The sequence below is a fragment of the Lolium perenne genome, chromosome 3 (genome assembly GCF_019359855.2).
Source record: "Lolium perenne isolate Kyuss_39 chromosome 3, Kyuss_2.0, whole genome shotgun sequence".
In the NCBI taxonomy this organism is placed as follows: Eukaryota; Viridiplantae; Streptophyta; class Magnoliopsida; order Poales; family Poaceae; genus Lolium; species Lolium perenne.
Genome location: NC_067246.2, coordinates 46,733,193 through 46,793,992, shown reverse-complemented (window position 1 = coordinate 46,793,992; position 60,800 = coordinate 46,733,193). Strand labels below are relative to the sequence as shown.

General features: G+C 43.5%; 3 protein-coding genes and 1 long non-coding RNA gene across 31 annotated transcripts; 3 read left to right on the top strand and 1 right to left on the bottom strand.

Moving 5' to 3' along the window:
* Nucleotides 1-21,788: 21,788 nt before the first annotated feature.
* Nucleotides 21,789-32,616, top strand: LOC127341373 (F-box/FBD/LRR-repeat protein At1g13570). 28 transcript variants are annotated; one of them, XM_071827915.1, is made up of 13 exons: nt 21,792-22,720; nt 23,052-23,201; nt 23,304-23,583; nt 24,599-25,729; nt 25,861-26,087; nt 26,987-27,314; nt 27,462-27,801; nt 28,069-28,170; nt 30,474-30,643; nt 30,988-31,260; nt 31,358-31,459; nt 31,554-31,665; nt 31,801-32,616. In XM_071827915.1, exons 1-4 carry the CDS (start codon nt 21,863-21,865, stop codon nt 24,619-24,621), a joined length of 1,311 nt encoding a protein of 436 aa, XP_071684016.1. In that variant the 5' UTR covers nt 21,792-21,862; the 3' UTR covers nt 24,622-25,729; nt 25,861-26,087; nt 26,987-27,314; nt 27,462-27,801; nt 28,069-28,170; nt 30,474-30,643; nt 30,988-31,260; nt 31,358-31,459; nt 31,554-31,665; nt 31,801-32,616. The 28 variants fall into 28 exon arrangements, with proteins under 28 accessions (XP_071684038.1, XP_071684035.1, XP_071684028.1 ...); XM_071827923.1 differs by having other exon boundaries at nt 24,599-26,087; nt 26,987-27,306; nt 27,462-27,497; nt 27,728-27,801; XM_071827922.1 differs by having other exon boundaries at nt 24,599-26,087; nt 27,462-27,497; nt 27,728-27,801.
* Nucleotides 32,617-34,951: 2,335 nt separating this feature from the next.
* LOC127341376 (uncharacterized) lies at nt 34,952-37,286 on the top strand. Its single transcript, XR_007875456.2, has 2 exons — nt 34,952-35,101; nt 36,897-37,286. It is a non-coding gene; the product is annotated as an uncharacterized lncRNA (long non-coding RNA).
* Nucleotides 37,287-38,128: 842 nt separating this feature from the next.
* LOC127341375 (F-box/FBD/LRR-repeat protein At1g13570-like) lies at nt 38,129-44,459 on the top strand. Its single transcript, XM_051367213.2, has 4 exons — nt 38,129-39,131; nt 39,656-39,805; nt 42,935-43,214; nt 44,165-44,459. The coding sequence occupies exons 1-4, from the start codon at nt 38,286-38,288 to the stop codon at nt 44,182-44,184; spliced, it is 1,296 nt and encodes a 431-aa protein (XP_051223173.1). The 5' UTR covers nt 38,129-38,285; the 3' UTR covers nt 44,185-44,459.
* Nucleotides 44,460-54,285: 9,826 nt separating this feature from the next.
* On the bottom strand, nt 54,286-55,130 carry LOC139837868 (uncharacterized). Its single transcript, XM_071827174.1, has 2 exons — nt 54,568-55,130; nt 54,286-54,481 (listed from the first exon to the last, which is right to left on the bottom strand). Exons 1-2 carry the CDS (start codon nt 55,128-55,130, stop codon nt 54,286-54,288), a joined length of 759 nt encoding a protein of 252 aa, XP_071683275.1.
* Nucleotides 55,131-60,800: the final 5,670 nt, after the last annotated feature.

Genomic DNA, 60,800 nt, shown 5'->3' with positions numbered 1-60,800 from the left:
TAGGATAAGTAAGTTAGAGATGTGACCAAGTGTGCAAAATTTTATGTACAATTACTAGGAAAAGTAGAGCATGGATTTATTATTTTGACAAGATCTCATGGGTAAGAGTGAGAATAAGTTTTCATAAATATTCATTTCATTTGTTTTCAAACTAAGTTTTTCAGACGTCCATTCTAACTAGGATCTCCTAAGGTCAAACAATGGCTCTGATACCAACTTGTCAACACCCAGATTTTTAAGTCCAGATGCCTATTATGCCATACATCGCAATCCCAGGAAGATTGTTGTTGCGAGACATAATAGTTGAATATCATAGAGTCATCATTTATTACAACACATAATCGTCTTACAAAGGTAGATCACATGATCCAATATTACAATAGTAGTTGATCTATTGATCAACAAACATCACAAATAGCGGAAGCGAAATAGTAGTGGCTATCTAATCCACAGGCCAACGCTTGACGTCAGGAGCGGTCCTAGTTGTCGTAGACGTCCTGTTGTCCATCTTCCTCGTACTGCTGTTCTCCTTCATAGTCTAGCCATTTGAATAGCCAGGGACAAAGCCATGAGTACTTTAAAGTACTCGCAAACTAATACCTATGTAAGTATTATCAATTTTAGTAAGGGGGTGCTAAGCGCTAAGTTTATTTGCATAAAGCCAATTTTAGTTCACAAACATTTAGTAAAAGCCTCCTCATTTGCTAACTAACTCAAGTGGGAACATTAGTGTCATTCCCACAACTCTGTTGTAATTCAAGTCAAATTCACCATTCACCTTTCAAGTTCAAATCACCAGTCATATGTCACCTTTTTTAAAAATGGTCTGATGACGGAACAGTATGGCCTTTCCAACCGTCCATAACCGTGGACGCGGCTATTCGAATAGTTTTACACTCTGCAGAGGTCGTACACTTGTGCCACAATATTTGCAATAATCCGTCAGGGTTAACTGGCCCTGATTTATCACACTCCATGTGCGGACTACCAACCATAACCTTCACTTACATACTCTAGTATAGGCACCTCTCCCCATGAGCTTGGCCTCCCAGTGAAGACAAACCGTCAGCCTGGGAACTGCACAGGGCTTGGGCCGGACATTCACCTCATTTCACGTCATTTCACATCATTTCACCAGTAACGGAGGCAGCCTCAGCATAACCCCTATGACGCTTGTTTAGAGGGAACCCATACTAAAGCACATAAATTTCTAGTTAAGCCCTTACCCATGTTGGGTATTGTGGGGGTACTTTCAAAATTGGAATGGTATCGCATCCGAACCCAACCATCAGTTTTCGTAAAATTCACCAAGTCATTCACAAGTCATATTCACCTTCAAAATCTTTCAATAGAATGATTCATCATTCCAAGGTTTTCAAAGTCATTTCATTTCACATGTTCCCATCTAGAGTAGTCAATTTTATTTGTTAGCACTAGCAACTAGTCATGAGGGGTGCTAACTAGCTTTGATTGCTCTAGTCTAAATTTGATACCCTTGTAATACTCCATATCTAGACCAAGTGAATCATGAATCAAAAAGTAACTTTGATAAACAAAAACTCAAAAACTTGTAAGGTATAAACTTGGGATAGGATCATTAAACATAAAGTATGAGGTAATGGTGCCTTGCTCTATTAGAGCTTTGCACTTAGGTAACTTGCAAGAATATTAGCTTGCCTTGGTTGGGGTAGTGATCAAAGTTCTCTTCTCCTTCCTCTTGGTAGAAAACCTCCTCTTCTTGATAGTCTCCGGTACTAGCATCTATAAACGAATACGAGGATACAATCACCAAACAATACTTAAGTAGACTTAATTAGCCTTAATGGCTCACACAAGATGATCTAGCATCATCACTTAATATTTATTCAAAATTATGCTAGGGTTTTCTCACTTAGGGTTAGGAAAATTAATTTCCTCTCATTGAAATGTGGATTAGGGTTTCTCTTTAGTTTGGAGAAATAATTTCCTCTTATTGAATTTTGTTAAGATTTAATCTCCTCAAATAATAATGGATGAGCACATGTTGACCAAGGTCAACACTTCATCTTTATTATTGGGGAAAATGATTTAAATGAGGTATGTCACCTCATGTATTTTAAATACTACTATAGACATGATTTAATATTCTCAATAATAACATATGGGGTCATGAAGGCTATGTCATCACCTCACATGGGATTACTTGGAATAATGATTTAAATGAGATGCTACATCTCATGGAATTTAAATACTAGCTTTGAAATAATTTAAATGAACTAGAAATGGCCACATAGCCATTATTTTGCTCTAGCCCATGATCATGTGAAGCAACCATATCATATTTTTACATAATCAATTAGAGTATTTGAAATGTGAATTATGAGAATTTGAATCATCTCAAAATTCATCATGGTTGATTTTATAAATTTATTTGAATTCTGAAAACTCTCCGACTTGTTATTTTTACTATTCAAGTTCTACAACAGATTTTGATTTGAATCTAGTGTGGTTAGATAGAGCATTTCATAAGCTTTCTAACAACATCAAATTCACTACCTTTGGCCAAGTGGATTGAGAGTTATTTAAAATTCTAAGTGAGCACCAGCATAGATAGGGCTACAGGGGAGGACGGAGGCGACGACACGACTCGCCGCTCTGGCGCGTCCAGTGCGTGTCTGGGCGTGTCCTGGCATGGTCTGGGCGCTTCTGGGCGCGCGTTGTTTGGCCAATGCCGTGCGCGTCTCTGGCCAGGGAGCGTACGAGCGTGCGTGAGAGAGTGTGGGCGTGCTTGCTGACATGGTGAGGCTGACCAGAGAAGAAGGGAGACCATGAGTGGCATGGTGGTGTCCTTGAGCTCGGCATGGTGATGATTTGTTTGCTTTGTGGCTTTAATCATCAAGGGCTTGTACTGGTTTGATGTAGAGGACATAGGAGAGCAATGATCATCTCAGAACAAAAGGGGTTTAGTCCAAAATCCAGTGAATAATAGAGTGTGTGTGTAATTGAAAATCATGACTGCCAAGTGTTTGTGTTAATGGCCGAAAGAGAAAAAGATTTGAAATTTGCAATTCTTTTTGGTGGAGTGGAAACAAATAATATTTGAAGTATATTTGTGGTGGTGGTTGATACGTCTCCAACGTATCTATAATTTCTTATGTCCCATGCTAGTTTTATGACAATACCTACATGTTTTGTTCACACTTTATATCGTTTTGATGCGTTTTCCGAAACTAACCTATTGACGAGATGCCGAAGTGCCAGTTCCTGTTTTCTGCTGTTTTTGGTTTCAGAAATCCTAGTAAGGAAATATTCTCGGAATTGGACGAAATCAAGGCCCACGATCTTATATTTCCACGAAGCTTCCAGAACACCGGAGAGGCACCAGAGGGGAGGCCCAGGGCCTCCACACAACATGGCAGCGAGGCCAGAGGGAGGGGGCGCCCCCTACTGTGTGGGTCCCCCATGGCCCCTCCGACTCCGCCTCTTCGCCTATAAGATGCCTCCTGACCTAAAACATCGACACGGATTGACCTAACACCGGAAAACCTTCCAGAGCCGCCGCCATCGCGAAACTCCAATTCGGGGGACAGAAGTCTCTGTTCTGGCACCCTGCCGGGACGGGGAAGTGCCCTCGGAAGGCATCTCCACCGCCATCTCCACCGCCATCTTCACCGCCATCGCTGTCTCCATGATGAGGAGGGAGTAATTCTCCCCCGAGGCTGAGGGCTCTACCGTAGCTATGTGGTTCATCTCTCTCTTTGTGATCTAGTTACTCTGGTGATGTTATTAAAGTACTCTATTCCTCCTTCATGATGTAATGGTGACAGTGTGTGCATCATGTAGTACTTGGCGTAGGTTATGATTGTAATCTCTTGTAGATTATGGAGTTAACTATTACTATGATAGTATTGATGTGATCTATTCCTCCTTTCATAGTCTGTCGGTGACGGTGTGCATGCTATGTTAGTACTTGGTATAATTGCAATGATCTATCATGCACTCTAAGGTTATTTAAATATGAACATTGAATGTTGTGGAGCTTGTTAACTCCGGCATTGAGGTGCTCTTGTAGCCCTACACAATGAATGGTGTTCATCATCCAACAAGAGAGTGTAGAGTGGTTTTATTATGTGATCAATGTTGAGAGTGTCCACTAGTGTTGCTGTCAAAACCCACCGGCGGGCAGCGACGGGCAACACAGTAGAGCCGGGAACAACCTAGGGCTGCGGCTGGCTGAGGTCCCTCCGAGCGACGGCCCGCAAAGCCTCTGGTACACACGTCCGATGCTGATGCAAGGGCGTGCCACCTGACCTATACCTGGTCAGGAAGGTGATGGAGATGCCTCGCTTAGTTTCCTGCATGGCATACACGTAAACATTAAATCCGAGCCTCGATCGGCTCTCAGGTTATCCTGTGAATCGGCTCAAGGAGCCGATCCACCCATGATTCATACAAGGTGCACGAATATATGGTGGTCCTGCTTGATCAAGATAAAGCTAATGAGATCTACGACGATTTAGGGTTTTCACCGCATAATCGGATCATCCTACTCAGGATTGGGCCTCGCGGCCACGCACGGTGATCGTAAGCCGATCCTAGACAAGGCCTAAAAACCAACACGAGGTTGATCCCCGGAACATCCTGTCTAGGACTAGCAAACGACACCCTACGTGCCGCTGGATCCTCCCGCCCTTTGTAAGGCCTAACTATTGCAGATATTAAACTAATCCTCGATGAACAAGGAGCAATCGTAACGGATCGGATCTACTAAATAATGATCAAGCGGGGTGCCGCCCCTACACCTAAGATAGGTGTAAGGGCGGCTAGATATGCAAGGGTTGCACTACGATAGCATGTTACGCGAAGAACTATGCTAACCCTAACACATCTATGATAACTACGTTGCTCGCCATCAAAAAGGCTTCAGCACGAGCAACGCATGAACAACATAAAGCTTGTGCTGCCTAGATCGCAAGATGCGATCTAGGCAGCATGTTGCTTACCGGTAGAAACCCTCGAGACGAAGGAGTTGGCGATGCGCCGAGATTGATTTGGTTGGTTGAACGTTGGTTGTTGTTTATTCCATAAACCCTAGATACATATTTATAGTCCAAGGGACTTTCTAACGTGGGAATAATCCCATCCGTGCACGAGGCCAATTCTAACTAAAACGACACGTAATCTACTATGTTACAGATACACAGGCCAACTAGCTCATATTTTGCATATAAAGGCCGATCCACATATTTCTTCCATGTATATCCTTCAAATCCATCTTGATCGCGGCCCACCTCTGACTCGGTCAAATTCTGGTGATAACAACTAGTGAAAGTATGATCCCTAGGCCTTGTTTCCAAACATCGAATCTCCGTTTATTTACTGTTCTGTTGCATGTTTACTCGCTGCCATATTTTATTCAGATTGCTATTACCACTCATATACATCCATACTACTTGTATTTCACTATCTCTTCGCCGAACTAGTGCACCTATACATCTGACAAGTGTATTAGGTGTGTTGGGGACACAAGAGACTTCTTGTATCGTGATTGCAGGGTTGCTTGAGAGGGATATCTTTGACCTCTTCCTCCCCGAGTTCGATAAACCTTGGGTGATCCACTTAAGGGAAACTTGCTGCTGTTCTACAAACCTCTGCTCTTGGAGGCCCAACACTGTCTACAAGAATAGAAGCACACATAGACATCAAGCACTTTTCTGGCGCCGTTGCCGGGGAGGTAAGGTAAAAGGTATTCACATCCTCCGACTACTAAGCTATTTCCTAGCACTGTTGCCGGTGTGTGAGTGCTCGAAGCTATTTCCTTTAGATCCTGCAATTGCATCTTTTTGTTTCTTGTTTTTATTTTCACTAGTTAGGCATAATGGAAAACAACAAAAAATTTGGTGAGCTTTTTAATCTTTTTCCTGAGTTAGAATTGTTTGATGCGAAAATTAAAAAACCTATGGAACCTTATTTGCATGCTAGTAGCAATGTTATTAGTATGAATGCAATTACTGCTAATGCTATGGAAAAGTCTAAGCTTGGGGAAGCTAGTTTTTGTGATATTTTTAGCTTCCCATCTTTAGGGGAGAAAATTTGCTCTGATAATACTTTATCTCCCATATGCGATAACTCTAATGATGCTTGTGATATTTTAAATCCACCTACTGAAAGTATTCCATATAAAATACCTATGAAAATTATTGAACGTGTTATGGATAACCGCTATGAAGGGGATGGAACTGTCCATCCTGGAGATCATTTACTGTTTTTGCATGAATTATGCGGGTTATTCAAGTGTGCAGGTATCTCTATGGATGAAGTGAAGAAGAAATTATTCTCTATGTCGTTGTCTGGTAAAGCGGCTTATTGGTATAAACTGCTGAAGGATGGGCATTCTCTTGATTGGAAGGATATTGTGCCTCTATTTTATTCTAAATTCTATCCTCCAAGTGAAATTCACAAAGACCGAAACCGCATATATAATTTCTGGCCTCATGATGGAGAGAGTATTGCCCAAGCATGGGAGAGATTGAAGTCTTTAATGCTCAAATGCCCCAATCATGAGCTTCCTGGTAATATCATCATTGATAATTTCTATGCAAGACTTTCTTTTCAAGATAAAACTTAGCTGGATACTGCTTGTTCTGGATCATTCACGCGCAATAAAGAAGAGTTTAAATGGGACCTTCTTAATCGGATTCAGGAGAACGCTGAAGATTGGGAGAACAACAAAGGTATAAATTATGATTATGAATGCATTGAAACTTTTATGGATACTGATAAAATTCGAAATATGAGTGCTACTTATGGTCTTGACTCTCAAGTTGTTGCAAATCTTTATAAAGCTTTTGCCTCTCATTTTGAATTGCCTAGGAAGAATTTTAATAAGTATCATGAACCTTTTAAAGACGCTTGCATGAAGGATGAAATTGTTATTAATGATTGCAATAAGTGATGGCGTGTAACTCACACGTTCGTTGGGAACCCCAAGAGGAAGGTATGATGCGCACAGCAGCAAGTTTTCCCTCAGAAAGAAACCAAGGTTTATCGAACCAGGAGGAGCCAAGAAGCACGTTGAAGGTTGATGGCGGCGGGATGTAGTGCGGCGCAACACCAGGGATTCCGGCGCCAACGTGGAACCTGCACAACACAACCAAAGTACTTTGCCCCAACGAAACAAAGGAGGTTGTCAATCTCACCGCTTGCTGTAACAAAGGATTAACCGTATTGTGTGGAAGATGATTGTTTGCAGAAAACAGTAGAACAAGTATTGCAGTAGATTGTATTTCAGTAAAGAGAATTGGACCGGGGTCCACAGTTCACTAGAGGTGTCTCTCCCATAAGACAAACAGCATGTTGGGTGAACAAATTATAGTTGGGCAATTGACAAATAAAGAGAGCATGACCATGCACATACATATCATGATGAGTATAGTGAGATTTAATTGGGCATTACGACAAAGTACATAGACCGCCATCCAACTGCATCTATGCCTAAAAAGTCCACCTTCAGGTTATCATCCGAACCCCCTCCAGTATTAAGTTGCAAAGCAACAGACAATTGCATTAAGTATGGTGCGTAATGTAATCAACAACTACATCCTTAGACATAGCATCAATGTTTTATCCCTAGTGGCAACAGCACAACACAACCTTAGAACTTTCTGTCACTGTCCCAGGTGTCAATGCAGGCATGAACCCACTATCGAGCATAAGTACTCCCTCTTGGAGTTACAAGCATCTACTTGGCCAGAGCATCTACTAGTAACGGAAAGCATGCAAGATCATAAACAACACGTAGATATAACTTTGATAATCAACATAACAAGTATTCTCTATTCATCGGATCCCAACAAACGCAACATATAGAATTACAGATAGATGATCTTGATCATGTTAGGCAGCTCACAAGATCCGACAATGAAGCACAATGGGGAGAAGACAACCATCTAGCTACAGCTATGGACCCATAGTCCAGGGGTAGACTACTCACACATCACACCGGAGGCGACCATGGCGGCGTAGAGTCCTCCGGGAGATGATTCCCCTCTCCGGCAGGGTGCCGGAGGCGATCTCCTGGATCCCCCGAGATGGGATCGGCGGCGGCGGCGTCTCAGTAAGGTTTTCCGTATCGTGGCTCTCGGTACTGGGGGTTTCGTCACGGAGGCTATTTGTAGGCGGAAGGGCAGGTCAAGAGGCGGCACGGGGGGCCGAAACCATAGGCCGGCGCGGCCAGGGGTGGGGCCGCGCCGCCCTAGGGTTTGGCCACCCTGTGGCCCCACTTCGTTTCGTCTTCGGACTTCTGGAAGCTTCGTGGAAAAATAGGCCCCTGGGCGTTGATTTCGTCCAATTCCGAGAATATTTCGTTACTAGGATTTCTGAAACCAAAAACAGCAGAAAACAGCAACTGGCACTTCGGCATCTTGTTAATAGGTTAGTTCCAGAAAATGCACGAATATGACATAAAGTGTGCATAAAACATGTAGATAACATCAATAATGTGGCATGGAACATAAGAAATTATCGATACGTTGGAGACGTATCAGCATCCCCAAGCTTAGTTCTGCTCGTCCCGAGCAGGTAAAACGATAACACAGATAATTTCTGGAGTGACATGCCATCATAATCTTGATCATACTATTTGTAAAGCATATGTAGTGAATGCAGCGATCAAAACAATGTATATGACATGGGTAAACAAGTGAATCATATAGCAAAGACTTTTCATGAATAGTACTTCAAGACAAGCATCAATAAGTCTTGCATAAGAGTTAACTCATAAAGCAATAATTCAAAGTAAAGGTATTGAAGCAACACAAAAGAAGATTAAGTTTCAGCGGTTGCTTTCAACTTGTAACATGTATATCTCATGGATATTGTCAACATAGAGTAATATAATAAGTGCAATAAGCAAGTATGTAGGAATCAATGCACAGTTCACACAAGTGTTTGCTTCTTGAGGTGGAGAAAGATAGGTGAACTGACTCAACATTGAAAGTAAAAGAATAGTCCTCCATAGAGGAAAAGCATCGATTGCTATATTTGTGCTAGAGCTTTGATTTTGAAAACATGAAACAATTTTGTCAACGGTAGTAATAAAGCATATGCATCATGTAAATTATATCTTATAAGTTGCAAGCCTCATGCATAGTGTACTAATAGTGCCCGCACCTTGTCCTAATTAGCTTGGACTACCGGATCATCACAATGCACATGTTTTAACCAAGTGTCACAAAGGGGTACCTCTATGCCGCCTGTACAAAGGTCTAAGGAGAAAGCTCGCATTGGATTTCTCGCTATTGATTATTCTTCAACTTAGACATCCATACCGGGACAACATAGACAACAGATAATGGACTCCTCTTTTATGCATAAGCATGTAACAACAATTAATAATTTTCTCATTTGAGATTGAGGATATATGTCCAAAACTGAAACTTCCACCATGGATCATGGCTTTAGTTAGCGGCCCAATGTTCTTCTCTAACAATATGCATGCTTAACCATAAGGTGGTAGATCGCTCTTACTTCAAACAAGACGGACATGCATAGCAACTCACATGAAATTCAACAATGAATAGTTGATGGCGTCCCCAGTAAACATGGTTATCGCACAACAAGCAACTTAATAAGAGATAAAGTGCATAATTACATATTCAATACCACAATAGTTTTTAAGCTATTTGTCCCATGAGATATATATTGCAAAGGTGAATGATGGAATTTTAAAGGTAGCACTCAAGCAATTTACTTTGGAATGGCGAAAAGTACCATGTAGTAGGTAGGTATGGTGGACACAAATGGCATAGTGGTTGGCTCAAGTATTTTGGATGCATGAGAAGTATTCCCTCTCGATACAAGGTTTAGGCTAGCAAGGCTTATTTGAAACAAACACAAGGATGAACCGGTGCAGCAAAACTCACATAAAAGACATATTGAAAACATTATAAGACTCTACACCGTCTTCCTTGTTGTTCAAACTCAATACTAGAAATTATCTAGACTTTAGAGAAACCAAATATGCAAACCAAATTTTAGCATGCTCTATGTATTTCTTCATTAATGGGTGCAAAGCATATGATGCAAGAGCTTAATCATGAGCACAACAATTGCCAAGTATCACATTACCCAAGACATTTATAGCAATTACTACATGTATCATTTTCAAATTCCAACCATATAACAATTTAACGAAGGAGAAATTTCGCCATGAATACTATGAGTAGAAACCAAGGACATACTTGTCCATATGCTACAGCGGAGCGTGTCTCTCTCCCATAAAGTGAATGCTAGGATCCATTTTATTCAAACAAAACAAAAACAAAAACAAACCGACGCTCCAAGAAAAAGCACATAAGATGTGATGGAATAAAAATATAGTTTCAGGGGAGGAACCTGATAATGTTGTCGATGAAGAAGGGGATGCCTTGGGCATCCCCAAGCTTAGACGCTTGAGTCTTCTTGATATATGCAGGGGTGAACCACCGGGGCATCCCCAAGCTTAGAGCTTTTACTCTCCTTGATCATGTTGCATCATACTCCTCTCTTGATCCTTGAAAACTTCCTCCACACCAAACTCGAAACAACTCATTAGAGGGTTAGTGCACAATATAAATTGACATATTCAGAGGTGACACAATCATTCTTAACACTTCTGGACATTGCATAATGCTACTGGACATTAGTGGATCAAAGAAATTCATCCAACATAGCAAAAGAGGCAATGCGAAATAAAATGCAGAATCTGTCAAAACAGAACAGTTCGTATTGACGAATTTTAAAATGGCACCAGACTTGCTCAGATGAAGATGCTCAAATTGAATGAAAGTTGCGTACATATCTGAGGATCATGCACGTAAATTGGCATAATTTTCGGAGTTACCTACAGGGAGGTGGACCCAGATTCGTGACAGCAAAGAAATCTGGAACTGCGCAGTAATCCAAATCCAGTACTTACTTTTCTATCAACGGCTTAACTTGGCACAACAAAACACTAAACTAAGATAAGGAGAGGTTGCTACAGTAGTAAACAACTTCCAAGACACAAAATAAAAACAAATTACTGTAGCAAAATAACACATGGGTTATCTCCCAAGAAGTTCTTTCTTTATAGCCATTAAGATGGGCTCAGCAGTTTTAATGATGCACTCGCAAGAAATAGTATTTGGAGCAAAAGAGAGCATCAAGAGGCAAATTCAAAACACATTTAAGTCTAAAATGCTTCCTATGCATAGGAATCTTGTAAATAAACAAGTTCATGAAGAGCAAAGTAACAAGCATAGGAAGATAAAACAAGTGTAGCTTCAAAAAATTTAGCACATAGAGAGGTGTTTTAGTAACATGAAAATTTCTACAACCATATTTTCCCCTCTCATAATAATTTTCAGTAGCATCATGAGCAAACTCAACAATGTAACTATCACATAAAGCATTCTTATCATGAGTCTCATGCATAAAATTATTACTCTCCACGTAAGCATAATCAATTTTATTAGTTGTAGTGGAAGCAAATTCAACAAAGTGGCTATCATCATATATAGGAGGCATATTGTAATCATAAAAGAAAATTTTCTCCTCAATGCTTGGGGGACTAAAAAGATCATGCTCATCAGAGCTAGCTTCCCCAAGCTTAGAATTTTCCATAGCATTAGTAACAATGGTGTTCAAAGCATCCATAGTAATAACATTCCTATTAGCATGCATATAAAGTTCCATAGGTTTTTTAATTCTCTCTTCAAACACATCATGTCCTAATTCAAGATAAAGTTCATAAAGATCTCTCATATTTTTGTTGTTTTCCATTATGCTTAACTAGTGAAATAAAAACATGCATGATATTAAGTAAAGTAAAACAAGTAACTAATTTTTTTGTGTTTTTGATATAGCAAACAAGATAGCAAATAAAGTAAAACTAGCAACTAATTTTTTTGTATTTTGATTTAGTGCAGCAAACAAAGTAGTAAATAAAACTAAGCAAGACAAAAACAAAGTAAAGAGATTGAGAAGTGGAGACTCCCCTTGCAGCGTGTCTTGATCTCCCCGGCAACGGCGCCAGAAAATATGCTGTTGACGTGGGAGTTGAAAATCTTTGTGGTGTAACTTTTCTTCGTTCCCCGGCAACGGCGCCAGAAAATATGCTTGATGGCGTGTAACTCACACGTTCGTTGGGAACCCCAAGAGGAAGATATGATGCGCACAGCAGCAAGTTTTCCCTCAGAAAGAAACCAAGGTTTATCGAACCAGGAGGAGCCAAGAAGCACGTTGAAGGTTGATGGCGGCGGGATGTAGTGCGGCGCAACACCAGGGATTCCGGCGCCAACGTGGAACCTGCACAACACAACCAAAGTACTTTGCCCCAACGAAACAGTGAGGTTGTCAATCTCACCGGCTTGCTGTAACAAAGGATTAACCGTATTGTGTGGAAGATGATTGTTTGCAGAAAACAGTAGAACAAGTATTGCAGTAGATTGTATTTCAGTAAAGAGAATTGGACCGGGGTCCACAGTTCACTAGAGGTGTCTCTCCCATAAGACAAACAGCATGTTGGGTGAACAAATTACAGTTGGGCAATTGACAAATAAAGAGAGCATGACCATGCACATACATATCATGATGAGTATAGTGAGATTTAATTGGGCATTACGACAAAGTACATAGACCGCCATCCAACTGCATCTATGCCTAAAAAGTCCACCTTCAGGTTATCATCCGAACCCCCTCCAGTATTAAGTTGCAAAGCAACAGACAATTGCATTAAGTATGGTGCGTAATGTAATCAACAACTACATCCTTAGACATAGCATCAATGTTTTATCCCTAGTGGCAACAGCACAACACAACCTTAGAACTTTCTGTCACTGTCCCAGGTGTCAATGCAGGCATGAACCCACTATCGAGCATAAGTACTCCCTCTTGGAGTTACAAGCATCTACTTGGCCAGAGCATCTACTAGTAACGGAAAGCATGCAAGATCATAAACAACACGTAGATATAACTTTGATAATCAACATAACAAGTATTCTCTATTCATCGGATCCCAACAAACGCAACATATAGAATTACAGATAGATGATCTTGATCATGTTAGGCAGCTCACAAGATCCGACAATGAAGCACAATGGGGAGAAGACAACCATCTAGCTACAACTATGGACCCATAGTCCAGGGGTAGACTACTCACACATCACACCGGAGGCGACCATGGCGGCGTAGAGTCCTCCGGGAGATGATTCCCCTCTCCGGCAGGGTGCCGGAGGCGATCTCCTGGATCCCCCGAGATGGGATCGGCGGCGGCGGCGTCTCAGTAAGGTTTTCCGTATCGTGGCTCTCGGTACTGGGGGTTTCGTCACGGAGGCTATTTGTAGGCGGAAGGGCAGGTCAAGAGGCGGCACGGGGGGCCCAAACCATAGGCCGGCGCGGCCAGGGGTGGGGCCGCGCCGCCCTAGGGTTTGGCCACCCTGTGGCCCCACTTCGTTTCGTCTTCGGACTTCTGGAAGCTTCGTGGAAAAATAGGCCCCTGGGCGTTGATTTCGTCCAATTCCGAGAATATTTCGTTACTAGGATTTCTGAAACCAAAAACAGCAGAAAATAGCAACTGGCACTTCGGCATCTTGTTAATAGGTTAGTTCCAAAAAATGCATGAATATGACATAAAGTGTGCATAAAACATGTAGATAACATCAATAATGTGGCATGGAACATAAGAAATTATCGATACGTCGGAGACGTATCAATAAGCATGCCCAAACTTCTGAAAATACTATTTCTTATAAGCATGTTAATTTTTGTGGAATGCATAGACCTTGTGGAATTAATCAAATCGAAGATGAATATTGTATCCATCATGGGAATGAAAAAACTAGAAAGTGGTCTAGGGCTCTAGATGATCTTGGTAAAAAAGTTTGTGCCATCTATCCTTTTATTTGTGAACTTTGCCATAGAGCGGGTCATTTTAATTTTCAATGCTCCTCCAGTGATAATTCGAACCCCATGAGTGCTGCAAATTTGTATTGTGATGATGAAATTACTCCTAATCATCATGATGAACTTACTTTATTTTTGTGGTGTGAAGAGTTATCAAGAAAAATCTCTTTGTTACATATGAGTGATCTTGATATTGATGATGCCCTGCATGGGTGTTTTTCTTATTGCATTGATAATTGCCATACAAATACTTACATACAAAATACTTTAGGAGATGACACTTTGTCAAAATATGATAGGACCGCTGTGTGTTTTGAACTTATTAATGAAAAGGAGGAATCCTCCCAAGTTTCTTCTATTGTTTCTGGAAATAAAACAGGTTATGTGGAGAAGCCTCTCATCAAGCCTCTCCCTCCTAAAGAAAGGAACGAGGAGAATGAGAAGAAGAAGAAGGGAACGAAGAAGAAGAAGAAAGGGAATAAAAAGAAAGAGGTAACATCATATCCCCGCGTGTATGAGATAACGATAGGGAACCGTAAGTATGTTGCTCCTGATGATTATTATGATAATGAATCTGAATACAATGATCTTCCTATGCCCTTTACCTACATTAGTGATCATGATTTGAAAGAGCACACTACTTTTGATATTGCAAATCTCTGGGAAACTAATTCTGAAAATGATAATGTTAATAATTGCCATAGTATCAGTACTATCCATGCTTCCTCCCATAATGATATAGAAAGCTCTAAGCTTGGGGATGAGGTGTTTGAAAATCCTTTTGCTACTGATCATTATATGTTTGATACATCTCCTTCTAGTAACAATGATGGTATCTCACAGATGAACATACTGTGAAAGATAACTATTCTATTTCTTATGATGACACTGTGCCTCCAATCTTTGATGATTATTATAAAGAATGCTATGATATAGGTTATAACTATCCTTATGAAACTTGTCATAGTTATGATTGGATTGCCAAAAACAATTCCCTTAGTATGCAACTTGTTTACCATGTTCAAATTCTTGATAATGATCCTGCTCCAATTACTATTAATGAGAAGAGTTTTTCTTATGCCAAAAATAATGATACTTTTATGCATATGAACCATGATAAGAATGTTTTAAGTGATGGATATATTGTGGATTTCATCAATGATGCTACTGAAAGTTATTATGAGAGAGGGAAACATGGTTATATGCATCTTAATAATATTAAGTTTCCCCTCTTTATGTTGAGAATTTTGAAGTTGCGCTTGTATTGCCTTCTTATGCTTGTCACTTTGTTCTTCATGAATTTATTTGTGTACAAGATTCCTTTTCATAGGAAGTGGGTTAGACTTAAATATGTTTTGAACTTGCTTTTTGATGCTCTCTTTTGCTTCAACTCTCATCCTTGTGCGAGCATCGTTAAAATTGCTGAGCCCATCTTAATGGCTATAAAGAAAGAACTTCTTGGGAGATAACCCATGTGTTTATTTTGATACTGTTTTGTTGTGTCTTGGAAGTTGTTACTACTGTAGCAACCTCTCCTTATCTTATTTTATTGCATTGTGGTGCCAAGTAAAGTCTTTGATAGCAAGGTTCATACTAGATTTGGATTACTGCGCAGAAACAGATTTCTGTCTGTCACGAATTTGGGCAGGGTTCTCTGTAGGTAACTCAGAAAAATCTACCAATTTACGTGCGTGATCCTTAGATATGTACGCAACTTTCATTCAATTTAAGCATTTTCATCTGAGCAAGTCCAGTGCCTCTAAAAAATTCGTCTTTACGGACTGTTCTGTTTTGACAGATTCTGCCTTTTATTTCACATTGCCTCTTTTGCTGTGTTGGACGGATTTCTTTGTTCCATTGACTTCCAGTAGCTTTGGACAATGTCCAGAAGTGTTAAGAATGATTGTGTCACCTCTGAACATGTGAATTTTTGATTATGCACTAACCCTCTAATGAGTTTGTTTTAAGTTTGGTGTGGAGGAAGTTTTCAAGGGTCAAGAGAGGAGGATGATACAATATGATCAAGAAGAGTGAAAAGTCTAAGCTTGGGGATGCCCCCGTGGTTCATCCCTGCATATTTCAAGAAGACTCAAGCATCTAAGCTTGGGGATGCCCAAGGCATCCCCTTCTTCATCAACAATTTATCAGGTTTCTTCTCTTGAAACTATATTTTTATTCGGTCACATCTTATGTGCTTTACTTGGAGCGTCTGTTTGTTTTTATTTTTGTTTTGTTATTTTTCTTCTCTGAATAAATTCATGCTTGTGTGGGAGAGAGACACGCTCCGCTTGTTCATATGAACACTGGTGTTCTTAGTTCTATCTTTAATGTTCATGGCGGGGTTGAAAACCGCTTCGTTAATTGCTATTTGGTTGGAAACAGAAAATGCTTCATGTGGTAATTGGTATAATGTCTTGAATAATTTGATACTTGGCAATTGTTGTGCTCATATGGATCATGTTTAAGCTCTTGCATCATGTACTTTGTACCCATTAATGAAGAACTACATAGAGCTTGTTAAAATTTGGTTTGCATGATTGTTCTCTAGAGTCTAGATATTTTCTGGTTAAGGTGTTTGAACAACAAGGAGACGATGTAAAGTCTTATAATGCTTACAATATGTTCATATGTGAGTCTTGCTGCACCATTTTATACTTGAGTTTGCTTCAAACAACCTTGCTAGCCTAGCCTTGTATTGAGAGGGATTCTTCTCGTGCATCCAAATCCTTGAGCCAAAAACTATGCCATTTGTGTCCACCATACCTACCTACCACATGGTATTTCTCTGCCATTCCAAAGTACATTACTTGAGTGCTACCTTTAAAATTCTATTCTTTGCCTTTACAATACAGCTCATGGGAAAATAGCCTTAAAAACTATTGTGGTGAAGAATATGTACTTATGTATCTTATTTCTTAATAAGTTGCTTGTTGAGCGGTAACCATGTTTCTGGGGACGCCATCAACTTTTACCTTTGTTGAATATCATGTGAGTTGCTATGCATGTTCGTCCTGTCTGAAGTAAGGGCGATTTTCATGATCAAATGGTTTGAGTATGCATATTGTTAGAGAAGAACATTGGGCCGCTAACTAAAACCATGAATCATGGTGGAAGTTTCAGTTTGGACACAAATCCTCAATCTCTTATGAGAATATTATCTGTTGTTGAATGCTTAAGCATTAAAAGAGGAGTCCATTATCTGTTGTCTATGTTGTCCCGGTATGGATGTCTAAGTTGAGAATAATCAAAAGCGAGAAATCCAATGCGAACTTTCTCCTTAGACCTCTGTACAGGCGGCATAGAGGTACCCCTTTGTGACACTTGGTTGAAACATATGTATGCAATGATAATCCATGTTAATCCAAGCTAATTAGGACAAGGTGCGAGCACTATTGGTAATCTATGCATGAGGCTTGCAACTTATAGGATATCTTATACATAACGCATATGCTTTATTACTACCGTTGACAAAATTGCTTCTATGTTTTCAAAATAAAAGCTCTAGCACAAAAATAGTAATCAATGCTTCCCTCCGCGAAGGGCCTATCTTCTACTTTATTGTTGAGTCAGTTTACCTATCCCTTCTATCTTAGAAGCAAACACTTGTGTCAACTGTGCATTGATTCTTACATGTTTACCTATTGCACTTGTTATATTGCTTTATGTTGACAACTATCCATGAGATATACATGTTACAAGTTGAAAGCAATTGCTGAAACTTAATCATCCTCTGTGTTGCTTCAATGCCTTTTACTTTGAATCTATTGCTTTATGAGTTAACTCTTATGCAAGACTTAGTGATGCTTGTCTTGAACGTACTATTCATGAAAAGTCTTTGCTATATGATTCAGTTGTTTAGTCATTATCTTTACTATCACTTCATTCACTTCATATGCTTTACAATAGTATTGATCAAGATTATGTTGGTAGCATGTCACTTAAGAAATTATCATTGTTATCGTTTACCTACTCGAGGGCGAGTAGGAACTAAGCTTGGGGATGCTTGATACGTCTCCAACGTATCTATAATTTCTTATGTTCCATGCTAGTTTTATGACAATACCTACATGTTTTGTTCACACTTTATATCGTTTTGATGCGTTTTCCGGAACTAACCTATTGACGAGATGCCAAAGTGCCAGTTCCTGTTTTCTGCTGTTTTTGGTTTCACAAATCCTAGTAAGGAAATATTCTTGGAATTGGACGAAATCAAGGCCCACAATCTTATATTTCCACGAAGCTTCCAGAACACCGGAGAGGCACCAGAGGGAAGGCCCAGGGCCTCCACACAACATGGCGGCGCGGCCAGAGGGGGGGGCGCCCCCTACTGTGTGGGTCCCCCGTGGCCCCTCCGACTCCGCCTCTTCGCCTATAAGATGCCTCCTGACCTAAAACATCGACACAGATTGACGAAACACCGGAAAACCTTCCAGAGCCGCCGCCATCGCGAAACTCCAATTCGGGGGACAGAAGTCTCTGTTCTGGCACCCTGCCGGGACGGGGAAGTGCCCCCGGAAGGCATCTCCACCGCCATCTCCACCGCCATCTTCACCGCCATCGCTGTCTCCATGATGAGGAGGGAGTAATTCTCCCCAGAGGCTGAGGGCTCTACCGTAGCTATGTGGTTCATCTCTCTCTCTTTGTGATCTAGTTACTCTGGTGATGTTATTAAAGTACTCTATTCCTCCTTCATGATGTAATGGTGACAGTGTGTGCATCATGTAGTACTTGGCGTAGGTTATGATTGTAATCTCTTGTAGATTATGGAGTTAACTATTACTATGATAGTATTGATGTGATCTATTCCTCCTTTCATAGTCTGTCGGTGACTGTGTGCATGCTATGTTAGTACTTGGTATAATTGCAATGATCTATCATGCACTCTAAGGTTATTTAAATATGAACATTGAATGTTGTGGAGCTTGTTAACTCCGGCATTGAGGTGCTCTTGTAGCCCTATACAATGAGTGGTGTTCATCATCCAACAAGAGAGTGTAGAGTGGTTTTATTATGTGATCAATGTTGAGAGTGTCCACTAGTGAAAGTATGATCCCTAGGCCTTGTTTCCAAACATCGAATCTCCGTTTATTTACTGTTCTGTTGCATGTTTACTCGCTGCCATATTTTATTCAGATTGCTATTACCACTCATATACATCCATACTACTTGTATTTCACTATCTCTTCACCGAACTAGTGCACCTATACATCTGACAAGTGTATTAGGTGTGTTGGGGACACAAGAGACTTCTTGTATCGTGATTGCAGGGTTGCTTGAGAGGGATATCTTTGACCTCTTCCTCCCTGAGTTCGATAAACCTTGGGTGATCCACTTAAGGGAAACTTGCTGCTGTTCTACAAACCTCTGCTCTTGGAGGCCCAACACTGTCTACAAGAATAGAAGCACACGTAGACATCAGTGGTGCTAAAAATTGAGTTGATTTGCAAAATGTTAAAATGGGTATGATCTTCTCTTTGTTTCAAAGTTTCCACTTGTCACACTTATTTTGGTCAAACTAGGCAGAGTCAACCATGATGGTCAACACAAGAAATTTTCACCTTGATATGCTCTTGGATGAGGTGGAAAGAGTTGGCCAGGTTTAGTTTGGGATTAGCTAAGTAGATGGCTCAAAGTAGGCATGATGTTATAAAAGTGACAATTGACCATTATCATATGTAACAAGGATTTGATTTTTTTTCCTTTGATTTGATTTGTGTTTCTTTGATGCAATTGTGTTTGTTATTGATATATTAAGGTTTCACAAGCAATGGCACAAGCAATGGTGGCCTTGGTTAAAGATTTGCATATTTGGCTAAGTGTGTATGTGAGTGAAATTGCATTTTTCTATTTCTTTTATTTCTCTCTATTTGATTTGGTTTTTCTTGATTCCAAAGTGATTCTTATTTGTTTTGGAACATTTCTAAACCATTGAAACCATTCCAAAAGGCCTAGTTCAAAGATTTGCAAAAATGGCCATAAACACATAAGAGGTGAAATTCCAATTTTTCTTAATCTTCTATTTTGTTCCCCTTGCTTTACTTGGGCATGGTTTAGGGTCCATTTAGTGTTAGATTAGGTTTAGAGATGGTTTCCAATCATTTGGGCAAGTTATGAGGGCATAGGCAAGATTTGGTAATATGGCTATGTGTCACATATGCCTCTATGCAAAGTTTATTTTATTTTTTGTTTCTCACTTGAATGAGTTGGTAAGTACTAGGTTAGGTTTGTTGAGGTTTTCAAACTACCTAAACAAGGTGGAAAAGCCTAGGTAAAAGTTTTACCAAAAATAGCCATAGGCACCTAGGCCCTTTTCTTATTTAATTTCTTTTTATTTTGTTTTAACTTGAATGGTGAAAAGGATAGGGTTTAGGGTTTTAGGTCATTTCAAAACACTACAACAAACAATCATGGCAATATCACAACATCCAAGCATGATCACTATGTATCAAACTTAAATAAAAGTTTTTGTTGGTTCCAAAATTTGGAAAATAGGGAAATTCATTTTCTTCTTTGTTTTAAAATTTGGGATGTTACACGGACGCCCTGCTCTCCCTGCCCCCGGAGGTCCTCGACGACATCCTCACCCGTGTCGGCATCCACGACGCCGTCCGCACGTCGGCGCTCTCCCGCGCCTGGCGACGCGGGTGGGAGGAGCTCTCGTCCCTCGATACAATTTCAACAAGGATATTGCCAGACACAACCAGTTAAGGCCAGACCTTGGGTTTTCACCCTGAAAGGTAAGACTCCAAACTTCACAAGTGTTACCGTCCCCACTTTCATACCACTATTGCAAAGCCCGAAACACCAAGCAAGCCCCTCAACAGCGCAAAACTTGAACCTCCATTAGCTAGTCCTCCAAATCCGGCCTTCATGATATCCTCTTCTTATGACTTCACCATGGATCAGCTGTCACTTGGTGTCAACACAGAAAAGAGCTTCGCGCAGCACCCTCCAAAACCAAACGGTCGGAATAAAAGCATGGGCGCGCACAAACGAATATCACCGATCCAGCAAACTCCACGCAATAGAAGCACTATTACATTCATCGGCGGCGCCTTCCGGAACTCAACACTCTGGCCAAATCATGAAGGGCAGGCCTCCGACAGGTCTTCATCTTCGCCCAAGAGAGACCCTAGGACCGCCGCCTTTATTCAGGTTGGGCCCCCATGCCGGTGATCATCGTAGGTTGGCCAAGGTTGCCGGTCGGAGACGAAGTCCGGAGACGCCGCACCCGCCGGGGCAACGCCGCAGCCCCATAGCCAGCCCTCCACCACCGGCCGCCGACAACACGGAGAAGGCAAGGAGGAGAGGACCTAGGGTCTGACCCCATCCAGCCCGCCCCAACCCGTACCTCTGCCGCCGGCCAGGCACGCCGCCGGAGGCGCCCACCACCGCTCGTCGGGCCGCGACGCCATACGCCCAGAGAACCGCGCGCAAGGCAGCGCCCCACCAGATCCCGCCCCGATCCGCCGCCTAGGACACGAGGGAGCCGCGAGAAACGCCCGGCCGCCACCGTCGGCCGCCCCGGGCTTTTCCCGGCAGCTTCCTCCGGCGGCGGCACGGGGGAGGAGAGGCCCCGGCGGCGCTAGGGTTAGGGGAGGAGGGTCGCCCCTAGGTCGCCCTTGGCCAGAGCGACGGGTATCTCAATTCAGTTAGCTCACTAGAGTGGTTGGTGTCGATCTGGACGGCTGACAGAGGATTTGGAGGATCAACGGCTACTATTAGTCAAGTGTAGTTACCGTTCTAGTTGTTTACTATTCACCGTCCTCTCTTGTCACTGCTGTAAGAAATCGTTGTACCAGACTATAAGTCCCCATGTGTATGGGCACGACAGAGCTATCGGAAATAAACCCTAATATTGTCCCTAATTAGTTGTCTTAGATTTAGTTCTCTATATGATCGAGAGGTCTCCATATCGGGAGCGTTCCAGTCCGATTCCCCTCTGGGATCTGACAGAAATATGCCACCACGGGGCTCTACCAAGAGGCGCCGGGGCCGGGGCCGGGCGACGGAGGCCGCTGCGGCGGCGGCGGCGGCGGCGGACGCCCTGCTCTCCCTGCCCCCGGAGGTCCTCGACGACATCCTCATCCGCGTCGGTATCCTCGACGCCGTCCGCACTTCGGCGCTCTCCCGCGCCTGGCGGCGCAGGTGGGAGGAGCTCTCGTCCCTCGACCTCTGCTTTTCCCTCTCCGGAGACGACGAGGGCGCGCGGAAGGGGCTGGGGGCAGTCGATGGCGTCCTCCTCCGCTGCCCCGGCCGCGTCCAGCGCTTCTGCGCGGACCTCGACAACACCTACGCGGGCCGCATCCACGACTGGCTCCGCGTCATCTCCGGCCGAGGTGTTGAGATCCTCAGCCTCACCTTCGGCGACGGCTTCCCCGCCCTCCCCTCTTCCGTCTTCTCCTGTGGCCGGATCACCTCGCTCAGTCTCTCCGGCTGCTCCATCCCGCCCCTACCCCCAGGCTTCCTGGGCTTCCCGGAGCTAAGGACACTAGTTCTCACGACCGTTCGGTTACATGACTCCGGGGAGTACCAACTTGAGCAGATCATTGCTACGTCCCCGTTGCTAGAGAATCTACAACTTGGCGATGTTCTCTTCAGTGGCGGGCACGTCAAAAATTGGGTGATCTGGGCCCCAAATCTCAGGCATTTAATGATTTGCTCGGATAACAATGATGGCTGGGTCCTTAAGGAGTTGGCATCCCTGTGTTCAGCCGAAATCGCTTTCTCGGACTTTGTTCTTCACGGCGATTTCGTCAAGTTTCTTTCAGGGCTTGTTCAAGTTTCAGAGCTTGTGCTCGCCCCGTTCAATATACCGGTAAATTTTATTTTTATCTTTCTCTGGTTTGACTGAATCAATTAAAACTGGATTATATAGGCAACCATCTCGGGGTTAAGTATTCTTTATTTCTATTACTGTGTTTCAAGTTTTATCCTGACGTCGCAAATAGGGTTCATGTATTCTATTTCCATGTTGTTTGCTACATATATTGATTTTGCGTAGTTCTATGGTGTGCTGATCCTTCAAACATCTATTATCTTCTTGTATTTATATAGAAAAAACAGGGTCTGTCCTTTCGTTTGCATTGCTCCTTGATTCTACAGATGAATCCAGTTTAAGTTTGATATTCTTTTCTCCATTTTTTCAGTCAAATGTTGAGATGCTGGAGATACTTCTATGCACCTTTCACAACTTGAAGAGCTTGACGTTACTTATGCATTTCTGTAAACAACCCCCTATTATGTTAGCCTTATGCTTACTGAAGAGTGCCCCAAATCTTGAGAAACTCAGAATAGAGGTAATTATGATTGTTCCCATGTAGATTTTTATATTAACACTGTTTGAGGGTCATTTTGCTGCTTCCAGTTAATTGCCTTTTTTTCTACGTGTATACTTGAAGATCTTTGATGAGAAGGAGCAGATATTTGAGGCAAATGGGGAGTTTCTGAATGCATTGTGGACTGATGGCATGTGTGCCAACCTTCAGGTTGTGCAGATGATTGGTATTACTTGGCGTCCAAATGAAATGTCTTTTATAGAGCTCATTCTCTCCAAAGCAAGGCTTCTTCATACATTGTCAATCAGTCACGGTGAGCAAATTGTGATGTCTAATGAGGATGCTCTAAATGAATTACTAAGATACAAAAGAGCATCAGCTGAAGCTCAGGTCATATTTAAAGGTAGAGAAACTTACTTTTATACAGTAAATTTTGTCTTATGTATTCTCTTTCTATTTGAAATTATGGATAAAATGCATGAATAATTTTATTTTAAATTACCCCCTTATTGGTGCATTTGATATTAAAATTTTCTACTATATATAGTTTGTGATAGGTTATGAGTTATGCAGTCATACTTTGCTGAAGTTCTTTGTGGCTTTGTTAAGTTTTAAACCTGCTGTGTACTTGGACATCCATGGTCTGACCCCAGATATCATCTATTATCCAAAGTAATCAAAATAGAATGGTTGAACATTCCATTTGCATTCCACTTTTATTTCACTTCTTTACCATTAGGTTTGATGTTTTTATCCCAGGGTTCAAGAATCATGACATTCCATTTGCATTCCACTTTTATTTCACTTCTTTATCATTTTGGTTCAGCTCTGCATTTGTTCATAACATCTGTACTTTTGATAGGTGCTAGTTCCCCCTTTTGGTTAGCTTGGTCAGGGCCTCAATGGGGATACAAGTGGATGCTTCAACATAGCAATCTGTTAGTTTTTTAAGAAAACAACAAGCGCATAATCTCTGCTGCATTTCATTAATGGGGATAAGATAATACAAACAGAAATCAGAAATCGGCGAGACACCTCAACAACTGAAAACTGAAAAGGCGTACTAACACTGCAAGCAGCTTAAACTATCAAACCCTGGAATTTGATTTTTTACCAAAGTTTAAATGATTGACTTAAATGTGGGGCCTTTCACGTCGTGCATCTGATAATTTCTGAACCATCCATGCCTCTGCAAACCTTTAGAGCGATTCTATGCGTACGACGCTTGTTGTCGGATGGTTTTACGACAGCCATCACGCATGCACCACTTCCCCTTTGGTATCACATCATGCATTAAGCTAATTTCTGCTAAGGGGTTAACCGTTTGTATGTATGAAACAGTGCAATTTTTTTTTGTTACATCTGTTTTCTGTGTATTGCGATGAGCTGCATAAAGAGTGTTTTTTTTTGTCATGCAGGTAAAGCTGAAAAATATTATTAGGCCAGAGACCAATTTCTGGGCATTGCGGTGACGTGTGGACTGTGGAGTGAGTTCGCTTTTACAAACCTGTTATACTGTGTGATGCAATATTTTGGATGAGAAATGCAGCATGCAGAGAATGTGGTCTCAAGAAACTTCATTTGTAGACCAAAAGGTTCTTGTTAGTACTGTGACTGTTGTGAGACATTTGTTGTGTGACCTAATCTAGACCTCTGCCGCAGGGGCGCTCCATGACCCTGATTTGCCAACTTTGTTGTTGTCTTGGTATGGTATTCAGTAATCTCCTTTTCATGGAAAGGCATTGCGTAGATTCAAAAATTGAAGGAAAAAAAAGAATTTGAAGCTGCCAGTTGAAAACACCTCCCCACAAAAAAAGTAACAACACATCTATTTTATGTTGATGTGTTGTAATGAGAAAACATGCCAGGTATGGACCTAATAATTGTAGGACTATATTCAATCGGTGGAACAACTTGTTCATATGTGCAGGCTCCACACAATGAATCTCCATTTAAATTACATGGAGAAGCTAAAAGGTACTAGACCATCGCCATTTCTCTTATGCCCTCCCATGAACACCACCCAGATCCACCCACGATGCCACTCAAAAAGTTCACTGGCACAAGGTCCGCCATCGCCCGCGACGCGGAGAAGCCGTCGAAGTAGCGGAAGCCCAGGGCGTGGAAGGATAAGCCGAAAGGCATGACCAAACTTGTCAGCAATAATGTCACCCCACCTATTGGAGATGGACGCATAAGGTATGCCCATGCGTGACACAGCCGTCGTTGTCTTCCCTCTAGAGGAGGGTCCATATGGCTGAAGTGAAGGGGTAGTCCTTGTAAGATGAGCGGCCATTTTCGAAGCAGATAAGCACAAATGGAAAACAGGGTCGTGGAGCCATCGCCAGCATGTCAGTGCTGGGAGCTTTGCGTGAAAGGCAAGCCATGCGAAGATCTTGCATTTGGGTTCCGCGTGAGCCCACCGGATCTTCTTAGCATCGAACTTTGCGAAAACTGCCTAGAAATTGGACATGGTATGCAGAGCCAGTGAAGTAGTCACCCTCCGAGTTGATCGTCCAAGTGATGGTGTCTGGCACATCCAAGGCAAGGTGCGTGGCCGCAACAACTTCCCAAAGTTGCAAATACTGCGCAAGCTGGTCAAGAGTGGAGAGTCTAGCGATAGAGCAAATGCAGTTGCCATCAAGTAGCTCTCTGGTGACAGTTCTCATTTTCCTTGTAGCCACCTTGAAGAGATCTGGAGCCCAAAATTGGATGGGCCCACGGTCTGACCAAGTCAGACAAGAAGGAAGTGGATTCCCCTTTTCCAATGGTAATCTTCGTGTCAGCCCAGAAAAGATCCATGGCCGCGTCGTTGCAAGGAAGCTTGGAGCCTGCCCAGGTTTGCTGTGGGTCAGTCCATTGAAGCCAAGGCCATCAGAGACGAAGGGCGCGGCCAGAGCATTCAAGGTCCGATATACCGAGCCCCCCTATTTCCTTTAGTATGCACACCGTCTTCCAATTAACCAACACATGTCCGCCCGAAGCATGCTCGGCATCGTCTCCAACCCAAATAAAGTTTTTTGCAATTTTGTTGATCTTATCAAATGCCCATTTGGACAGGGGGATGGCAGTGGCCATGATCACCGATTTTGCGAGCATGATCCTTTCAGGGCGCGCTAGTTTTTTTTGCATCAATGAGGTTGGCGAAATGGCTCATGACACATCTAGATGACACTTGATGGTTTTCGGTGTGCACTGCGAGCGATCGATGCTTGAGTAGCTCGGCTGTGGGTCTCGTATGTTTCGCCTTTTGGCATCATGTACGCGTTTGGTGTTTTAGGTGTATCTTGCCGTTGTTTAGGTTTGCATCCGGTCTCCTTCTAATAAACTGAGCGGTGTGGGTCTCTACCGTTTTCTTTCTAATCAATGAATTTTACAACCTGCTAACATAAAAAAAGCATGCTAACATAACTACTATATTATTTGGGAACCAACTCCTTTTTTTTTCAGAATTTTGAGATCTTTTAGGAATTAATTTGGGGCTGACACGTATGGGTTGATTTTATAGTGTTTCTTTTGTGTGTAACTTAGGTGCTCTTTAAGAATTTACACGGTCATCTGCCGACGCACACCGCAACGTTTCGGTGAACCGTGGCGTTTTATTGTTGTTTTGGTGGGCCCCAAATGTATTGGGTCTTGCGCACACGTGTGGTCAAAGCGGTGTCCACAAGCCACCGCTTATGCAAAGCGGTCAGGTTTATTTACCGAGTAGTAGAATACAAACAGGAATAAACAAGTCAATCACGTTTTTTCCTCATCTCTCTCACCTGCATTCTTCCTCCGCGGCGGCCACCATCCTCACCTAGGGCCGGCAGAGGAGGATCTTAGGGCGACCTTCCAAGACGTTCTAAAGAGCCGGCAGCATCGCGCTCACCGTCGAGCACCGGAGGCAGAGGGAGGCGTATTTTCCGGCCACTTCCCTGCACCTCGAGCGGCTGTGACCACCCAGCAATTCTTCGCATCGGTCACGCCGGCGTCGACGCAACAGGCGGTGGTACGTCCTGGTTGGCGCGGCAGGGGAACGCCAATAGGGCAGGGTAGGGCAATGGGCCCGGCCGGCATCCAGGGCGAAGAGCCAGCGCGGGCGTTGCTCCACGAGCTCGCAGATTTCGGGATTGGAGTTCAGGTGCCTAGGTGACTTCTTTGTTCATTTAACAGAAATTTCTTCTCTTACCCATTTGAACGATTTCTGGGATGAAGTTCAGTTGTTGGTTTCTAGTTTGATTCATCTGTAGGGATTTGAGATTTTACTCTGATAGCGTTGCCTCCGGTGTTGTACAGGTGCTTCTGCTTTTGCCGGCGGCCGGCGGCACCAAGGTCAGGGAGTCAGAGTACAGTCGGCCTTGATGATTCTACAAACTCTATCTTGCTGCCTTAGATACAACTCTCAGCCCTACCGTTCCTCTCTTACTGCACAACTCAATTCTGAATTTTGTAAACATTTATAGTTGAAGGTTGTGTCTACATCTGAAAGGTCATAAATTTATGAATGTAGACAATATTTTAAAATCCATGTATATGTATCACTTTTTAATTTGATTTGCAAGGTGTGCTTGAGAGATTTTGGAGACCACTTGCATGGAAGACCATGCCAAATGAAGTTTGGACCTTCAGTATGCAGGTGCATTTTTGTTCTTGGCAAATATATTATATCTGAGTGTGGTCCTTGATGCACACATTATGCAATCACTCATCTACCATTTAGCTCCTCAAAGTTTTGAGACGGCTGATGGTTCCTACTATCACTTTGCCTATGAGCGCCTTGCCATCTGTATTCTTATTTAATTCACTAAGAGATTCTCTCATGAGCAAGAATTTATGTTGCCTGATAGGGTTGGTAAGAAAATTAATGTTTGCTAAATGGGGTTTATTTCCATGAATCTGATAGAAGAGTGGTGACAAAAACGGAAGATTGTGAAGCAGACCCATAACTGGTCAAATAGAGAAGGATAAAGAGCTATTGGTGCTTTCTGAATGGTTTCATATAAAGGTAATAGAATTATTCATGCATGTTTCTGATTTATGTTCTTTGTTATTTCTATTGTGTGAAATTAATCTTAAGAACATTGATTGTTCGCACGAATTATAGGGTCGCAAACATCATCACATCACATACCAGAGCAGCAGTGTTTCTATTTTTTACATTTACTGACCTGGAGACGGATCTGGGTGCTAAAGAATTAGCACGTGCTATGGATCTAAACTGGTTACTGTATATTTGGAATTGCTCCTTCATTCTACCCTAGGTCTGGAAGGATTTGATGATACCTCTAAAGAACATGATCTTTAAAAGGATCATGTGATTGTCAGTCAGATTTCCTATGCACATTGATACGCTGTGTACAAAGTATGAGCACTGGAATCTACTTCTCAGTTGCTAGCATTCTTTGCGATATATGTTTTTTTCCTTATTATGTGCTTGGCACAACTATTGGCATTCCATTTATTATTGTTGCTGGTAAAAAGATGTTGAACTTTAATGAGTTATAGAGATATGCTAGATTTAGAAGAATAAAAATAGAAGGCAAGTATTAAGCCTAATAGTTGGGAACTTACTAATTACTTTGGGAAGCCCTCAAGATCGTTATCATTATCTATAGCTTTGGGGTCAAATACAGTATGTGCATGCTTGGCATGCGTGTCCAAGCTTTTCTTTTTGCTTGATTGCCGATTAGGCATGTTGTTGGATGTTTAGTTATTTTCTGTTATGATTTGCGCAGATTGTGCACACTCGCTTAAATTACATTGCTACAAAGCTATGTCAAGTTATACTCTTGCCCTGCTCTAGGGGCATTGGTCTCTCATTCTCTTACAATAGAGTTATATCCATTTTTTTCCGGGGGAAGTTTTTAACATTATATTTATAGTTGTTTTAAAAACCCACCTGATACTAAGTGCATGTGCTTTGCTGGAGCTGTGGTTCCCAAATTAAATCATACATTCAGGCATTGCCTTCCAATTTCATATCATGTTCTGTCCAGTTAGTATCCACTTATTTTGCGCTTGGTGAAAATCACATAGACAAAAGTTGGTTTATGCACGCTTACTAATCTTGTATATTCAGCAGTTGGTTAGCTCAAGGGAAATAGCCAAGTAGTTTAGGTTCCCACTTTTAATTTATCTAGTGTTCCAGTATTCCCAATTGAATTCATGTAACGTAAGCAAGTATGTATATGTAGTTTTGCAGCCAAAGAACAATGAAGATCAGGTCACAAGATTAGTGTGGCTTGCAAGAATAGAATAATCATGTGAGCCTATTGCAAAATAGATCTGGTCATGCCCCCTAATTATCTTTTCTTATTTCCTTTCGTATATCTATACAAGTAGTGTCATGTGAAACCCAATAATTGATAGTACCAACTTGAGAAAGAAATTGGTGCATGTACAACACAAATTGGACAAATAGGTGGCTTGGTGAGCTCCATTAAGCTATTTTGAATATTATTTTTCATGCTCTGGTTGAGTTTTGCAGATTGAGTTAGAGTTACAGTATATCTGTAAACTTGAGATATGCAACATGCAAGTTTTTTCTAAAGGTGACCTCCTTTATTTTGGAGCAGTTCTCTCCATTCCATGTTGTCATTTTGAAAAAAATTATCCATCTTGCACAAATAATGTCTTCTTTTCACATTATTTTGCTTACAACTCACTATTAGGTTTTGGGACCAGGACATACTTTTATTCTATAGCTACTGTCTGAAATTGTTTGCAGGAAATATGGGTTTGTTGTCTCTTTCTACCAAATGCAGAACATACTGGACTGTTGGATTTTCATAATGATTTTTCCCATTGTACTTAGCTGGTGTTGTTTTAGTTTCTAGCTGCATTTGAAAGTAAGAAACAGATAGAACAGTGCAGCCATTTTAAATTTTGGTTTACACTGTAATTGGAGAATGAGGAGATGCTAGGATCCTGGGTGATAAAATAATGTTGTAGTGACCAAGGTTGGTTTTTGACTCCACATTGTTACTTCTAGATGTATTTGATCCCCAAACGGATGTCCACCAGTACTGTTGCACACACAGGTCTATGGAACTATCCCCAAGTTATTCATGTTTGATCACTACTCTAGCTATTTCCTTTACATATGTGTAGCAACTCATTGTTTCTACATTATCTATTTTAATTTGTCCACTCATCTTTCATATTTATATGAGCAGTATTGTGACCCATAAGCCCTTTATGCTGCACAAGGATATAACTATGACAATTGGGAGGTGTATATATATTATTGTACCCGGATTCCATTTAATGTAAATCACCATGACACCAGCTACTCTGGTTATCCCGCAGGTTCTCCGCGCTTCATCAAGCTTTTTGTTGTGCTGATCAAACTCGGATGCCATTTGTCTCGGAATTCCTATCAATGTAAGGTGATGCTTCGGTTTACTAGGATCTAGGAGTTCAGGAGCCCAAATCAGGGGATTCTCTACTCACTTGATTTTATCGTCATTGACCACTAGGTTAGATCTATTTGCTCTGATTTTCTATCTATTGGATTGTTTAGGTGTAATGTATAGATCTGTATACTGGTGTGCGTGGTCTTGTGCCATTTTCCCTTCTTTGTAGTGCCTCGGTGTATAAGTGTGCTTTCTTCTTTTATTTTCCCAATTTCTTTTTCCTTCACTTGGTACGCACAGTTAATATGCCTTACTAGATATTGAGTTGGAAGATAGGTGTGTTTCCTTTATTTTTGTAATATCTGTCATGATTACTTGGTTTGATTGTCCTTTCGATTTTCCACTATATTGATCTACTATCTTGCTAAAAAACTCCTTTTTTGGGGTGCTTTTTGACTGATTTACAGAGAGGCACAATGGAAGGTCCAGTCCTGGAAAAAGAGTAGATCAGTTTAGGGATCAGCTGTAGGAGGGGTCTATTTACACCACTAAGAAATTTGATTTGTATGATCCTAGAAAGAGCTACAGGTCAGTGGATCATCCTTTGCGGATCTGCTTTACTATGAGGACTACTCTATCAGAGGTGGTGCCGCCGCCGGAGAATTTTCCTATGTATGCCTATACTGCTGTCCCCTTTAGCATGCTGTCAGATTGCATTGATTGGAATATACTTATATCCGGTAAGAATACAGTCATTTTGATCATTGATTTATTTTTGTATTGTTTGTTTTCTTGGAAAAGTTTGTTTCATGTTATGGCAATTCAATTACTCTGCAGATTTACAACAGATGTCGGACGGGCTAACAAAGTCCCCGATGTTTTGCCTCCTTCTGGTAATACAAAGAGCCAAAAGAGACAAATTTATATCACGGATGGCAGGTGCTGATCGCTGATATCTTTAATTTCTTTTTCCATAGTGAGTATTTGCTTCTTCTAATTACCATCTGGTTTATACATGTGTTACTTTATGAAGCGAGCATGCTATTGTTACTTTGTGGGGAGAGATGCTGATGGACTAATGGAGGCATCAAATGAAGAACCTGCCATCGTGTTATTTGTTGGCATGACTGTCAGTCAGTACTTAGGCATTGCGCTCCCACCTCTTTTTGTATTGTCCTATTGTATTTCTTTCTTTTTTCCTGATTTGTGCTAGCTTTTGTATCCAATAATGTGCTGCAGGCTATTTGTTTAATAACATGTGTATCTTGCATATGCCACAGGTCCAAGCATCTGCCATGGCTCGTCGAATTACACAGCGGAAACCAAAGTCATATGGAGCTGACAGTGTCGACAATCGCGGAAATAGCGACATTCGAACCAAATTTCGAGCGGTTAATTCTGGTTCAACGGATCCTCATGCCAGCAAATTCGCAAACTTTATTTGTTTGGGCCTCGCGGAGAGGTTGTCTTCGGAAAAGAAGCATTACATCTTGTGTCCAGTGTCAGGGGACGGCTAATAGTGTGCCTCAGGATTTGCTTGCCATCGTGGGAAGAGTTCAGCGTTATTGTCGCTCCTAGACGTGAATCGCTGGATGCATTGCACAGCCACTTTGGAGACAGATTGCTGATCCGATTTCCGTTACAGTGTTACTCAACGACATGACATGGAGGATTCAGCCACAAGTCAAGAACCCTAAATGGAAGAAGGGATTACACTTCACAGATGATGACTAGGATCTTAGACACACAGGATATAAAGGACACAATATCTTGGACATCTTTCTACACACTGCTCTTCTGCAGATGAATGCAGAGGGAGCTTTGCTATTGCCCAGTTTCTGTTGTTCAGGGCCTATATGTTTGGACCCTCAGTACACTTCCATGTTTATGTATCTACGTCAACCACCCGTTTAGGCTATGTGTTTAGGTTGTATGTTCTGTTTTGCCTCATAGATGTTGTTTTTGGCTTGCTAGAAGCCTTCACGATTTGTCAGTTGCCGATTCTAATGTATTATATCTTTACCCGCGCTGCTTATGTTTTATATTGTACAATTTCCAGGCTTTGTTCTTATGTTATGACTATGATCATTTGTTTATTTTGTTTTGCCACCTATACACATGCTATTTCCTCATTTCTTCAGCCTAATAATATGCACCTTCTATTTTGTTGTCTCATTGATTAGTGTTGCAATTTTATTAAATCTGTATGTTATCAACTGGACATGAATCAAGCTCTTTGTGCCCACGTGGTTGCTGTGTGTAGCCTGTGTGCCATTTCACACATAACTTGTGAGATGTGTTGATCAGTATACTACCACGACCTGGCGCGGCGTGCCGTCGCGCCGTCTTTTGCTAGTAAAATAACCCAGATGCTAAAAAGTGCTCGGAGGCTCGCTTGCTCGTCCGAGCCTCCGCTTTGTGACCGTCCGATGGTCTCGATCACGCCCGCATCCCACATCCTGTCCCATCAGCTTTTCTCCTCACTCTCTTCCCATTTCGTTCCCCATTCCCTCGCACGCGTCACACGCACGCAACCTCCCATGGTTCCTCAGGCTGCCGCGCCGCCGCCGTTGCTCCCGGCCGCCAGCAGCTGCGATTGGCCCTGCATCGCCTCGTCCTCTGAATTCCCAGCACGGCTCGCCGCTCCCTCGATGCACACGCGCTCCGGTGATGCGCCGCCACCCACGGATCCAGCCGTCGCCGCCACCCACGGATCCAGCCGTTGCCGCCACCCACTGATCCAGCCGTCGTTGGCCATCGCTGACGTCGCCACCCGCCTAAAAAAGCTCGGCCACAGTCATCTCCGCGACGTCCCCACCGGCGCCAAATCCTAGCCGTACGGCTCGGCTGCCGGAGCTGCTCCCAGGAATCCTCTTTGCCGACTTCACCCCATGGTGCTCGTACTGCGTCACCCCGACGTCCTCTTCTTCCACCTCCAACCTCCTTCCTCTGCTCTACGGTGGTGTGGTGATGTTGCTGCTGCATGGGCTGCCGTGGCCTGGCTCGGCTGGCCCCTCCTCTCCTTAAACTACTTCGATCAGGTAGTTCCTCTCCCCCTTGATGATACTGATACTGGTGATATGTGCATTTGGGTGCTTGTGGTGGATTGGTACTGGTTGATCTGTGCTGGTATATGTGTCCTTCTAAATGACCGGTGTTAAGAGTCATTATAAATGCAATTTCAACAGGCAAATCTGAGCCTACCTTCATACGGAACTGGAGCCAGAGCGATGCTATAGAGCAAATTGCAGTGGCGACATGGCTTCATAGCTTGCATTGCGTCCTCATCGTGTGAAGCAAATACATGTTGATAGCTTTATTGACATGGATAGCTACGTGGCTACGCCTCACTGATAAACATCTGGTTTGTTGTTGTACAGTATGTTAGTTTCTTCCTTTTGTGTCAGCCTACTAAGGCTAGAAAAAGTTAAATGATTTTCATAGATATGAGACTATTTGGGTGTACGGGAGTAGTGCGAAAAGAATTAGGTGAGAAATGTGGTGAAACTTCTTTCATAGGTGCAACTGGGAGCATTTCATTAGAAAAATGAGTTACAATACACTAAAAATGTGGATTGACCTTTTATTGCCGATGTAAACGTTGGAGAGGCTTGCACCTTGCATCTGACTTGGTTGCCTATGCTTAAGATATGCATGGTATGCTGTGTAACTCAACACCATTGACCTTTTGCTGGGGCACAAATCAGGGTATTTATCAATCAACAATGTAATATACTCTTGACAGATTTTCTATCAAAACCCCACCATGGCACCATGTGGTTGAGGACTGACCGTCTTCCCACCAAGTCCGGCGATGGTAGGTATCTGTGAGACTTTTCTGATGTTTTATAGGCAAGTAATTTGGCTCCAGAACAACAGAAAAATCTGCCAGCGTGGGATTCAATCTTTGACCAGTTGAAACAGGAATTTAACCTAGGGCGCCAATCCAGGTAACCAAAACTAGACCTAACGCGGTGTTTTTCTGACACGATTGTGGACCAGAGTCCTAGTTCATTCCTTGTTGATTACTTGTTTAGCTCCTGATCTAGTATATATAAATAAGTAGGGATTGTTTTTTGGGTTCTATTTAGCTGTAGCTACTACAGTGTAGTGGATTGGATGCTTCGGTTGATGCAGGTGACCATATTAAGTACAATTAGGACACATATTCTGTTTTCATCAAGTAACCGTGGACATGAGGTGCTGAAGTGGATACATAGGAGAAATATATGATGTAGTATAAATAACTTTCAGAAACAATTGTCATATATATATTCCTTCAATTACATGCATTTATTCATGTGGGAATCATGCAATAGAAATAGTATGCTGATAGGCAATATATTCCTGCAATTACATGTACTTCGACCGGCTGCTGATGTGCATATTACCGTCAGGAACATAAACAACTTCAGAAACTCGCGGCATTGGTCCTTGCTGAGGAGACAATGATGGAGAGAGCTGCAATGGCTCTCATGATGGTGACGATGGCCACAACGACGAGAGGGCGTCAATAACTGGAGCACCGTAGCTTGGACCATCACCATAAGGGTTGAAGTTTGACACACTGAAGCAAACTAGGTAAAAGTCCTCTGAATAAAAGTGATAACCTGCTTGCATGTTTTGTTGTCTGATGTATGGGTTAGAGAATGGGTGCAGATTTTGAATGAGAGAAAGGGAGCAACATGCATAAGTTAGTCACTGGTTTTATTAACTTGTCATTGTCATCATGCTTAAGTTGAGTAATCAAATTAAATAAGTTGATTCTTCCGGTATGCTTAAGTTGTGTGGATATCTATAGTCTATCTAGGTTTTTCTTTTTAAGCAACATGCGTAAGTTGGCCACTGGTTTAATTAAGTTTCCATTGTCAATATGCTTAAGTTGGGTATTGAAATGAATTAGGTTGGTTCCACCAGCATGTGTAAGTTGTGTTTATAGTCTAGTTATTTTCCCTTTTCTTCTTGAAGCAACATGCATAAGTTGACTACTTTAGGTTAATTAAGTTGTATTGTCAACATGGCTAAGTTGGCTACACAAATGAAGCAAGTTGGTTCTACCAACATGCTTAAGTTGCGGTTTATAGTCGAGCTGGTTTTCCTTTTCTTTTTTGGAGCAACATGCACAAGTTGGCTACTTTAGGTAAATTAAGTTGTATTGTCAATATGCATAAGTTGGGTACTAAAATGAATTAAGTTCGTTCCACTAACTGTTTAAGTTGTGTTTTATAGTTGGTTAGTTTTCCTTTTCTTTTTTGAAGCAACATGCATAAATTGGGTACTTTGGGATAATTAAGTTGTATTTGTCAATATTTCTAAGTTGACTACAGAAATTAGCAAGTTGGTTCTACCAACATGCTTAAGTTGCGGTTTATAGTCTAGCTGGTTTTCCTTTTCTTTTTTGGAGCAACATGCACAAGTTGGCTACTTTAGGTAATTTAAGTTGTATTGTCAATATGCATAAGTTGGGTACTAAAATGAAAGTTGGTTCCAACAAATGTTGAAGTTGTGTTTTATAGCTAGTTAGTTTTATTATTATTTTTGGAGCAACATACATAAGTTGGGTACATTGGACTAATTAAGTTGTATTTGTCAACATTTTTAAGTTGGCTACATAAATTAAGCAAGTTGGTTCTACCAACATGCTTAAGTTGCATTTTATAGTCTAGCTGGTTTTCCTTTTGTTGTTTGGAGCAACATGCACAAGTTAGCTACTTTGGGTTAATTAAGTTGTATTGTCAATATGCCGAAGTTGGGTACTGAAATGAATTAAGTTGCTTCCATCAAATGTTGAAGTTGTGTTTTATAGCTAGTTAGTTGTCATTTTCTTTTTTGGAGCAACATACACAAGTTGGATACTTTGGTTAATTAAGTTGTATTATCAATATGGCTAATTTGGGTACTGAAATGAATTATTTTGCTTCCACCAAATGTTTAAGTTCTGTTTTATAGCTAATTAGTTGCCCTTTTTTTTGGAGTGACATGCACAAGTTGGCTAGTTTAGGCTAATTAAGTTCTATTATCAATATGCCTAAGTTGGGTACTGAAATGAATTAAGTTGCTTTCCCTATTATCAGTCCCAAATTGGGTTTAGTACAAAAAAAGTTGCTTAAGATTTTTTTTGTCAAGTTGCTCAATCAACAAACCTAAATTGTATGATAATGGTTCCTAAATTTGGTATTACCATCTGGAACCCTACCCTATTCACGTTACAGTTTCAGTTGGTTCTGAACAAGTACTAAGTTTCATCAACACCTTTTTATAAAGTTGCTTTTTTGCATCATAAAACCTCGAGTCGTGCAAGAGGAGTAGCTTAAGCATTTTCTATGTACAGCCCAAAACTATTTCTAGTGTGCTTATGTGATTGTAACTTTTTCAGGTTTCTGCGACAAGAACCAGTAAATGACCGGAGATTCAAAATGATCAAGGAAGGAATGGTTATTCCTACATCGACGTCATAGCAACACAATCAGATAAGACAGATCCTTAGTGTTCAGAAATTAGTAGTGGTCAAAGCTAATGTTTTCTCAGTTTGGAAGTTTTATCTTTTCATGTTATCTTGTTAATCTTTTGTGGCGCAAAAGATATATCTGGGAACAACTATGCTCGATTCAAGGGAGCCTCAAGGCCATGCCGGAACTGCTTACTACCTTTTTTTATGACCACCTACATATATGTTGGAAAAAACCCTCCTGCATTGTTCTCTACTATGTCACGATAAGTTGCACCTTGGAGTTATGTTTTCTGCAGTTGTAATCCCTATCTTCTATGATTTTTTTGAAGTATGCGCATCCAGTTTGATGTTTGTCCCATGTATGGTAACAAGTTGTACTTACGCAATCTACTAAGATGCTTTCTGTAGTATCTAAAGTGTGATGGTTAGCAACCGAGGTTTCAGCAAAAATATCTAGTTGCACCTGACATGGTTTGTGTTTGGCATGATCTACTTGAAATCTGTTTTTTTTGGTCCTAATTTGTACTTGGGGTTTGTGTTTGTGTTAGGCTTGATCTTCTTTGTACATGTCAGTTTTGCTATTATTTTTTTCATGGGATATCTTCTTCATGGAAGCTACAATAGATCTAGTTCTTGGCCATAGTAGGTTTTTTTCATGGGGGCGTTGTTGTACAAAGGGTTCGAGGGGAAAGGGTGAAACATATAGTTAGATTTTAATCCACTGCAGGAAGATAGAGGTTTGGCTCCTTCTGTTGCTGCCTTTGATTTAAAAAGAATCCATGGAGATTTGGAGGAGAGAGACAGAGAGAACTAGAGGTATGTACGAGGAAGAAATCTGTAGAACCGGAGGAGGAAGAAGGTTGGAGTAGGTTTTGTGTTCCGGATCTGGGGGTTGGCGGACTGGTTTTGTTGGTTCAAGCGCTAGAGACAGCGCGTGCGATTCCCGTATAATGTTCTGATAGGAGTATTTCCTTTTTTGGATGAGGGTTAAAGTAGACGGGGATACTTTTCTTGTTTGGGGTGAGGGCTAGGTCGAACTAATCAGCCCCCGGAGGCTGCCTAGTCGCGTCCTAAAAATAATATAAAAAGGCATGTAAAAAAAATATAAAAAAGGAGAAAAAAAACTCACCCAATTTGGCCCGAGAAATTCCCCGCCCACCATCTTGTTTTCCCTTTCCCGCGATTTCCCCTTGGTCCAACCCGAGACCACTTCATTCGCGCGCCAAATTTCCAAACCACCGCCGAAGCAGCGTTCCCCATCCAAACCCTAGAACCGCGCCGCCGCGCGATTCGGTGGCGCGATTCACCGGAGAAATGCCGCTACAGGGCTCTACCAAGAGGCGCCGGGGCCGGGCGACTGAGGCCGCTGCGGCGGACGCGGACGCCCTGTTCTCCCTCCCCCCGGAGGTCCTCGACGACATCCTGAACCGCGTCGGCATCCGGGACGCCGTCCGCACGTCGCTGCTCTCCCGCGTCTGGCGATGCCGGTGGGAGGAGCTCTCGTCCCTCGACCTCAGCTTTCGCCGGCACGAAGATGGCGAGGGCACGCCGGAGGGGCTGGGGGCCGTCGATGGCGTCCTCCTCCGCTGCCCCGGCCGCGTCCAGCGCTTCTGCGCGGACCTTGACAATACCTACGCCGGCCGCATCCACGACTGGCTCCGCGTCCTCTCGCGGCGGGGTGTTGAGATCCTCGACCTCAGCTTCGGCGACGGCTTCCCCGCCCCCGCCCTCCCCTCTTCCGTCTTCTCCTGTGGCCGGCTCAGCTCGCTCAGACTCTGCGGCTGCTCCATCCCGCCCCTACCCCCAGGCTTCGTGGCCTTCCCGGAGCTAAGGAGACTAATTCTCATGAACGTACGGTTACATGACTACGGGGAGTACCAACTTGAGGAGATCATTGGTACATCCCCGTTGCTCCATTATCTAGGTCTTACTGATGTTCTCATCGGTGGCGCGCGTGCCAAGAAATGGGTGATCCGAGCCCCCAATCTCAGGCACTTAACGATTTGTTCGGAAATCAATGATGGCTGGATCCTTAAGGAGTTGACATCCCTGCGTTCCGCCTTGGTCCGTGTGTCCGACTTTCTTGTTGACCACCATTTCGCCAAGTTTCTTTCAGGGCTTGCTCAAGTCACGGAGCTTATGGTGATCAACGATATACGGGTAATTTTGTTTTATCTTTCTCTAGTTTGGCTGGATCAATTTAAATGTAACTAAAATGTATTGCATTGGAAATAACGAGTTTTTTTTCATTCCAAAAAGTAAGGCCATTGCGGCTCTGCTGCTTCTAGCAGGCAACAATTTTAGAGTACAGATAGAGTAGAAATAAAGTTGTCTACTTAAAAAACATAATGGCCTAAGCATGATCTGTAGGCTACATGTTCCTGGATGCTGTAAAAAACCTGCGCACATTGCATCGTTACATGGACATGGCTAATATTCACTGGATATATATTATTTATTTCTATCACTGTTTTAGGTTGTATCCTGACTTCATAAATAGGGTTATTATATTCCTTTTTCCTCCCCGTTTGCTACATATATTGATTTTGTGTGGTTTATAGTGTGCTGATCCTTTGGACATCTATGATTCTCTTGTATTTATATAGAAACAGGTTTCCTCCTTGATTCTAGAGATGAATCCAGTGCAAGTCCTGATAGTATCCTCTTTTCCTTCAAATTTTCAGTCAAGTGCCATGATGCCGGAGAAACTTCTATGCACCTTTCACAACTTAAAGATCTTGAAGTTATTTACGCATTTGTGCAAACAATCCTTTATTATGTTAACCTTATGCTTACTAAAGAGCGCTCCAAATCTTGAAGAACTCAAAATACAGGTAATTATAAATGTTCACGTACATATTTTATTATTTACATCGTTTGAAGGTCATTCTGCTGCTTCCTGTTAATTGCCCTTTTTTACTTGTATACTTGAAGATCTTTTTTTTTTTTCGCGAAAACGCAAAAGCCTTGCGTTTCGATGCATTGATAGAAAAGAAGGTTATATGTACAAGCCCGAAAAACGGACGAACACCACGCCGTACAACTCGACCCAAGAAAAGGAAACCTAGTCTAGGGGAGTAGAAGGCGCACACCCCGGGCTCCCGCGTCCGCCCAAAGCCGCGCTTCCGTCACGATGTCGTTGAATAGGGTCGTCACCGAAGGCCGCACGTTGTCGAAGACCACCGCGTTTCGATGCTTCCATATCCACCATGCCGTAAGCATGATAACCGACGACGTGCCTTTGCGTAGCTGGCGAGGGGCGGTCCGCACCGCCAGGGACCACCACTCCGCGAAGTCGCCCTCAGCCATGGGAGGGCTTGAAGTGGATCGGATCCAGGACAGCACCTCAAACCAAACCATCCTGGAGAACGAGCAGCCTGTGAGAAGATGGCGCATGGTCTCCATGGACTGGTCGCAGAGCGGGCAGTTGGGGATATGCGGTAACCCCCGTCTGGCCAGTCGCTCCCCCGTCCAACACCTGTCAAGACAGGCCAGCCACAAGAAGAATTTCACCCTTGGCGGCGCCCAGGATTTCCAGTTCAACTTCCAGAAGCCTGCAACTATCGCCCCTTGGAAGAGGGCATCATAGCAAGAACTGGATGAGTACTGGCCATCCGTCGTCCAACGCCAAACCATCCTGTCCGGGTCCGCCGAGAGTTGGGTGTCCCTGAGCCGGATCCACAGCTGCACGTACTGCCATAGAGCCAGAGCGCTCGGTGCCCCTACTATGTCAGCGATCCAAGTGCGGTCCATCAGGGCTTGGCGGACCGTACGCGCCTTTCTCCGGCGCTTTGGTACCAGCGCATATACCTCAGGCGCCACCTCCTTCATGGCTTTGCCGTCCAGCCATCTGTCTTCCCAGAAGAGGGCGGATTCCCCGTTCCCGATCACCATGGTGGTGGAGACCGCGAAGGCATCCAATTCCGTCTTCGAGAAGTTCATGTCCAGCCCGCGCCAAGGTCGCAGGGGGTCGGTATGCATCCTCCATATCCACCTCACCCTTAGGCTGGTAGCAGTGCGAGCTAGGTCCGGAATCCCGAGGCCCCCAAGCCTCAGGGGTCGGCAGACACGTGCCCAATTGACATGGCAGTGCCCGCCATTGGCATCAGCTCTGCCGGCCCAGAGGAAGCCCCGCAGGATTTTGTTGACCTGCTTCAGAGTGGTTTTGTTGACCCCCAACACCAACAGTTGGTGTAGCGGGATCGCGGCGAGCACCGAGCGGATAAGCGTCAGACGCCCCGCCCTTGGCATCATAGCCGCCTTCCAAGTGGGAAGTTTGTCGGCAATCCGGTCTGCCAGAGGCTGGAAAGAGGCAGCCGTCAACCTCCTGATAGACAGTGGTATGCCAAGGTACTTCACCGGGAAAGGCGCTAGTTGACAACCCATGCGCTCAGCAGCGCCAGCAGCCTCCTCATCCGAGCACCCGATTGGGGATACCGAACATTTGGCGAAGTTGGTATGCAGCCCTGAGGCCATCCCAAAGAGCTCCAGGATACCACGGACAGCTCGCAGCTCCGTCTCATCTGGGTGGCAGAAGATCACCACGTCGTCCGCATAGAAGGAGACCGAAGTCATCAAGTCTCGTCTTGCAAGACGCTTTAGGACACCCAGCTCGATAGCCTTCGCCAAGAGCTTGTTGAGCGAGTTCATCACCAGAACAAACAGTGATGGCGACAGGGGGTCTCCCTGTCTCAGACCCCTCCGATGCCAGATGGGGGGGCCTGGCTCGCCATTGAGCAACACCCTAGTACTCGCCGTGGATAGCAGGATGGACACCAACTCGCAAAACCTAGGGCCGAACCCTAGTTTGCGCAGGATCTCCAGAAGGAAGCCCCACGAAACAGAGTCGAAGGCGCGAGCGATATCCAACTTGAGCATCACTCTCGGCTGCTTTTCCCTATGTAGGAATCTAGCAGTCTGCTGGACCAACATAAAGTTGTCATGGATGCACCGTCTGCGAATGAACGCGCACTGGTTGCGATCCACCAAAGAATCCATCCGGGGGGCCATGCGGGTAGCCAACGTCTTCGCCACCAGCTTGGCGAAGATGTGGATAAGGCTGATCGGCCGGTAGTCACCCAAAGCAGCCGCATCAGGGCGCTTAGGCAGCAGGGTTAGAAGGGCCTGGTTAAGACCCTGGAACCCGCGCCCACACATCGTGTACATCTTGTCAAAGGCAGCCATGAAATCACCCTTGACCACGCTCCAGCATTTCTGCAGGAACTCAGCCGTGAAGCCGTCCGGTCCTGGCGCCTTGCCTGTCGGCAGTCGCCGAACCACCTCCCAAACCTCGTCCTCGGTGAATGCTACCTCGAGCTCGGATAGATCCTCCGAGTGGGTGCCCAGGAAATCCAGGTCCAGCGAGTGCAACCTGTCGACCGAGGTGCCCAGCAGGCCCTCAAAGTGCGAGAAAGCCGCTTCAGCCATGGCCGCATGGTCAGAGATGACCGCGCCTTCAACCTGCAGGCTATGGATCACATTTTTCTGGCGCCTGTACGCCGCATGCTGGTGGAAGAAGGCCGTGTTGGCATCCCCCTCCTTGAGCCAGGCAATCTTGGCCCGTTGCCGAGCCATAGTGCGCTCGAGGGAGGCCAGACCCAGGTAAGCATGTTTGAGGTGGGCCCTGAGTCGACGTTCATCCGGAGACAAGCGTCGTGATTCCATGGCAACATCCAGCCTCAACACCACCTCCCGCGCTATCATCAGCTGCAGTTTGACACACCCTACCTTCTTGTCGCTCCAGCTCTGCAGGCAGCGTGCTGTGCGTTTAAGCTTGGCGGTAAGCCGCCGAAAGGGATCGGGGTCCCCTTCGATAACCTCCCAGGCGTTCCGCACAGCCTCGTCGAACCCATCGAGCTTCAACCAAAAGCGCTCAAACTGGAAGCGCCTACGCCCCGTGCACTTGGTGGTGCAGTCAAGAAGGAGTGGGCAGTGGTCAGCCACCACCGAGGAGATACTTGAAGATCTTTGGTCCCGAGGAGATGGAATTTGAGGCAAACGGAGAGTTTCTGAATGCATTATGGACTGATGGCATGTGTGCCAACCTTAAGGTTGTGGAGATGATCGGTATTAATTGGCGCCGAAATGAAATGTCTCTTATAGAGCTCATTCTCACTAAAGTAAGGCTGCTTCATACATTATGGATTAGTCAGGGTGATAAACTTGTGATGTCTAATGAGGATGCTCTATATGAATTACTAAGATACAGAAGAGCTTCACCTGAAGCTCAGGTCCTATTTAAAGGTAGAGATAACTTAATTTCACACAGTAAATTCCATCTTATGTATTCTTAGTCCCTTCGAAAATATTGACTAAATGCATGCAACTTTTCATTTTTATAATTACCCTTTGTTGGTGCATTTCACATTAAATTTCTATATAGTTTTTGTTATATTTTCAGTTATGCAGTCATACTTTGCTGAAGTTGTTGATGGCTTTGTTAAGTTCCAGATGACCAAACCTGCTATATACTTAGACATCCATGGTCCGGCCCCATAGATCATCTATTATCCAAAGTAATCAAAATTGAATAGTTGAACATTCCATTTGCATTCCACTTTTATTCACTTCTTTACCTATTAGGTTTGATGAAATATTAGAGGGGATTGGATTACCCTGGGTTCAAGAATGATTGGGGACAAAAATATGGCACACCAAATGGGAAGGTTTTATTTTTGGGTCTACATATGTTTATATCATCTGCACTTTTGGTATTTAATTATATAAAAAATTGGCGCTGGTGCTAGTTCCCCTTTTGGTTAGTCTGGTCAGTGCCTCAGCAGGGATACAATGTCATAATTTTTCATGCACGCGTCTACATAGCATTATTCTAAAAAAACAAGTGCAGAATTTCTGCTGCATATCGTTAATAGGGATAAGATAACACAAACACCAACTAGAAATCAGCAGGACACCTCAACAACTAAAAGTGGAAACTGAAAAACTATACTAACACTGCAAGCAACTTAACCATCGGATGCTTAATTGTTCTTTTTACCAAAGTTTACACAGTTGACTTGAATACATGGTCTTTCATGTCATCTGATATTTTTTGACCACCCATGCATCTGCTGAACTTTACACTAATTTCTGCTGAATGTTGATCTGTCCAATGCATGCAACAGTGCAATATATTTTGAGATTTTCTGTGTATTGTGTTGAATTGCATAACGGGTGTTTTTGCTGTCACACAGGTTACGCTACAGGTTATTAGGTCAGAGACGGGCTTTGGGGCATTGTGGAAGACGTGTGGACTATGGAGCGAGTTCTCTTTTATGGACGATTCTACCTTTTGATGCAGTATTTTGGATTAGAAATGCAGCACACAGAATGGCTTCTGAACAAACTGCCTTTTGTGATTAAAAGGCTCTTGTTAGTACTATTACTGTTGTGAGACATGTGTCATGACCCTCTTGACCTCTGCTGCATGGGGTGTTTCATGACCCTGACTTGCCAACTTTGTTGTTTGTCTTGGTATGGTATTCACTAATTTTTTTGTTGCGTGAAAGAGCATTGCCTAAATTGAATGTGAAAACTGCCAGTAACCACCTCTCCCCTAAAAAATAGAAAGAACACCTATGTTTTACAGATGCTCTCGTTTTCTGAGCCGTTCATACTGCGCTGTGATCTGTGCTCTGTGTCCTTTTCTGGAGTGGTACGGTTCGCCCGAAATCTTCGTAAAGCGAGCGGAAAGTATGCGGCGCGTTTTATACGGTGGTCCCAGGTAAACGACGTTAGCGATGGTCTCTGCTTTTGTTTACAGCTCGTGTGGTCGGTGTCAGGCTGAATCGGGACAGAACGAGATAGCTCAGAGAAAGGGCGGCAAGCCGATAGCGGAAAAGGAGATCCTAGACCGGCGAGCGGCAGAGACGGAATGGCGAAAGGCATGGAGTTCTTGCTGGATCCAGTGGTCATGTATTGGATCTGTATTAGGCATATCTTGATTTTAGTTTTAGGCTACTGCGGAGTACGGCTGGGGAGTGCGGGCAAGAAATTAAATTTGCAGGGCTCTGGTGCAGAGGAGCCACGATTCCAATGGTAGAGGCGGCCGGGATATCCAGTACCTGTTATATTTACTCTGTGCAGTGCAGAGGAGCAGTGTAGTGGAGCAATTTCCGGAGGCCATCGCCGCCGGCATAGGCGAGGCACTCATTCCTCCGCGGCTTGAATAGGCCAGGTGGTGATTTGGAGAAAATAGATGGGCGTAGCAAGCGTCTCCGGACGGAAAACGTCGGTGTGGTAGATTGTGAGCTGAGGGCATTGAACTGAATCACGTCAATCAACTCTTGTACAGTACAAGATGTCGACCTGCAAAACTGGTATGAACAAAGCTAATGGTACAAGAAAGTTTCCACCGTCATGGACTATTAGTCTGAGAAATAGCAGCCCGCATTGATTAGGTCTGTTCAAATGGGCCCGGTCACTGTTAAAAAATGGAGATACGGAGAGAATACACAGCTGAAGACTCTGACAGATGCTAAGGGACGTTGAACCTCATTGGTTCATAGATCGGGAGCATCTGAACCCGAGATCAGATGAGCATTTCCGGGTAAGATGTCAGGTATAGACCTAAGAATCATATGAAAAATATGGCCTCTATGTTTAATCAGTGGTCCACTTGTTCATATTTCCAGGCTCCACAAAATCAATGACATATATTCCATGCTAACGCAAACTGAACACTGAACTGCAAAATGCGAAAAGGAAATTACACTTGAATACAACTTTAGGCACATATTGTAGTGGCACTAGAAATGTCCAATGGCACAGACTACATACACATGAACAACATTCTTTCAAAACTGTACAGTTCAGTCCATTTACTTAAGAAATCAGTGAATCCACTCATGTGAACAATTTGATGCTGGTGTCAAACCCATTCTTCAGTGAATGCCAGAGCTCATGGATTAATATCGAAGGTAAACAAATATATAATCATCCTGCACCCTGAATGGGCTTTTGCATCTGATAAGTTCACAGACATGGCATTCCATATAACAACATGATTAAAGCAAGATCAAAGCATAAGGTAACTTAGGGCATGGCCAACGCGTAGCTCTAACATGCTGCTCAATAGACCACGTAGGATCGGATTGTCAGAGTAGTCACTCCGCAGCTTGTCAATGTCGCTTCATTAGGAGGCGGGATCTCTAGGATAAAATGCATGGTCGTGGGAGATAGACAGATACAGAGGAGTGACGCCCTCCTTTCTTTTTACTGCAGAACGCCAGAGCTAGCTGTAGCTTGCGTTGGAGAAGGAAAACTAATCATGATGCTTCAGACCCCTTTTTTATCCGAGGAAGCATGTTCCGTATGCCACCGCTGTCCATGCCCTTAGTTGCATCCATTACATGATGATTCCATCAGTTGCTATGGTGCAAGGCGACATTCTTTATGGGCACCTTCTACTTGGCAAAAAAATGAGTGGCTGGAGCCCTCCACCAAATGAGTGGCTGGAGCCCTCCACCAAACGGTTTCCTCTATTTACATCAGTAAAGAACATCACGAAGTGGATCCCTTGCTGCCTGTAGTCATGAAAGATCCACCACACCCACACTCCTTCGGATTTAGGGTTTATGAACACAAACTTGATCTACAACAGAAGCCACCACTATAACCAAACAAGATATACCAATGGAGGTGGGACAATTAGAACATTCTACCCAGAAATCGTCGACGCAATTCATCTTATTGCCAATCACGTGCATCAGAGCCTTGGGGTCGATTAGTTTTCACTCCTTTCTCTTTAACAAGCTCGACAAACCTCCCTGTTTCTTCTGTAAGTATAAGGAGATCCCTCCTTAGAGCATCTCCAGCAGCAACACTATAATCCGGCGCTGTGTATTTTGTTTGCATGTCCTCCGTCCTCTGCCGGATGCTCTAGTTTAGAGCGCGGGCAAGTGAGCGAAAAAAGCCCCCCACACCAGGCGCTGCAAACCGGGGCATGCTCGACCAGCGCAAACCAAAATCACACAATTGCATACATTGAACAAGATCAAACAGACCCTAAAAATATTAACAACAAATTGTCTAGTTAATTTATTACAACAAGTTTTTCATCAACAATACAACAAACCGTTCACCAACAAATACAACATATTGTTTCACAACAACGCAACAAACATACAAATGAAGTAGGGCACTATTGTTTTCCAAACCATTTCCACCACTCCTCGATGAGATCTTTTTGAAGCTCATCATGTGTTTCATTGGACCGAATCGAATGATACAAGGCAAGGAACCGTGCCACCTTATGTTGTGTCCTACTCACTTCCATGGGCACTCCCATCAAGTCATAGTGGGTGTGATCTACATGTTTCCCACATTCATTATCTATAATCATGTTATGCATGATGAAACAAGCATTTATGATGTACCAAAGGCACTCTTGGTCCTAAAATCTAGCCGGTCATCTAACAATAGAAAATTAGGCTTGCAAAATCCCAAATGCTCCCTCCATATCTTTCCTAACCAATGCTTGTGCATTGTGAAAGTTGGTTTATTTCTTACCTCTGGGTCGGTGAATCTGACGAGGACATCTCTATGATAGATACAACCAATACTCCTGCAACCACATCTCAGGAATGGATCTAGCATGGACGCCAAGCATTGGATTAGGAACGTGCATGGAGATGGCAGCAGACCTGTAAGGATTGATGAATTATCAAGTTACTCCATCATAAAATTCGTCCAAAGAGTTATTTTTGGTGCTACGTCACCTTATTTAATGGGCCAGGCCCATGTATTTTTGGATTAGGTATTATAGGGGATTTTAAGAGGCCATATAAGTGAAGGAATGCCCATTTAGGGGTGTTTTTGGCCAACCCTAGCTGGTTGGACGAATATCCCTTCACTTCCCCCATATATATCCCTCTGTAGCCGTCATTAGAACTTGGATTTTGATTAGATTAAAAGTTAGCCAATTGCTGCAACTACGTGTACTTCTTTTGAGGCCAACGCCCAAAACAAGACCGACTATTTAGAATCCCACCCTTATCAATCAAGCTTTCATCTCTATCTGAAATATTCTGATTGCATCTTTAGTTCTTACTTGTTCTCGATTTTAGGTAGGAATTAAGACCATTGATGGTCAGGCTGATCGTGCTCCCGCAAGATCAGTAACTCCCGGAGATTGTCCTAGCGATTGCATTGGCGCACGAGCTTTGCACGTGTAGTCGGATCGTCAAGCACGAACTCCACCAACAAATCGAATTATCCCCATCTCATCGAAAGATCGAACACCTTTGCCCTATCAAGTGGTATCAGATTTCAGGTTGCTCGGTGAGATTTACAGTTTTCCTAGTGTAGATTTGCTTTTACCTATAACCCAGAAAAAGCCCCACAAAAAATATATTAGGTTTAGATCATCCGTCCCATAGCCCCTGCCAAGCCATTGCATGGTCTTTTCAGTTTTTGCTTTTTGAGTCTTTGTCTGCAATCGTTGTGTCGCGTGCTGGTCTTAGCGTCTAGAGTCGTTAGAGTTTCGAGTTCTGGTCATAGTAGTCGCGTCGCCGCCGCACCATCTCCGCTTGCAGTCATCGCCATATCACCGCCACCATATACTTCCGCCACATCTGCCATCAACTCTTTGTTGAGCCCCTTTGGTTCCCATCATCGTAGGGTCTTTCTTGATCTTCGTTTCTGAGTTTTTTCGGGTTTTAGATCCGTTTTCTTGGCCAATTCCGCGTTTTCCGTCGCAATCCTGATAGCAGTCTAGCTGCAAAAATAAAATCGAAAAAAATAATTCTGGGCGCCCGACCATAGAGACCTCTATGGTCTAGCGCCAAGGTAGATTCTGCAAAAAAAAAAAATTCTGGGCGCCCGACCATAGAGACCTCTATGGTCTAGCGCCAAAGCAGATTCCGCAAAAAAAAAATTCTGCAAAAAAAAAAAAAGTTGGCGCCCAACCATAGAGACCTCTAGGGTCAGGCGCTAGGGTTGAGTCCAAAAAAAAAAAAAACTGGGCGCCTTACCTTAGGTGTCTCTATCCTTCCAGCGCCAGTTTCGCTACCTCTTGCATGTTGTGTCGCGTCGTGACCTCGTTGGTGATTTAGGCTCGCGTCTCTAATACGATCTAGCCTAGGACCAGCACAGTACCGTCGTTGAGCGTTTACTCAATTTGCATCGCTGATTTGATTATTGTGCCACCATATCATTATACTTTGCCTTCCCAGAGCTCCACAGATTTCTCCACGTGCACTGTGTCGACACCTGGTAATCGCTTTGGCAATCTTTGGAGACGCTGATCCTTGTTGTTTGCCATATCACCTTCTTCCTGTTTGGTAAGAACTTGTAAGAGCTTTGTATTTTGCTTGACGAATTGCGCGTGATACCACCATATTTGCGTAGCTTCTAGGCATATACACTTGTGCTTTTTGGGTACTAACCATGACAGGAATTGAGGACCAAGCCATTGCCCCGAGTACCATGACGACTACGGAGATGCATGTGCGACCATTTACAAGAGATCATGATCAGGTTATTTCTTTACCTGTTTATGAGGGTAGATATAATACGGATGCTTATTTTGATTGGGAGTTTGAAGTCGACAATATTTTTGGATGCCATGATTTTACTGAACATGAGAAAGTAAGAATTGCCGCCCAAACTTTTATTGATCTTGCTTCCATTTGGTGGGATTGGAATTATAAACAAAATGTCGATAATCAACCTACTACTTGGGTAGATTTAAAATCTGTCTTGCGACGTAGATTTGTGCCTCTTTCTCATCAACGTGAAATGCTCCGCAAACTTGAACGATTAGAACAAGGTAGTAATATTGTGCATGTTTACTATCAGGAATTTAAATTTTACATGTACCGTTGTGATATAAAGGAATTTGAGGAAAGTACTAGAAACATGTTTTTCAATGGCTTGAACCATGATATTAAGGTTATGTTTAAGTATATTCCTCATTCTACTATTGGTATATATGTTCGAGCTTGTGCTTTTGAGAAACACATACAGGAGAAAACGTTGGACCATTCCAACTCCTTCAAGTCATGCACACTAGCACCGGTTGTTTCATCCAACGTTCCACGCATGAATATTGTTGTGCGAGTTGCCCAGCCACAGACTTGTGACACGTCGCTGCGAATATCTTCTAAGTTAGATTTACAAGGTAAAAATAAAGGTACTGATTTTATCCCTCCACATGAGATTGATGAATGCAATGTTGATATTACTATACCATGTGTTGAGTTCGCTGATGATTTGGCCACAACACCTATATTAGAGGATCATACTACTGAGTTTCACTAAGTTGCAACTACCATGTGATCATACCACTGAGATTGATGTTGTTGTGAGCGCAATTAGTCTTGTTTTCAATTCTTCCTTGACTATGTGTGCGTCCACTGAAATTGTTAATGCTGAAATGGATTCTTCTAGTGATTTAAATACACCCACTGAATTGCATGCTACAATACCAAATGTTTTGGATGTTTCTTTTGCGGACATTCATGCATCTATCAATTCGAGTGCCCCAAATGAGTTACATGCTAAGAGAGATTTTGGGTTGGGTGTACCAACTGATCACTTTAATATGTATTGGAATATGAGTGCACCCACGGAAAATATCATTGATATGACTAGCAATCTTTTGGTTGACTCTAGTTATGATAGACCTACAGATTTGTGTGTACCATGCGTTGTTTTTCGTTCCTCTATGGATATGAGTGTACCAATGGAGAATTTTGTTTCCAATGATGACCATGTGTTAGGAACTTGTGTAAATGATATACCAACTATGATGAGTACACCTACTGTACAAGTTAATTCTTCCATATCTATGGGTGTACAAACTGAAATTCTTGCTCATGACAATGCACCTTGTGATTTGAAAGTTGACTCTAGTATGGATCATATAAAACTGGTTATGAATAATGAAGTGTTGGCTCAGATTTCTCATGCTAATTCTTTGTTTTCTGTTGTGATGGATCCACCTATATCTTTGTCACATGCTAGACATAAAATTGATGAACTTCCTTGTTTAAAGAGTGTCTACGCCCCCGATGTTACATTTAATTTGGTTGGGGAGTATGTCAGCAACAATGTTTTTATGGTACATAGGATTTGCATCATGTGTGATAATTCTTATGTTCCAACAAAACTGAATTTGTATATATATGCTTTCTCATTTTGATATGACCTCCAATGTTGGTATTCATTAGATGCCAAATAACTTGCTGCAAAATTGTTTAATTCAACATGACGTGGCTAGTAAATTTGAGACCTTACATTTTGGTTTACCAACTTTGGGATGGTTTAATGATGAGCATTATAATTTGAAAGGAGTCAATATGTGCTTCACTTATATTTGCAAATTGAGTTGTGATACATGTGTAATAGGGTCTAATGATCTTCTAAGCTACTACAATACTAGTATATGTACAAACTTCAATGGGCAACATGAGAGAGCTGTTAAAACGGATGACATATACATATACCATGCATATACCTTGTCTCTTTTGTTAGCATGTTTACAGAATAAACATCGTCGATGACGGCTTTTCTTTCAAGAAAGGGAGGATGATGAGGACATCCCAACCTCTGATTTGAAGGCATATCTTGGTGAAAAAGATGAGACTACGTCGAGGACGACTTCAATTCAAGTAGGGGAGGATGATGAGGACATCTCTATGATAGATACAACCAATACTCCTGCAACCACATCTCAGGAATGGATCTAGCATGGACGCCAAGCATTGGATTAGGAACGTGCATGGAGATGGCAGCAGACCTGTAAGGATTCAGGATGGCGTTGCAAGCGAGGATTTCAGAGCATTGAAGCCACCATAGTGAAGCAACGATGCTTGGATGAATTATACAAGTTACTCCATCATAAAATTCGTCCAAAGAGTTATTTTTGGTGCCGCGTCACCTTATTTAATGGGCCAGGCCCATGTATTTTCGGATTAGGTATTATAGGGGATTTTAAGAGGCCATATAAGTGGAGGAAGGCCCATTTAGGGATGTTTTTGGCCAACCCTAGCTGGTTGGACGAAAATCCCTTCACTTCCCCCATATATATCCCTCTGTAGTCATCATTAGAGCTTGGATTTTGATTAGATTAAAAGTTAGCCAATTGCTGCAACTACGTGTACTTCTTTTGAGGCCAACACCCAGAACAAGACCGACTATTCAGAATCCCACCCTTATCAATCAAGCTTTCATCTCTATCTGAAATATTCTGATTGCATCTTTAGTTCTTACTTGTTCTCGATTTCAGGTAGGAATTAAGATCCTTGATGGTCAGGCTGATCGTGCTCCCGCAAGATCAGTAACTCCCGGAGATTGTCCTAGCGATTGCATTGGCGCACGAGCTTTGCACGTGTAGTCGAATCGTCAAGCACGAACTCCACCAACAAATCGAATTATCCCCATCTCATCGAAAGATCGGACACCTTTGCCCTATCAGAATCGGCTTCACAAATGTTTGCCACCTTGGGTATATGCTGTCGGCAAGATAGTACCCATAGTTGTACTTGTGGCTATTTGCTTCAAACTCCACTTGTGGACCTTCACGCAATGCAATCCTTGTCGTAAGTGGAGACCTTTGAAGAACATTAATGTCATCACAAGACCCTGGCATACCAAAGAATGATGCCAAATCCAAGTCTCGTGGTCGGCCACCGGCCATTTCGACGAACACCTTGTGTGCGCCAAGTTGCCTCTCGGCTTGAGGATGACATCGGTGCCGTTGAGCTTCAGCGCAGTGCCACAGTAGCACCGCGCTAGTAAATCGAGCGCCATGTGGCTTCCAATCGCCGGAAATACCGAGCGCTCATAGCGGAGGCCGGGACGGGGTGCGGGTGCGAGATTTACCGCGGTGACGGCGAGGGGTTGGCGCCGAGGGGGAGAATCTGCGCGGTGGCGACGCTGAAAAAGGTGGGAGAGAGATTTGGGAAGAAGAGGGCGCGGGCACACGGGGAAAATTTCGGGGGGTTGATTTGTCGCGTGCGAGCTATAGTGGGAGCACCAAATATTCAGGGCCAGATAGTGCAAAACGGCCAGTCGCGCTAAAATTTTGCAGCGTGGAGGAGCACGCGCACGCACTGGTGTGGCACATTGGCAGTTAATATAGTGCAACGCTATAATAGCACCACTTCTAGAGATGCTCTTAGCATGGGCAGCTCGTTCTGGTTGGCGGACCCAAACTGCCCGAAAATCGTGGGCCAAACCTGGCTTGACCATGCCACCGAGCCTAGGCCTGATTTTCTGGCTCGGCGTCTGGGCCTGCGTTTTTTGCAAATTAGTGAAGAGGCCCGGCCCAAGTCCTATCAGACTTTCCCTCTGCCAGACCAGGCATGGGCCTGATTTTTTGGCCCAACTGTTAGATTTTCTAAGTCGGGCTTTGTTCAGCCTGGCTAGGCCCAAGAAATGCCAAGGTATACTTACAACGGCTGACATTTCTTTTTGTATGATGCATCTTATTTTTAAAAACTAAAAAGTACCATCCAATAACTTGTAGGAAGCATGGTAGGACCAGAGGTGGGAGGGGAATTGAGATTATCAAGACATACAAGGTGATGTACACTTGCAAGTGTAAATAATAGATGAAGCACAAAGAAGTAATAAAAATGTACAGTGCAGCGTGTGGTATGTATTATGACATCATGATCCAATGGCCAGGAGCTCTGTTTGTTTCTATTTTAAGGTTTATGCAAGAAAGAAAAGTTAAGTAAAGCCCTGCTAATATGTAATTTCAAATTAAAATCTAGAATGTGTTACCAGGTTTTAGGGGGGATGAAGTGATTTTCTAAGGATGACGAGGAGATGCTATGCGATTTTTTCCATGCCGTCTTGGCAGCAACAAGCTTAATTAGGCATGTGCCTTCATGGCCCGCAACAATGCATTGTGCGATGAATAGAAGATGAACTTGATGAGCAACCCAAACCAACAAACAAAAAAATGAATAGAGATTATATAGGGAGGGAAAAAGGTAGTCAATGGGGAATGTGAGTAGGGTGGGGTGGGAAAACAAATGGTTTAAAATGGTCTAAAAGTCAAAGTATTTTGAAATGTTCAACGGTCTTCTTATTGGTTGGATTTATGTCTCGATCGAGTAACATGTATACGATGAAGGTGGATTCTTATTGGTTCTTTTTTCTTGGTGAAGAAATAAATTGACGAACTTTGTAATAAATTTTCCAGGATTACGTGTAAATAAATTTATACTAGATCCAAGGATAAAGTTCTAGTAAGCTAGTCTTGTATAGCGACTAGCTAGCAACATGGATATAATTGTCTGTAAGGTAGATCAATCCGACATGAACTTCAGGACAGGGCACTTGGCAAGAATGTCTTCTGATCTCAGACGTTGGTCGGCCTCGGAACGTACTTGCGGAGCCAGATCTGACGGTGTCCGATGGTGATTTTGACGAGCCTTTGTCCGTTGAGCACCAGATTCACGAAGGCCTCACTCTTGAAGATGATCCGGCCATACATTGGCGCGTTGCCACCCGAAGTCTTCTCCATCAGCACCCTCACAACACAGTCACCCCATTTCCTGCATGCCAAGTCAATTACTTACATCTGATCTATACATGCATGCATGATCTATCGAAGACAAGTAGATAGATGTACTCTACTTACTGCCTGAAGTATTCGAAGATCTCTTCGCGGTCGAGGGGCATACCCTTGGAGAAGGTGATGAACATGGAGCGACAGTCCTCTGGCACTGCCACCGGCTTGCTGCAGTATGGCGCCATCAGCTCTGGCGGGTTTCCGACCAGCCCTGTCTGGTACCTCCTCAGCAACACTTGCAGACGATCATCAAAGATCAGCTTGCCGACGCCATCGAGGATCTCTGCCACCCCCCTCACCACGAGGTCCTGGTGGGAGGCGAAGAAGCGCGGGTCAACGTCGCCGTCCTGGCAGAGCACGGAGATGAGCGGGATGGCGGGGAGCATGGCCTCCTGGTGGCGGAGGCACTCGAGGATGCCGTTGGCCTCGGCAGCAACGGTGGCGACGGCGGTGGGGCTGATGCTTGGCACGTGGTGGAGGGCAGAGACGGTGCCCTGGTCCAACCACACCAGCAGCGCCATCGCGTTCCGCGCCTGCTCCGGGTTGCCGCTGATGGACATGAACCGCTCGTACGCCTGCCTTGCCACGTCGTACATGTACAACACATCACGCACCGTCATGCCGCCGGCCATTGTTGCTTGCTTGCAACAGAGGAAGCTTGGCGGGAGAGCTAGGTGGGTAGGTGATGGCCGGAAGAAGAAGAGCTCGATTGGTGGATGAATGGGTTGTGGGTGTGGCCGGCGGCGGTGGTGGTATTTGTAGCTGCTCCGATCCGACAACGCGGCTCCGGTGGTTGATTAGGCGCCAAAATAGGAAGGAAACCCAGCGCGGGAAACAGCCGATAGAGATTGGTTTCAAACAAAGTTGGTTTTACATCCTAATTAGGAGCAGTAGTTACATATTACCGCTCCTCAGCGAAATTAAAATAATTGGACGGATATGGATTCATTCACAATACATGGTACTCCTTTAATTTCACATGGCAAAAAAATATTGTGGTGCTAAATACAGTATATGTGATGTGCTAATGGACTGCTTTTCGTCTGATTAATACCGGGCCTGGCCTTGAAAACTCATTGCTCTTAGGTGAATGTGTCCATGCATGTCTCAGTGGAAAAGTTCAGTGAACTGTGGATGTTTAGCTGCCTGCAGGTTCTCACATTACAATCATGCATTCATCAAATTCACAAGAAAATGCCACGGCCAGGTGTTTTCATCCCTAATCCCATCAGACTATACACTCCCCATGGACATAAATAACACAGCGAACAAATTAAAGAAAATGTGCATGTAGTTCAATTTTCATATGACGAAGGGAAGGGTGGTACTGGCATGGTTCTTAGAGACACAAATGGGGAGGTCATTTTTGCAGCACAAAGAGTGTTATGAAACTGCAATGACGCACTAGAATCCGAGATTAGTGCGATCATGGAGGGATTGGCCCTTGCACATCAGTGGTTTGAACTACCTGTACTTATTCAAACTGATTGTGCCCAAGCCATCACTGCAATGAAGTGTACCAAGAAGAATAGATCTTCTTATGGTCACCTTACTGATGAAATCAAACATCTGTTGAAGCTCCGAGATAATGTCAACGTGAAGATCGAGGGCGACCATATCAGGATTGCCCATTGTCTAGCCAACGTAGGATAAAACTGGAGGAAGCACCAATTGTTGGGTGCGTCATATACCAGTTTGTACTTCCGAGCTGTTGTTGGCTGACTGTAATCCTATTATTGAGGAATAAAATCTTGATATTTCTCCACAATTTTTTTAAAGAAAATGTAGCATGTAGTTCAATTTTCATAATAATATGATGATACCACAGTTCATATATATCTACCCTTTGCTCTGGGAAACAAGGATCAACAGATTGATCTATCTCAGGAGAAAAATAGTAGCATGCTTATACAGAAGGGCAAGGGTTGTTATGACACTGGCCGATGTTTGACATTATTGAACAAAAACATCAGTCAGAAAATTACTCATGATTGGGAAATTGGTCAACCAGATTATACTAGAGTTATTAAACATGATATAAATTGAACATCATGGCCTAACTATAAACCATTAAAAAGCATTTTAACAACAAAAAATATAGCACAGAATCATGGATATTAGATGTTGGAACACGTTAACAGGGTGCTAAACAATATTTTTTCGAGAATACACCACGGATAAGTGTATTGATCATATAGAAGGGTTCTAAGAAAGGATTTTTTTTTCCTTCCAACGGGAGGTGGGAGCTCCTCAAGTCTACTCTCCATACTGCGATGATATCTCCCTCGACTCCGGAAAAGCAAAAAACAATACTACATAAAAGCTTCATGAGACGCCATCTGCCGAATTCCTCGTTGATATTTTTCCTGAGACGCCACCATTCCATTAAAGACCACGTTGTTTAGATGCCTTGAAATGCACTAGAACACCAGAATGATTGTTGTCCATAAGTTCCGCTTATGTGCCATAGGACATGAGCGGGATGTCCCCCACTCCACGAGGTCCGAATCACTTGCCGGGAGCCAGTTCACCTTGCCCCAACACCGGAGTGTCCAAGATAAGATCTCACGGGAAACCACATAGCCAAGGAGCAGATGTTGTACCGTCTATGGCTCCTAGTCACAGAAAGGGCAGACCGGTGGAGAGGGAAGACCCCGGCGTTGTAACCGGTTTCCAACAATGATCTCATCCGTGATTGGAGCCCTAAAGTGCTAAGCAATATGACAACAATTTCAAACTGTAAACTGGCCTCACTTTTGAAATTGCTGCCCGAGGTGACGCACTAGGGCCAAACGAACAATATCGACGGGGCGGTCCATTTTTGGGTTGTTGTTGGGCCTCATGTTTCGGCCGTGCGGACTGAAACAGGCGCATTCTGTCTGTTTGGATCGGAGATGACCTTATATGTAAGTACCGCAGAGTATGATAAACTAAAGTAAAGGGCACATTAGTCAATGAACTTCAAAATATACATTTTAGTCCATTTACTTGAGAAATATTCATCCGGCTACATTAATTGGAATGAGTGGATCAATTTTTTGATAAAGGGAATATATTAATATCAAAAGATACCAATTACACCCAGCAACGCAACACCCTAATGGCAGTATGGATGCACACAACCGAAAAAGAGAAAAGAAAACTAAGAAATAAAAGTTCCGCCACAGTATCCCAGGTCTAGCAACAACAATACATATACCACCAAGACAATACCTGAAATACAGACTCTCCAAAAGCGATGCCTCCAAGAAGAAAATAGTGCACCATCGCCGTTGTCGCCTGATCAAAAATCTTAGGTTTTCACCCTGAAGATAGTCCCCGCTCTCAAAACAATGTCTCCAACAAGGTCATTGCCAGGCACAACCAGTTAATGCTAGACCTTGGGTTTTCACCCTAAAAGGTAGGAATCTGAACTTCACCTGTGCTGCCGACCTCACTTTCGTACCACTGCTGCGAAACTCGGAACACCAAGCAAGTTCCTCAACATCGCGAAGACTTGGACTTTGTTTATCTAATCCTCCAATCCCGTCTTCATGATATTCTATGACTTCACCATGGACAAAAAGTCTCTTAATGTCAACACCGAACATGGCTTCATGCCGCTCCCTCCGGAACCAAACGGTCGGAATAAAAGCATGGGTGCGTGCGACCGGAATACCACCCGAACCTGTGAACTCCAGGCAAAAGATGCACTGTTCCATTCGCTATTGGAGCCTTCCGGAACTCATCACTCCGGCTAGATGAAGAAAGACCGGCATTCAGAACGTCTTCATCTCCGCGAAAGAAGAACCCTAGTACCACCACCATGAAAGCCGGAACGGACGGCCCCCACACCGCCGCCATAACTGGGAACCACGGTCCATCTTCCTCCTCCAACCTGGCCGGTGGAGGCCGGCAGATGTCGGGATAGCGGCCACGCACGCCCACGACATGGAGTAGTTCTGTTTTTCTCCTCAGATTGATCTATCTGTTGAGCCCGCCACATTTTCCGAAACATCGGAATAAATATGACACTGGCAAGGGTTCCAAAGATTTGTTTATAGTTGAGCATGCTCAATTGCCACATTTTCCCAGACAAATATATAGATATGACTGACAAGGGATTAACTTGTCAATGCCTACGGGTTGTAGACTAGGGTTTAGTTAGAAGTAGAGGGCAAGTAGATCTCGAAGGTTTCAGCCGAAAAGTACTCGACGATGTGAAAACTAGGGTTTGTAAGACAATGATTCGATGCTTTCTTTGTCCCTCGACTCCCCCTTATATAGGAGGTGGAGTCGAGGGATTCGTATTGTACAAGTTACAGAGTCCGGGAGGGTTTCCAACTCATCCCGCAAGATTACAAATATTATCTCCTAATACAACTCTAGCTTTCCTTAATAACAACTTGGGCTTCCGATTCTTCTTATTCTTCGAGTCGTGGGCCTTCAGTAAACCCCGGGTACTATCTTCGGCAGGCCCATTGGGGATGCCTATGTCAGTAGCCCCCGAGATTTTGCTTGAATCGTAGAGTCAGGGAAAATCTCCACCGTTATATTTACTCGATAGCTTTGACTTTCTCCATATTTCTTTGCATATGAATTTCTATATTGTACAGGGATAATGGTAGTTGGGGCTAGTTCATCTGACGGATCAGGTACTAGTTAGCTGCTCTAGTGGCAATCCGCAAAAACCTACTTCAAGATCACGTCCCTGGACATGATCTCGGGATACTGGTGTAAACTTCAACAGGTGCCGCTTAAGGTCTTACCATTCTGTCGAGTCCCAGTCATATTTATCGGGTACCTAACACGTCCGTTAGGATTTTTCTTCGTATCCGTTGATACAGATAAAAGTAGCAAACCGACGTCAGAGACGGCGCCACGCCACACAGAAGGGATCTGCGGTCTTACCTTCGCAAAGTTTTGCGGCATTCAGAAATTGTTCGCAACTTTGGCGTTTTGAGAATATATTGTCGAGTGCTTATTCGGCTGTTGGAATGGCACATTTTATTGAGTCAACGGATGACTTATATTGTTCTCCCAATGGGAGTATATGTAGAGTTTACTTATAACTCAAAATATACTCTCTTGTTTTTCTATCTTTCTTGTTTGTAATTTCATCGGGTACGCGAACAGCGTTCCCGATGGGAGTAGCCCCCGAGGCTACAGCCAAGGACTTGTGCTTGGGTGTAGGCTCCACGCCTTATGTCGCCACATTTTATTTCTCTCTCGAAATTTTTCAAATCTCTCGGGTGCGCGAACAGCGCTCCCGATGGGAGTAGCCCCCGAGGCTATGAGCAAATATTTGTATTTGATCATAGGCTCACACCATTTCTATTTTGTCTTTCTCGAATTTTCCATTTTTTTCCAAAGTAGCCCCCGAGCATTTGATCAAAAACTTGTATTTGATCAAAGGCTCTCCAATATCTTTTGCTGTCGCCTTTTTTATGAAGCTGTTAAGTCGAAATTGTCTCTTGCTAAAGTGAAATCATTGCTGACGATAGCCACGACCGCTGTTCCTGGAAATCGCGAGAAGTTCTCTCTCGCTGCCTTGCGGGCCCAAGTTACGCATCGTATTGACACGTCGTGCAAGTGGGGGACACACGTCCTCCGCTTTTCCTGGCGCACGCACTGTAACGCCTGTAGGGAGAAATTACTTTTTTACCCTTGCTCCATGTGTACACCATCTGCCTCACACTTTTTCCATCTAACGGTGCGCCGATTCGCCGCACCTCTATTTAAGGGCTTCGTCTTCTTCCTTCCGCACTTTCGCTTGCGCCGCTCCTCTGTTCTCCTCTTGCAAAAATCTCCTCTTGCGCCCCATAGTTCCTCGAGCTCAACTACTCTCAAGCTGTACTCCTGCGCCATTGTTGATGCCACCGCGCAGATTGATCAGGCACAGCACACCGGAATCGAAGATGGCTTCCGCAGATCTGGGGAGCGCTGAGTGGGAGAGATCCAAAATCTCTGCTCAAGATATCAACCTGCTGAAGAAACTGGGGATCAGCAAGAAGCCAAAGGCGCTATGCTTCCCCAGCGAAGAGAGCTACCCAACCCCTCCAATGGAGTATCGGGTTAGTTTCGTCGATCATCTCATCCGTGGCCTTTCTGGCCCCATTCACAATTTTCTTCGGGGGTTGCTTTTCGTTTACGGATTGCAACTTCATCATCTCACTCCCAACTCCATCCTCCATATTTCCATCTTCATCACTCTTTGCGAATCCTTCCTCGGCGTCCAGCCTAACTGGGCGTTGTGGAAACGCATCTTTTTGTGTCGCCGCAATGGCTCTGCCAATGTCGCCTATAACATAGGTGGTGTTGTA

Bases quoted from the DNA above. Each gene is read 5' to 3' on its own strand.
- LOC127341373 (XM_071827936.1), top strand. From the start codon at position 21,863: ATGCCACCACGGGGCTCTACCAAGAGGCGCCGGGGCCGGGGCCGGGCG. The intron at 23,202-23,303 runs GTAATTATGATT...GTATACTTGAAG, and splicing joins TTGAGAAACTCAGAATAGAG to ATCTTTGATGAGAAGGAGCA. The intron at 23,584-24,598 runs GTAGAGAAACTT...TTTGTCATGCAG, and splicing joins AGCTCAGGTCATATTTAAAG to GTAAAGCTGAAAAATATTAT.
- LOC139837868 (XM_071827174.1), bottom strand. From the start codon at position 55,130: ATGGCCGGCGGCATGACGGTGCGTGATGTGTTGTACATGTACGACGTG. The intron at 54,482-54,567 runs GTAAGTAGAGTA...CTTGGCATGCAG, and splicing joins ATCTTCGAATACTTCAGGCA to GAAATGGGGTGACTGTGTTG.
- LOC127341375 (XM_051367213.2), top strand. From the start codon at position 38,286: ATGCCGCTACAGGGCTCTACCAAGAGGCGCCGGGGCCGGGCGACTGAG. The intron at 39,132-39,655 runs GTAATTTTGTTT...TCAAATTTTCAG, and splicing joins TGGTGATCAACGATATACGG to TCAAGTGCCATGATGCCGGA. The intron at 39,806-42,934 runs GTAATTATAAAT...AGATACTTGAAG, and splicing joins TTGAAGAACTCAAAATACAG to ATCTTTGGTCCCGAGGAGAT.